At 34.9% G+C, this 72,089-nt stretch overlaps 2 pseudogenes; both read left to right on the top strand.

The window, feature by feature from the left end:
* Positions 1–40,884: 40,884 nt before the first annotated feature.
* Positions 40,885–59,234, top strand: LOC132363309 (T-box transcription factor T-like; annotated as a pseudogene).
* Positions 59,235–69,896: 10,662 nt separating this feature from the next.
* Positions 69,897–71,418, top strand: LOC132363308 (casein kinase II subunit beta-like; annotated as a pseudogene).
* The last annotated feature ends 671 nt before the right edge of the window (positions 71,419–72,089 follow it).

The following is a 72,089-nucleotide window of genomic DNA, read 5'->3' as shown; positions in this document are numbered from 1 at the left end:
GGTCTTACAACATTTTTTGCATAACGGTAATAAAGTATTTTAATGATACATTTTTCCATTAAGACTTTGGAAGAATATATTGTTGGCATAATGGGTAGAATGCGAGAGTATCTTACAGTGTACAGCAAGAGGAGGTGGGAAAGTTAAAGTAAAAGAAATAAAAATATCATTGTATATTATTTTACATGAAATAAAATTTAATTAATAACAATAACTTGTAAAGTGATGAGCATAGCAAAACATGAATGTGAGTGAAATGAAACTAATATCAGAGACTAAAGAGAAATCTTCATAGATTCACTCTTCTGTAGAAATTGAAGACAGATAAAGGGAAAAGGACATGGGGAGAATCAAGTTTTTAATTTTCATACAAAACATTAAAAATCCATTGATATCAGATAAGTTCTTTGTATTTAGACCTCCAATGTGAGTGGTGGGAGCTATTTCAATGTCCCTAAAACCTTTCTCAATGAATTTCAGATTTCCTCTACATATATTGAAGAGAAATGTCATGAATTTTTTAAAGAAATTAGCTCAAATGAAAATAAGAAGAAATGGAGAAGAAAGAGAAGACAGAGGAGGTGGAAGATGAAGAGAAGAAGAACAAGGGAAAGCACATCGTTAACATCTATGAAAACATATGGTCAAGAGAAAAATACGCTCCCCCTACAAGGAACTGGGGAAATCAGTGTCTGGCCCTCTTTCTGCCAGTTTACTTTGTAATTGTTTTGTCCAATTTACCTTAGGCTAGCCATGTATTTCCTCCCTACTTTACATACGCATGGAAATTGCCCTTTTTCTAGGATTGGACTGAAACAAGTTGTGTCTTGAACACGTGGCAAAATTCCTACTCTCTTCTAAGCAAAGTCAAAATATGCCAAGAAAATATACCACAGGGAGGTATAACACAACACAGGGTAAGGTGCATTCGGAAGCAAGCAAAGAAGACTCTCCTAACAGATGAAAAACTTTCTAGAGCCCAGGCCTCCTGAAAAAGAAAGTTCAACCTGAATATAAAGAGAGGAAGAGACTGCTATAGAATGAGCTTAAAAGAGTAGGAAGGAATCATATCAAGAAAAATAAAAGACCTGGAATTATTCTTAGTTTGCGGTTTTATTAAGTAGAAAAGAGAAACTGTGGAAATACCTTACATGTGATAACAGTAGGATGTTTGTGTTTCTGTAAACTGTTTCCTTTGCAATGTGAATACTGGATTGGAAAGCAAGAAAAAAAAAAAAAAAGGAATTCAGATCAACAGGTTAAGGGTCATTTCAGCAGTTAACAGAAAGATAGTGGCAGCTGGAAAGAGGTGGCAGTAGAAATGGGGAAAATAAATAATGTAGGAGGGAGAATAAAGAATTTTTGGTGCTTTGTGACAGTTGGACAAAGGTGTCTTGTGTGATAACTGTATTAATGGAATGTCAATCCATTTACTAAGAAAGAGATTCAGGAATAGGAGAGATTTTGATGGAATAATATCACAAGTTAAGTTTGGGACAAGTAAAATTTGAGTGGAGCTGTACAATTGTCTGCAAGATACTATCAAGTAGAAAAAATAAGATTTCTGGGTTATAAAGAAAGTATGTGAGTGCAATGGGCTTATAGACAAGCAGAGGTACTGGATAGATTGGGTTTAAAAGCTTGACCATTTACAAACAATTTTCCTAATCAAAGGATTATACTTCAGTTTCTTCACCTGCAAAAGTGGGATTGCAATGGCACCTCTTGACATTGATCTTAGAGGATTATTGTGGAAATTCAATGAGATATTATATGCAAGACACTTGTCATACATCTAGAGTTTTATACATATTCACAAATGTTAGCTATCATTGCCATCACTATCATCACCATTTAAACATCTGGGAATGTATGACTCTCTTAAGAAGAAGAGATGTCTCGAGATTAAATGAGCAACCTCAGCATTAGAATACAGTTAGGGGAGGAGAATCCAGAACACAAAACTGAGTAATATGGGCAGCATTGGAAGTACATATATAACTATGAAAATGTTATGCAATAGATATGAAAAAATTTCAGAGTCCAAAGAAAATGAGGGTTGAAAAATGTCCACTTTATTTAACAATAAGGACATATTGAATACACTTGCAAAGCAAATAAAAAAGTATATAAATGTGTCATTGGCATGGCTTAGGCATGAAATTTTTGGAGGGTAGCTATGCATAAGTAGCCGCCAGTAGTAGATAGCTAATATTAGCAAAATTTTTGTGCATAGCAGATGGCACAGTTTGGGGAATTTAAGAGAACAAAAGGAGAAGAAAAAAAGAGAAGCTGACAAATTTATCAATTAATTAATTGGAGAAATAATGTTGCCATTTTTTTGGAGGAGAGCAAGCTTAGGGTTATAAGAGAGGCATATGGTCAAATAATCCTTTAGATATGCAAGTATCGGCAATGGCTTTCTTCAGTGGAGTAGAGATGAGTAATATGATCTCTATGAACTGGTAGGACTAAGAAAACTTTCTGTTGAAAGTTGGAACAACTTATTTGGTCAATGATCCATACTGTGTCATACATGGAAATGCTGTAAAATATCAGTCAGATATCAATCATATAGATCCAGCATCATTCCTTAAAGAGAGACATTTTACAATGACTCAATCTTGGAATATTTATTCCTCCATATTTCAGAGACCATCTCTCCTTCAAAAAGAATCCTCCTCATCAGCAGTTGTTCATGCTTGTCTCATCAAATTAACCAAAATCCTGCTTATTAGCAAACCTCACATGAATTATCACATTATTTCTCTCCTTTTCTTCATTAACAAACATCTTGAGAAAACTTCCTACTTTTAATTTCTTCTACTCTTTCTTGTTCACCTTTGTTAATTTCTCTCCATTTGCCTCTTAAATGTGAACATTCCAGTAGATTTTTTTTTTCTAGCTTATAGTCTCTCCTCATTCTACGTGTTCTCATGCAGCAATTTGATCTTCAGGCATGTTTTCAGTCTGGATGATATGCAGACACGTTCAGCTCAGACTCAAATCCAACTGCTAACATTTTTAATTTCAAACCAGGAGGTAGGAGGCTGACAGTGAAAATAAGTGGAAAGTCAGACAAGTAAGCTGCCCCTGAAACCAAGGCTTCCCTGAAGGCCTATGATGGTATATTTATCCCAGATCCCAAGGTTGAATAGCCTTAGTGGGAATAGGAGACAATATTTTGTGCTGACACAAGATGGTCAGCTGGAATCGATATTTTGGATGAAACTGGGATTTTGAAAGGGTTATACCTTTATGGAAAAATCAGCAGGAAATAAAAAGTGCATTTGTTTACATGACAGAAATCTTCTAAAATGGCCTGAATGCTAGATGGAGAATGCAAGGCAAGCTCTCGTGAAAAATCATATACTGTAATCCTGCTATTTTGTAGGATTTGGGTTTTAAATTTACATTACATAGAGTCAAGGAAATACAAACTCAAAAAGTTAAAGATATGACTAATTGGTATCACTCCAGAAACTTAATAGAAACAAAAGAAAATATTTTCCAGATTAGCCATTCTGATTGGTATAAAGTGTTATTTTGTCTTTTCCCCAACATCTAGGGAAGTTAAGCACCTTTTCATATATGTATTGGTTATTTGGATATCTTTGTTTGTAAAAGGCCTGTTCAAGTGTTTTGTTCATTTTTTTCTATGATTTATTCATAGAAATTTATTTGAATAAATTCAAATTTATTCAATTTCTTAGTAAATATTTATGTGTATCTTACAAATATATGAATTGCAAATATATTTTCCCATGCTGAAGCTTGCCTTTTTAGACTCTTAAAAGTGTCTCTTGATAAGTAGAACGTCTTTATTTTATGTAGGTAAACTTGTATTTTTTTTCCTCTATGCTTAGCGGTTTCTGAATTTAAGAAATCTTTCACATTCAACAGAATAGGTAAAATGAAATGAAAAACAGTATCAAGTGTTGGCAATTTTATGGAACAACTGAACGTCTAGTGTTCATTGACCCAACTATTTTGGAAAACTGTCAATATTGTACTAAAACTGAACAATATTATTCCATATTACCCAACAATTCCACTGTTAGATAAATAACCTATTTATAGAAATTACTATACAGATTTATCTAAAACCTTGAACAAAACTATTGGTATCAACACTACATATAATGTAGCCAAAAAATGGAAACATCCCTAATGTCCATCAATAATAGAATGAATACACATATTTTGCTACAGTCACACAATGGAATGATAAGGAATAAACTGGGTACACACATAGTAGTTCAATAAATTATTATTATTATTATTGTTATTATTATTTTGTCTTGAGTATGCTAAGACTCTTTCTTTATTCAAAAGGTCTAATAATTTCACTTTGGATATATCTTGGCATTGATTATTATGACTACATTTACTAGGCAGCTTTAGATATTTCTTTATTTCAATAAATAGTCACAGGAGTACACAGGTTTGAGAATATTTTTTGTTGTTTTTGATTTATTTTTTAACCACTATGGGAAATACTTAAGTATTTTTATACATACAGAGAAAAGAGCAACTGATAAGAGAACTAAAAATGTAGAAGAGAGAAAGTCCTAAATATAGGGCAATATTTCAGTACTGAAACAGATGGAAGAAGATAGAATGCAATGCAGAGACAGTTGATATAACCTTGCAAAAGAAATGAGCACCCAGCCTTTGGAACTGAGGAAAATAAAGCACGTAGTTGAGTTTCTGAATGAAAAATACAATGTGATTGACAAAGAAAATACCTATCTTGTGTCTTCTGACCCTAATAATTCTAGTGAAGTACAAGGCAAGGTCAAGAGCTGAGAAAGAGGATAGCAGTGGCATAGAGGTTACTCTATATTGATGACATCTTGCAATAGCTAATTCATGGGAAGCTTTAAGGTATGAGGAATTTGAACAGAATGGTAGTTCAAATGATTGGTGAGGGTTTAATAGAGAGCTGTGATCAAAAAACCAGTATCGAATCAGAATGAATGGGTTTGAAACCCACTTCTACTACTTCCGTATTTTGTGACTTTGAGTGTCAGATTATTCATCAGTAAAATGAGAGTAAAAAAAATTGATATTCCTATAGGATTACTATGAAGATACAAAGAAATAATAATAGGTAAAATGATAGACACACTATCTTAATTAGTTACTTGCATTTTTTTTTTTTTTTTTTTTGGTTAGTCAGTGGATCTATAGTGACAGGATAAGAAAGTAGAGAGATTAATAGAGTAGGAAAATGGCAATGGGTCAAGACTCATGATATATTCACTTTTATTTTCTTAGATCAAAAGTCAGTGAAGTAAGGAGTGAAGGAGATAAAAGGGTAAATGGTTTTACCCTTTACCATCATTTAAGATATGGCAAAATTATGCTTGATGTCAATGTGTAAAATGTAAAAAAATAAAAAATTACTAGAAAATGGAAAATTGTTTGTAAAGATTCTTAGTGGATTCAGGATGCCTTCACCTGCATACCTACTCACTTTTAACCAACCTCTGTGTGTGCTTTGCACCTAACACTCAAATGACTTCGCTTTGCTAAGATCCGATATCTAATTTTATTTGATCTAGCAACAACATTCAATAGAGTTGAACTCTTCTTCCTTTTTAAAATACTCACATTTCTTGACTGGCCTCCAAGTTTGTACATTTTTTTCACAGTCCTCCTACATCCTTGTCTGCTCCATCACTATCTTCTATGAAAATACGGCCGCCTTTCCAATGATCCCAAATACTGAATTTGGGTGTCTTCAGTGTATAGGTGGTATAGTTTACTTAGTTCTGGGAAAAAAGTGTGAATTGAGAACAGGAGAGCCCAAATCTATATCCAGAGCAAATTTAATATTCAGAATTGCTTAGAATGGAAGATTCTATCTTTCTCTACTATGATGCTGGCTGCCTGAATCAGTAAGAATAGCCATCCATCTCCATGGCTTCCTCTTTCCCATGGTAGGGAGAATAATCATGATTTACTCTTTCTGTAGTCTCCAACCCAGCCCTTACTAAAGTGTTCTAAATAATCCATATGTATTTTCCCTAGAACTACTTAGCCCTAAGCTTCTTGCATTATTCTTTTCAGGCCATTGACCTCATGGCAGAGTTCTCTACCATGAGAGTTCTCTACCATGGCAGAGTTCTCTACAGCACAGAATTTAGAGTATTTCCACACATCAGACATATTGGATAACTAAGTGTATTGCTTGTATTGCCTATTTGCCTATTAGGAGTATTTCCCATCACCAAAATCCTGGTCAGCCCAGGGAGAGAGGGGGCACTGCAATGAGATAGTAGTTAATTTTCCATAGTGGTGCTAGACCATGCCAAACTCAACCAGGCCTTCGTCTTTTCCACCTCTATCTATACAACTTCTGGTTGTAGGGAATCCTTTAAACCTCTGCCTAGCATCCTTACCTACCTCAGATATATTTATTACCATCAGATCTGCTGGATTATATACCTAAGTGGTAGGCTGCAATATCATGTAGCACCCTCTCTATGCTTCACTCAAATCAAGTAACCTTCTAAAATACCACATAAAAACACCAGAATAGTAACCACAAGCCCTCTAAAATTCAAGTGGTCCACTAAAAACCACACCTCATTTTTTATAGGCTGGAAGTTCAAAGTATAACAAGTATTATAAATTAGGAGAATTTCCTCTAATGTCACAGAGCACTAGACTCACATAAACATCACAAATAACTGCAGATCGATGAATCTTTGAAACTTTATCTCTCACCCTCTGGTTTGCCTGTGTCTTAGTAGATAAGACTACATGCTACTTACTGCTTCCCTGGTCTAATGAGTATATCAGTAATATAGTGAATCAGCATGTTGTTTTCAGGAATATCAAAATGGTCTAGGTCCTAGTGAACTACAGAGCAAGAGACTTAACAGGGTCTGGTGAAAGTTAAAGGTTTGAAAACTGAGTGGTAGAAGTAGGAAAATTCTTATCAACAGTCGTATGCCTCAAGAGATGAAATTCCCATCACTCCATCAGACAAATGAGTGAGAATAAAAATGTTGTCCAAAGGTGAGTGAAATCTAGAATGAATGGTAAAGGAAGTATAAGATAAATATCAACTTTGATTCTAGGATCCCCTGTAACATCAAGGAATATATTGAAGGATATTGACATTGACCTCTACTCTGAGGGATTGTACTTGCTCCTTCTTTCTTGAGATAGAATTCAGGGCTTCTTTTACTAATAACAGATTTGTATATCATAAGAGTGTATGCTATTTAATTGGCATGAAGGGTAAACTGTTACAGACCGAGTCAATACACCACTCATAGTTACTTGGGTCTCATTCATTTCCCTCACTTCCAGAGTGAAGGCAATGATTTTAAAATCCTGGCTCCAGTGACTGCCTCTCATCTCTGAACACCATAAGTTGTCCCAGGGTGCCAAAGGGCCAGGGATGGCTATTAGACATGACCACCTGTGTGCCCTCCAACGCATGAGCTCCAGCAGCTCCAGTGTCCAGTCCATCTGAGCTGGACTCACGTCCAACTGCAAATTCCTGCCTTCCTAGTGGCCCAGTTTAGGTGAATTAATGCCCCACAAAGATTTTGATTACAAGAGACAGGAGGCGGAAAGCAACTAACAGAAATGTCTTTCCTTTCTTCCTTCAAGGAACTGCTCTAAGTGGTGCTGTGCAATCTCATGGAGATGTTCCATAACTGAGCAATCGTACTTGTTGTTTTGAAACTGTGTTCAGTTTGATAAAACATAACATTTTATTTCCTATCCCTCTTTTTCTACACTTTTGCTTTCAGTTGATTACCACTCCTCCAATAATTGAATATGTAAGATTTTCCTCATGTTCTGCTTTCTAGGAAACCAAGGCTAAAACATGATGCTTATCAGACAGGTAGATAAGATAAAATTGAGGGCAAAGTAGAAACTATTTAAGCATTTTATAATCCTATGATTATCTGAGGCACAGAATTTGGGCCTTTAGTTACACTTACATTCCAAGTCCCACAATATTATTGAGACTATAGGCCATACCTAAAACAGCAGAACTATGAGTCTTTACTACAGGAAAGACTTTTACAATTATGTTTTCCAAAAACAGTTTTTCTAGTGTGAACAGATGCAGCAAATTAATTTTTCTTCTTGTAAATCTATAAAAATATTGCAAATAACCTGTCCGTTATGACCTTTAGAATGATATTGACCTTTTAATCTCATAATGGTGAAAAAGTGATAAAGTATAGCTCCACATAAATTGTATTTCAACCCCACCCACCCGTGAGAATTGATAAAACAAAAAGCAGAAAAATACAGAGTTGTTCAGTACAATCACATACCAGGAGTAATGGACACTGGGAGTGTTTAATGGGCAATTAATTATTTTTCACATCCAGAAAAGAAACATGTGTGTGAGAATCTTGCTGCTCTCGTCTGTATATAAACTAGGTTAAACTAGGTTTTTACACCATGTTCGGCAACATGCAGACCTAAGTTCAAGAGGCCTGTCCTACTGTTAGAATGAGTGTGAAGAAGACAGTGTTATAATGAGAAATATACGAAACAGTGAAAAGATCATGCCTACTTAAAGGCAATCTTATATTACATTGAAGTTTATGTACCAGTACTAATGAAAAGGGGCAATAAAAGAGGTTCTTTTATGCTAAATTAAAGAAGAGATGTATATCAGAGACTCTTTCTTGTTAATGCTTTAGCAGAGGATCACCAAAATGATCTCTCTTTCAAGAGAATACCTGCATTGCACATAGTCAGCAACTGGATACCTGTGTATCTGTGATAAAGCTCCAGACATGTTTCCCTCAAGTTCTCTGACAAGAATAGAGGCTCCAAAGCCACCTGTTTGAGCTACTAAACCTCCTTTATGTGGCACCAGGTTCAAGGCTCTTGATCAAGTAGCCAGTTACTTCTGGAAGGTAAAGGAATTGTGCAATGAGGTAAAAGGTGCTTATACCTTTCTGCTCCCAGCCTCTTAAACTTCAGAATTTTTTTTTTTTTTGCCACACCGTCTAGCATATGGGATCTTCCCCAACCAGGGATCGAACTCACGCCCCCTGTAGTAGAAGTGTGGAGTCTCAACCACTAGACAACCAGGGAAGTCCCCAACTTCAGAATTAAAGCCTTGTTCCAACCCACAGTCCTGTCTCTAGCATAGTTGACTCAATTCATAGATATTTTAACCAGTGAGTCAGGGAATTTTTAAGAAATAGCCTTATAGACTTTGGGGTGAAAGACCTGGAATTGATGAGATATGTGGTGTTAAGTCTTTTCTGGATGGAAAGGTAGGTAGGGGCAACTCAATTTGAACTCTTGGCCATGTTAGAGAGTGATACGGAAATAGGTGAGCCAGACAACATTCAGGGGTTACCAACTAGTAAGGAACCCTCTAATATAAATAAAATAATCTAATGTGATATCATTGAACTGCTTTACTCTTATAAAAATGACAAACTGTAACTTAGGCCCACTCTAACCTAAACAGAACACGTCATTAAAGACAATTAATGTTCTTTGCTAACTCCTATTTCTTCTGTTGGCCTTTCACATTTCCCAGTCTCAAGCTGCGTAGTCATGCAGAGCCTGATTCCTACACCAGCCGCTAACAGAAAAGAGGAGCCAATGGGCACAGTCATTTTTAATTCCCAAACATGTTTAACAAGAATGAATGGTATATTTAATTATTTACATTTAAACCATTACTATGTTTTTTGAGAAAAATATATCAAATAAAATGCAAAGAAAAATTAAGAGAATATGGAAACTGCAGTCAAGTTTAAAACATTTTCCTATTGAGGTAAGTCCAATTACAATTACAAAATAAAAGAAAAATGACAAAAGCAAAGTTTCAAACTTACCCGTAGAATAAAATTTGGAACCCTGCCTATGTATGTTACCTCTAACTTTAATGAGTATGGGTGTTTTCTGACTCATGCATTCCATGTATTAATAATGGATAAATGCAAAATTATAAGCAGTACCAAATAAGCAAAAATGCTAGGATACATTTAAATCTCTTAAGTATTTATAAAGGAACTCTTATAGTAATTTCATTAATTGAAAGTCAATTTATCAATACTCCCACCAAATGAATTTTCAACAATATCAAAAGACTATGAGTTTGAATTACGATTTTTAAACTATTGTGCTAGGACAAAGTTAACTCATAGTATGTAATCCAGGAAGTTCATTGCTTCTATGAAATATTTCTTGCCTACAGCTCCCATTATAATGAGAACTACAATTGCAATATTCCTCTTACTTATCCCTTTTCATCTATACATGCTTTTTTTTCCCTAAGAAAGTGATGACTTCTTCTGCTGGCCTAATCTTTTAGTTTGTTTAATTTGATATGAATGTATCTTTCCTTATTAGATTGCTCTAAAAGACGATATTTTATGTTACATTTCCAAATTTGTGTGTGTGTGTGTGTGTGTGTTTATGTCCTCAATTATCCCCATAGTTTCTAAGGCCAGCAAACAAACTCTTGAGTCATCATCTGACCCAAATTCTAGAAACACCTCATTGTCATTTGATGGATCATAATATTTTATACCAATGACTATATGTTGTTTTGTTGTATTTGTTTTATTTGTTATATACATTATGTGAAGTATGATGATGATTATAAGAAGGCATGAGAATTTTTTTTATTAAATGGACTTTTCCAAATGTCATCATTAATAAATCAATCTATAGATTTAACACAATCTAAATTAATACTGCAGAAAAATATTTATTATTTTTGTAGCAATTGACAAGTGATTTTAAATATTTTATGAAAATGCAGAGGACCTGGAAAAGCCCAAATGATTTTCAAAGAGAAAAAAAATGTTGGAACACGTGCACTACCTGATTTCGAGATTTACTCTAAACATACTTTGTCACATTGGTATGGTATTGGTGTAAGTATAGAAATATAGATTAATGTAACAGAATATCAAGAAATAGATGCACTCATACATGGTTAATTAATTTTCAACAAAAATGCCAGTGGAGAAAGGGATGTTTTTAGAACAAATCCTTTTGGAACAAGTAGATATCCATATGAAACGAATAGGTAAATAACCTCAACTTTTACCTTAATCAAACAGAAAATTAGTTCAGAATGGATCATAGACCTAAACAGTAAAAACTAGGAATAACAAGTAACTTTCTAAACTGGATAAGCTACTGGTAATATTTTATGTAACGGTGAAATTATAAAATTTACTCTTATGTTTGGGCACAAGAAGGTTTTTCCACTCTCACTAATTCTATTCAAAAATGAACTAGAAATACTAGTTGGTGGAATTAGGCAAGGGAAAGAAATAAAGACTGTGTAGATTGGGTAGAAAGAAATACAACTCTCTTCATTCACAGCTGACCTGTTTGTGTACATTGAATATCTTAAGGAATCTATTTAAAAAGCTACTAGAGCTTGCAAATTTGTTTAGCAAGGAAAGAGAGTACAATATTAATATACAAAAATCAATTGTTTTTCTATATACTAGCAAGGAAAAATTGGAAATTGAACATTTTAAAAATACCATTTAGAGTAGCATCAACAAACATGAATACTTTGTGATACATTTGATAAAATATATGTAAGTGCTGAGGACTAGAAATTATAAAACATTGCTGAGATAAATTAGAGAAAACTAAAATAAATGGAGAAACAATATTATGAAGTTATCTCCAAGTTGCTCTATAGACATAATGCAGTCTTTTTACGAAGAAATAATCAAACTGATTCTAAAATTTATATATAAATACAAACGATCTAAGATAGCTAAAACCATTTTGGAAGAGAAGAGAACATACTCTACATAATTTCAAGATTTATTATAAAGCTACTATAATTAAAATAGTGTAGTATTAACATAAGGATAAACAAACAGAATAAGGTGTCTAGATATAAACTCATACATATATGGTCAAAAATGCTGAGATTGTTCAGGGAGCAAAAGATGATGCTCTAGCACATGTGATGATGGAAGATAGGAAAACGCAAAACACACGTAAAATAGGAACTGCTTTGAAGCTGGTAAGATATTAACATACATTTACGGGAGTGAGCTTTTCAGATCTTTATGTAGGTGTCAATGCGGCAGGCGGGTGGGATCCATAGGAGGAGAAGCACATGAAGGACATGGAGAAACAGAAGAGTTAGAATAAGCTGCCTTTCAAAGAGGAACAATACTCTGTGTCAGACCAGAGGCACTAAAGGCATGGTTTGATTATTTCACAACTTTGCCTAGGACTGATACTCTGTAAAGGTTAAAATCTTTAGGAAGAAATCAGATAAGCAATGTTGCAAATACTACACCAATCCACAATTTACTGACTACAAGCTCTGTGTTTGTGGAAGTGTGTGTGTGTGTGTGTGTGTGTGTGTGTGTGATTGAGAGAGAGAGACTATCTCTGATATTCCCTTCTAGCTACTTAGAAGACATCTTAGAAACTTTGGGTCATCTCTTAGGAGTATATATACTGTGGCATTGGCAGCTAGAGGGTAATGTGAAAAAGAGACAGGTCTGAAAGATGAAGTTTTCTCCTGAGAGCTAATATTTTCAGAACAAATTGGGCAGCTGAGAAATATTCACTCTCCAGACCTCAGAAGATAGTTAAAATCAGTGATCTCAGGGTGGTCAAAGAAAACAATGACCAAAGGCTGACTCAGAACCCAAACATTTGTTGTGACTCTCTTCAAAGAACTCTTGGGTGATATTTTCATTTAAATCAACGTTTGCAGATTTTGTCAAGTTTTCTGAATTTGTCTGCTGAGTACACTCAAGCACTTTTTCAATAAATAATTGGAAAATTATTTTTCAATGTAAATGAACAAAAATAGTCCAATCCAAGATAAAAATAGAAAGAATAAAGCATGATTTGAATCAAATCCATATATTCTTTAGTACCTGGCATGTATAGTATATACAGTTCAGATTGTTTATTCTTATTCATATATTTTGTTTTATTTTACTTCACTGAATTCTGGCAATAACCATTCTGCTTTTTATCAATAAGTATTTTCCATTTAATAGGAGAAGGAATGATGAATTTCTAAATATAATCTTATTTATCTGCATGTTCCCTACTCTTCAGAGAAAGGAGTTTGTCATTTTTCCACTCACGTTACGTATTCAGGTTTAAGAATACAACAGAGAGGGTACTGAGAATAAATATTTAAGAATATTTATAAGATTTCTAGTAAGCTTGATATTCTTGGAATAATAAATTTTTATACCAAATGGCATAGCTTGAATTCTTAAGTGGAAGAACAATGAGAATTTGAAGTGTTGTTATATTTGTTCAAGGACATTGCTCTTAAAAATTGGAGAAACAGTATTTAGTGTAATTGTTAAGAGCACAGATTTGAGGTCAGACTATTTGGGTAAAATAAATACATCTGCCTTTTATTGGCTGTGTTTTTGAGCAAGTTATTTAATGTCTCTGGGTCTTTGTTCCTCATCTGTAAAATGGAGATAATATATTCATATCTGTTGTCAAGAATAAATAAATACATGAGAAACACTTCGAACGCAGCCTTATCTACAGTAAAGTACTGTGTGTTAGTGATTATATTTAGTCTATTTTCCTATCCAGTGATAAAAATTTTCATTTCACATTTAATTTCCTAGGAGCATTTTATAACAACTAGAATCCACAATAAAAACAAAAAAGTTCCCAACACAATTATTTTCACTTTCACAACATGCTGTCCGTATGTATGTGTTTCCCCCTTGATTGATCTACATTCTACAGTTGTTTAACCTACTTTACCGAAATTTCTCCCTGATGATATTGTCCTCTCAAATTTCATTTCAGATGTTCCCTCCTTCATCCTAAAGCCCAACTAAATCCCCTGATATAAATGATCATCTCTCCATCTTAAGTCCCATAATAATTATCACCACGGTTGTAGCAAAGATTGCATTCTGCTTTGACTTTTTTTCATCCTCATCCAGATCTTAAATAACTTATCTATGAGCTTTGAGTTGAATCATTCTCCATCACATGTATAACTTGAGCTTTTTCTTTGTTGTTTCATAGGTAATTTTTAAATTATAAAACTAATGATTTTAGAATATTCAATGTAACTTAATACTTTATATGTATATATAATACCTTATGTAATGTATAGTTAGAATTCAGATTCAATTATCTTCCAAATACTTTTATTTGTGGGTATCTATATAAACATTTGCCCTTGCTCTGTTTTCTAATTTTAACTTTAAGAAAAGGTAGTACTTTTCCTCTGTATTTACTAGTGGTTTTACAATATTTTAAAATGTATTTTTCTCACATAGTGCTCATCCATAATATTACAAACATTGGATATTGCATTAATATGACTAAGTTGCTGTAACTTAGTTTATTAACAAGAATATATTTCAAGAAGTATACTGTCCAATTAGTTTTCTATTTGAATAATTTACAAACCTTCTGAAAATGGATAATAGTGAATAATAAAAATGTCATAGAAATTAATAAGACTTCTCTCTAATTATATAACCATATGATATATTCTAAATCTTTGGGCCTTAAACACAAGGTAAATCTAAAAAGCCTTATAATTTAAATAAAATACATAATAACAAAAACAACAGCAAGGACAAACATTCCTATAGCTCCTACTATTTATCACACAATTTAAGAACTTTACTAATGTATATTTGAAAGGCAGACAAAAGCTTAACACTGACTATTTCTAGTGCTATTACATGTGGTTATTTCTCCTTGTACTTTTTTGTTTTGTTCAATAATTTTGTTAACAAATATGTTACATTGGGGCTGAAAATTTTTGCCTTTTATGCCTTTTTTCTTTATTTTATTTTTAAGAAGTTACTTTCTGTTTTTCCAAATAATTGTACCAGAGTGGGGTTTTCATACATTCTGATATTCAGTAGAGGAGACTCTCATACACAAATGTTTTTTAATGATTTTATCTTAAAAAACCTTATAGGATTTTTAAAATTTGAAATATAGGTATTTATTTCTAACTTAATCTCAAGAGAAAGTCAAAATAACTGCAACTATAAGATATAAGAAATAGGTATACATGAAATGAAAGAGAAAAAGAAATTCTTAAAATCAGCAACTATCAAAAAATCTTATATATTTACTATATACCATTTTCAACATACATATAATCATATGCCTCATTTTATGGAAAAAGTTGGCAATATTATATATAGTAAAAATGTAAAAGCAGCAGCAAGTTCAATGTGAGTCTTCTTTATTTATAGAAAAATTTCAATGAAATGTTTTCAATCTCATGATCTATCCCTTTAAAGAGGTTCTCTGGTTCCACCTTATCCCCACCCCCATCTGTATATGTGTGTATATTTGAAAAAGTTTTAGATTTTCATTTGGAAAAAATTAAAGTGGTGTGATGTGTCTCTCTAATATGGGTCTCATTTTTCAGACTTTTGTATACTTCAGTCTGAATGCAAGAATTAAGGTCACTGGTGTTATACTTTAAGGGTTTTGGGGCTTATTGGATAACTGTGAGACTGGGCCCATTTTCACATTAGCAGTGACTTGAAAATTATTCCACTGGGTAACAGACATATTCAAAAACCACAATCAATAAAATTAATATTTTAGATATGATCATAATAAAATCTTATTAATAAGTGATTAGGTTTGGGGGGAAATATTTCATGTGCATTTTGTTAATAAACAAAATATAACATGCATTCACTTTTAAGTGAATAGCCGATAACTCAAAGTACTGCCAGTATCGCAGTTTTGAAAGAAGAATTTCCCTTTACCAAATAAATATTAGTCCCGGTATATTTCCTGAAACAATCTAACTTTTTATTTTCCAAGTTAGGTTTTTAGCCATGAACTTCAGCATATTTTTGAATGTTTCTTTTTTTTTTTTTTAATTTTATTTATTTTATTTATTTATTTTTGGCTGCATTGGGTCTTCGTTGCTGTGCGCAGGCTTTCTCCAGTTTTGAGGAGCGGGGGCTACTCTTTGTTGCGGTGCACGGGCTTCTCATTGCGGTGGCTTCTCTTGTTGCAGAGCACAGGCTCTAGGCACGCGAGCTTCAGTAGTTGTGGCTCGTGGGCTCTAGAGCGCAGGCTCAGTAGTTGTGGCGCACGGGCTTAGTTGCTCCACGGCATGTGGGATCTTCCCGAACCAGGACTTGAACCCATGTCCCCTGCATTGGCAGGCAGATTCTTAACCACTGCGAAACCAGGGAAGCCCGAATGTTTCTAATAATGGTATACCATGAACTAATTCAACACCGATCATTTTCACATACTGGATTTTGTTGTTTAAAGAAATGACAGCCACTTAACCACAAGGACATCCTTTATTGAGAAATAGGATACCACTTAGAAATGCATCACAATAGTTGCAGAATATATATTATCTAATATTCACTGGGCTCACTGTGAGACAGACTTGAGCTAGTAATAAAACAACCTATTTTATTAATTTTCATTTGCTTAAGGGTCATTTAGTCCAAACTACATATAAATTATCATTAATTCATTCAACAATATTTATGGAGCACTGATTTAGGGGCCGGTCCTTCTCCAAGCTGTGGAATTTCTGTAAGTTTCCAAAAGACAACAGTCCTAAACTCATGGAGCTCAGCCCTATAAATCTTAATTATATTAAAAAGTCTTTTGTAAAGAACTTTTGTTGTTGTTGTTTCTAAAACAGACTCAATTCAAAGAATTAAAGATAAATTATATACTCATATAAAATTTCAGGTTGATTTAAGTTAAGAAAAAAAAAAGAGAAAGTATATCTTTCAAATTTCAAAAACAAAATTATCCATTTCTCATTAAAGCATTTACCTTGTGTAAAATAAGGATGCTTCAGCTTTTTCTCTCACTTTCATAGGAAGGGATTTTTATTCTTTTAAGAGAGAATTTTCTGGCATTTTCCTTTTTTTACTAAAAAGAAACTATTCTTATATTTTTTACCGGATTTTCACAGCACTAGGACCCGGGGTAATCAAAGTCATTCACCAGAATGACCGTGCATTGTAACGAGGCCTTCTACTGCTGCCGTCTGTCAAGAATGGAATCATTTTTTTTAATGTAGAGAAGCCAGGAAGAAATAAAATGAAATGTCTGCCCTTTAACATTTCAGAACTGGGATACTGATTCACTCTGCCCTATTCCAGTTAAATGTAATAGATGTATTTTTGTACTTGTTCAAACCACAGAGCGTCTGATGGACATTCTTTTAAAATACTCCTATAGATAGAATATATTCTTCCTCTCTGTTTATTTTCTTTGGAATGGCAGCTGCCTCAACTTAATGAGGTTGAGACCATTTCTCTGAGGATCAGGTGCTAGTTCAGTGAGATTAATGAATAGTATGAAAGCTTAGTTTGATATTTGAAAAACTTATTTATTTATTTATTTATGACCACTATTCATGGAATTCTGCTCCATAACCAGCAAATTCTAGTTCCTCAGGCCTGATTCAGGGTAACGTGTAGACTTTAAAATATGACCAATACTATATTCGTTCTAATTTTCCCAATATTCAACTCTAATAACACTGGGCTTTTATTCATTTCAATAGCTAATTCTAAGCAATAAAAGTTTATTTTTCTTTATTTACTATTTTAGACCCTCAATAATTATCCTCCTAGTCTGTCAATTTGTTATAATTTCATCATGATGATATTTTGACATCCTTGACTCTCTAGTAGAATCAGTAGATTTTTAGCAATGTTTATTATTTGTTCAGAGATTTAGAGTTCATTCATTTGCATTATCTGTCTTATCACAGTGCCTGAGTGAAGAATGATGGTGATGGTTTCTATAAATATACATTCTCAGTTGAAGGAAACATTTTTCTAATCCTTTCCTATGGTCATTAAAAATATTTTGAAAGTAAATATTAAATATTTTCAATACCAGTTAAAATTAAAGTATTTTTTCTCTGTGTATCTATTAATATTGTAATTGCATCGTAGTAGGCTGAAAAATGTCTCCCCCCAAAATATTCACATCCTAATCCCTGGAACCCATCAATGTTACCTTATATTGCAAAAAAAACAGGGGTATTTGCAGATGTGATTAAATTGAGATCTTAAGACAGAAAATTATGTTGGATTATCCTGGTATGCCCTAAATGCCATCACATGCATCTCTATAAAAGAGACTCAGACTTTACACAGATGGGGGAGAAGGCAACGTGAAGATGGAGCAGAGAGATACTTAAAGACACTGGAATGATGGGGCCACATTTGACGGGATGCCTGCAGCCACCAGAAACTGGAAAAGTCAAGGAAAACATTCTCCTATAGAGCCTCTGGGGGGACCATGGCCCTGCCGCCACTATGACTCAGATTAAGTGATACTGACTTTGATTCTGGCCTCCAGAACTGTGAGAGAATAAATGGAACACATTTTGCTTGTTTTAAGCCAAGTTTCTGCTGAATTGTTACAGAAACTTTCTATGACTTCGAAAAATTATTCTTATGTTATCCTCTTGATTGAGGGCATAGCTAATTTTTTTCTTAGTTTTTAGTTAATTCTTGAAATATCAATGTCTTTCTGAGAACTATTTTTATCATATTATATATTCATCGGCTCATAATCCATATGGTTGCCATTTAACCAAATTTAGTGAGATTTTTCTTAGTGCCCATATTCTATGTGTGTAAAACATTATAGATGTTTGAATAGATTGAGTGTTATTCATATCGTAGACACATATATTATAGGTTAATATATAGAGGGGTATGGATAGATAATTTTTAATATCAAGTAAAACCAAGTTTTATTATGATATAATTCCTTCTTTATTTTTTCCTCTTAGTTTTTGGCTTGCTTTGCTATATTTGAACAAAACTGTTTTCTATTGACTTATTACTTATACATGTCATACAGTTTGTAGTGATTTCCTGTGAATTTAAAATATACATTGTTATATCTTTAACTAATAGACCTTTAGTTAACCAGCTTCTACCTACAGGTGATATGTTGTTTCATTGCTGGGTTTCAGTATCATTTCATATCTTGTTTCCTGCTGGGTTTCAGTACATTTTAAATTCATGAGGAAAGATGTAATAAGTTATATAAAAAAAAAAACCTCATTGCTTGAAGGAGCTAGAAAATGTTTTATTTCTGTGACTGCATTGAACTTGTATTATTGTTGTTTCACCTGTCACATAAGGTCTTTAGAACTGGCCTTAAAATGCCCTAAGGTCGGCATTGTCACTGTTTTTTTAGCTTAAGACTTTTGTCTTGTGGTGGAAATAAAGGGAAAGGATCTGGATGCATATACTCGGCCCACCCACATGGCTGTGTTCCCCTCTCCAGTCTGCATCACTATAAGCACTTCTAGTTGATCTTTCAGACCTTTGCTGTGAGAGGCCAATGGGGTTCATGAAGAAAGAGTCCTCCAGGGCATGCAGACTCCCCCAGTTTCTTCAGTGCAGGGTTGTTTCACATGGCATTCCCAGCCTGCAATTAACCTTCTTCAAGTGTCTGTCCTTCTAGCTAAATTCTTCTTACCAGCGTCCTGCTGTGTCTACCAATTTTGTTTACTTTTGTGTTGTTTTAAGAACGTGTTTTATCTGTATGTAACAGTACTATTGTAACGGGGAAGAGCTAAATTGGACTCCAGGTTAGATCTGTTTCTTTGAGTTTAACCTTTGCTTTTCATTGCTCTTGTTGTTATCTCATACATAATGGCCTGCCTCAAAGAACACTGCCCCTCTGCCTGAATGTTAAGCTAAACTGCCTTTGTTCAGCTCCCAGAGAGCCGATCTGACCCACTTGTGAACGGCTGCAGATAAGAAGAAATTAACACATCTCCTCCTGTTTTGCAAGATAAATGGCCTTTTTACTTCTTCATCTCCTCTCCCTCTCTGTTCTATAAAAGAAACTGGCGTCCAGACCCCGATAAGATGGTTTTTGGGGGACCCTAGTCCGCCATCTTCTCGGTCTGCCGGCTTTCTGAATAAAATCGCTCTTCCTTGCCTCACCACTTCCTGTCCCGATTTATTGGCCTGTCGCGCGGCGAGCAGAGCGAGCTTGGACTCGGTAACACTACTGCATTATTTGGAACATTAGTCATCTCTTAGATGTCATTTTCTAAGAAAGACAACTTCACATCTGACTCTGACAAATTGTAAATTCTTAAGTATGTCTTCACTGCTAGAATTTTCTATTTTCTATTTCTTATTCCACTTTTTAGAATATTTCCCTCATTCACACGTGTGTTATATTGTCCAAGTTTTACACACTTGTGATGTTTCTCTGTTCTTGTTTATCATAATTTTTACTGTTATAAAGCAAACCCCTTGATTTTAAAATCATTTTTACCATAAATTCTATTTTGACTGAAATTTATATTGAAAATCTTGTTTTAATCTTGCTTCAAATTTCCAGGTCTATAAATGGAGATACTTTTAAATGTCTTAAATTTTGTTTTTGATTTGTCTACTATAGATAATATAGTGATAGAATTTTAAGTAGTCAGTCTAGGAAAACTTGTCTTTTAATGCAAGTTTTATATCAATTCACAATTATTATGATCCATAATATACTTCATCTTATATCTGGTTTTCGTTTAAATTCTTCTGCTTTTTCCCTTGTTTCTGCATTTTCTTGTATTCCAATTTAAAAACTTTTCTAGAAATAGTTTGTGTTTTATATTTATGGTTCTTATTTTTCTCTAATACTTAAAAATGTCTATCCTCTCTTTATAAATGGTACATGTGAAACCGAGCAGGGCCCTTTTGAGGCTCCTGGGCACGGAGGTCTCCTTTTTGTCCCCTATTTCTTGTCGGCAAGACTCCAGCCTCCATGACCTTCCCTGAGTTCCAAAGGGCAGATTAGAACAGTTGCTAATCAAAGGAAGGAGCAGCCAGGAAACCACCTGAGGCAAGATTAAAGGGACCACGGAAGCTCCTCAAGATTAGGAGACCAACCACTGAGACCCTGCACACACCCTAATCTTGTCAGCAACCCCACCCTTGGGAAGTATTGCTATAAAAGCCCTTATCAGGGAGTTTCCCTGGTGGCGCAGTGGTTGAGAATCCGCCTGCCAATGCAGGAGACACGGGTTCGATCCCTGGTCTGGGGGTTCAAGCCCTGGTCTGGGGGTTCGAGCCCTGGTCTGGGAAGATCCCACATGCCGCGGAGCAACTGGGCCCGTGTGCCAAATGTACTGAGCCTTCGCGTCTGGAGCCTGTGCTCCGCAACAAGAGAGGCCACGATAGTGAGAGGCCCGCGCAAGGGGGACCAGGACCCTGACCCCCAAGGCTGTACTATTGTTTCTTGACTGCTCCTCCCTTGTCTCTGCATCCCCCCACCTCCTGATTAGCAACTGTTTGAACCTGGCCTTTGGAACTCAGAGAAGGGGATATAGAAAGGCTTTTGTGCCCAGGAGCCCCACAGGGTCCTGCTGGGTTTCAGTATCTTTTTAAATTCATAAGGAAAGATGTAATAAGTTATATATAAAAAAAAAAAACTCATTGCTTGAAGGAGCTAAAAAATGTTTTACTTCTGTGATTGCATTGAACTTGTATTATTTTGCAATACAAATATTTAGTACTTAAATTGCATTACATTCCAAAGCAGTGTTGTCAAAAAGTATTTGTTTTAGTCAGTTTTCTCCAGAAAAACAGAGCCTGTAGCAGATATAAAGATATACAGAGAGAATTTTTTTATGAAGGTGACATGTGATTATGGAGGCTGAGAAGTTCCGCGATCTGCAGTTGGCTTGCTGAAGGCCCAGAACACTGGTGACGTAGTTCCTCTTCAAACCCAAAGGCTAAGTGGAGGGGAGCCAATGGCGTAGGTCCCAGTCTGAGTCTGAAGGCCTGAGAACCGAAAGCATTGATACCTAAGGGCAGAAGAGGGACCTCCTGGCCCCAACAGAGAGTAAATTCACCCTTCCTCTGCCTTCTTGTTCTATTCAGGCCCTCAGTGGATTGCGTGACGCCCCCCTGCATTGGTGAGGGCCATCTTCTTGACTCAGTCTACTGATTCAGATGCTAATCTCTTTCAGAAACACCCTCACAGACATACCCAGAAATAATGTTTCACCAGATATCTGGGCATCCCTCAGTCCAGTCAGGCAAGTTGACACATAAAATTATCTATCACAATTTAGCATGAGCTGTGTTTTGCTATTTACATATATATGTACACACATATGTAGTTTTTTATATATAAATTTATTCAGTTTTGAGCTTATCTATGTGATTAATTTTCTTTTTCTGAAAAAAATATGTATGTAGTTTATTTTTTAATTTTTATATTTCTTCAATATATTTTGTTTTTTTATACTTGCATAATTAGTTACAGAGTTGTTTTTACAGTATCTTTTTTTGACCACACTTTCACAAACCGCTGTATTGTTTTGGAGAATGGGGTCATCTCTCAATACATGTTTTATTACCTCATCAGATAATAAAGAAAATGTGACTGTTTTAAAGTGTAAATATTCCTTTTCTCTAGAAGTTTGTAGGAATTTATTATTATTTTGTTTGTTCATTAATTTTGTCTGAATGTTTCAGTTGAAAGCACCATCAATCTTAACAGGTTTTTGGGGGGTTTTTTGAATTCAGTGAAATGTTCTACTATTTATTTATCTAAATACCTTTTTCTCTTATATTCTCTCTATCCCTTAGTAGGATATATGTTACTGAGGTTGCATGTGCATTTATTTTAAATTCCCAGGCTCCCTTAAAGAAAAGTTTCATATTCATATTTTGCAGGAATGCTATCTTCTCAAACATTCCTAAACATATTTGTTAAGTTATTTGTGTTTATTTTTCCATTAATTTCTTTCCTTAGTAGATAGTTCTTTCATTAGCTCCAGCCAGTGTTCCTCTTCTATGTTCCCCTCAGATATTTGGTCATTATGGATTTTTCTGTGTAAATTTATAACAGTAGTTAGCATTGATCAATATTAGTAGTTTAAGTGGCTTCTTTTTATTCACTCAGCACAACACTAAATATTTTTCTTTTCCAAACAGCAGATGCACTTTTACTTTATGTGATTTCTAGCTGTGGTTGTAATTATGAACTTGAGTCTGGTCTGGTTTTTCTGTTGAACAGGAAGAAATAGACTTTTCTATGGTGATGACCAGAAGTTTTCCTCAGCACGCCTCTCAGCTTCTCTTTCCAGCTTTAACACTCTGGGAACCTGCCATACTTGATGTCTTTGGAGAGGTATTCTGGGACAAATCCTCTAGATACAGAAAATGATAAGAGGTAGCTGGCACAGAGTTAACAGCTTTCATACTTGGCTACAAGACAGTCTTCTCTAGTTTCCCAGATATTTCTTGACCTGATGCATTTAAGGACGTTTGAAATCACACTATTTTGAAGTGTCTTAATTTTGCTTATATTGGGTTGTGGAAGTTTCAGATTAGGTTTATCCTCTCAAGGCAATCTGATCTTATTGGCTCTGTATCCTTCAGAAATAACTGAATAATTTATTCTTACTAGGGACTTCTGTTGGTTTTTCAGGACCTCCAAGTCTTTAACTGTTTATTTACTATATTTTGTGACTATTCTATAATCTCAATGGGATTTTTGAAGGAAGAAGAGATTAAAACATGCCCTTAGTCAGCCATTTTGAACCCCCAAGTCTCGCTTTTTTTTTAGGTAATATTATCACAGTGAGGGAACAGAAAAAACAGTTAATAACAATAAGAGTTTAATACAGAGTACGGTTCTCTGAGTTATACATGGAATTATATAAATAGCAGTTGAAATCTAACCCCTATTAGAAGGAAATGCACATTCTTAAATGTGATAATTTTAACTTCATTATGATTAATTTTAATAAAATTACATACAGTTTTCTGGAATCCAGTTTATCATTAATTAAAATGAAAGGTATGATTAATACATCCACATTAAGAGTGTTTTTAAAAATTAAGCAAGAAAAAAATACACTAATAAAGTAAATGTGAATTTTATTAGTAAATAAGGAAAGTTAATTGGTTTGAAATAATTAGAAATAGACATATCCTAGATTTAAATTGGGTGTAGAATAGAAATCCCACAGAGAATGTAACTTTAATTCAAAAGGTAATACGGTGAGTTTTACAAATCATAACTTGAGTGTGAGTGGAAAATCACTTCGGTTTCTTTTTAAAGTGTGCATTCCTGGTCCTCATTTCCAAATATCCTAATGAGAATCACAAGAAACTAAATTCCTAACAAGAATCCTCAGGTAATTCTAACGAGAGACACTGTTCCAAGAGAGTAGGTACTCATTTTACCACTCAATAAAAGAGCTCAACAGATATAGCTAATCAGATTTGATAATGCTGCAGCAATGCTAACTGTAAGAGTAATAGTAATAATAACAATTACAAGAGCGAACAAATTAATAGCTTTATAGTTGTCAGTCTGCTATGAACTTTCTTTTAATGGTTTCTACTAATGCTTATAAAAATCTGAGTTCCTACAAATTAAGTTCATACTTCTGGTAAAGAATTTAGTCTAAGAAAAGAGAAGCTATTTGTCTGATGTCCCGTAAGTAGCAAGCATCAGCACTCTCTGACAGCGGAGACTTCTCCCATAATCCTCCCTGCTAGACACTTCTATTTAAAATCATAATTTTAATAGTGCAAGTTGAAAACAACATATATTTATATAATTACTATGTACCATGTTAGTGTATCACATGACTAATAGAAAGACACCTTTCTGATATTGATTCTTCCCATACAAGAACAAGTTATTTACTTCCATTAGTCATATCTTTTTTTAAGACTCTCCATAATGCTTCACTGTTTTATCTATTGAATTTCTAAAATTTATTGAATGAGTTATTTCTAAATATGTAAATTTTTGTTCTATTGCAACAGAGTTTTTTTTTTTTTTCCTTTCCATGATGTTTCTTATCAATTTTTATTAGGAGAAGTAATTTTGGTATATAATTAGATCACCAATTTAACACATTGCTTATTTTAATTTTTTGTTACATTACTAAAATTTTCTAGGTAATGTATCTGTAAATTGCTAAAATTTTACACCACTTATGCCTCTCATATAATCATATGATATTTGAAAAAATGCATATTAATCAAGAACTGTGTCAAGCACTGCGTTGAGTGTTGGAGTGAAAAAAACAAAAAGCAAAACCTTGCCTCATTAAACTTACAATTTACTGGTAATCTCAGGCATTTGCCAAATAACCATACAGAAATATAATTCCAAATTGGATAGGTTCCATTAAGAAAATACAGAAAGGTTTTTTTTCAATAAATTTATTATTTTATTTATTTATTTTTGGCTGCATTGGGTCTTTGTTGCTGCACGCAGGCTTTCTCTAGTTGTGGCGAGCGGGGGCTACTCTTTGTTGCGGTGCGGGGACTTCTCACTGCAGTGGCTTCTCTTGTTGTGGAGCACAGGCTCTAGGCACATGGGCTTCAGTAGTTGTGGCTCGCGGGCTCTAGAACGCAGGCTCAGTAGTTGTGGTCCACAGGTTTATTTGCTCTGCATGTGGGATCTTCCCGAACCAGGGCTTGAACCCGTGTCCCCTGCATTAGCAGGCAGATTCTTAACCACTGCACCACCAGGGAAGCCCAAGAAAATACAGAAAGCTTTTAATGTATGCCATGGGGCATGTGATAAGCAGTTCAGATTTTAGGGAAATGCTGCAGTTAACTAGAAGTGTTACGGAATATTATTTTACATGGGTGGCACTATTTGAAAGCTCCAGACATGAGGGAAAACAGGGCACAATGGAGAGCCTAGGGCCTGGTGACTGGGGCAGAGACTATAACGGGGGATGAGATAGGAGAGTGTATTATCTACTGCTGTGTAAGAAATTACCCCCTAATTTAATGGCTTCTAACAATAAAAATGTATTTTCTAACAGTTTTTGGGAGTCAGGGATCAGAGTGTGACTTCGTTAAGTGCCTCTGTCTAACATCAATACTGAAATTATAGTCTGTAGGCCACCTGGGGCTCTGGTCACACCTATAGACTCAAAGTGAGGGGGATAAATCCAGTTACAAGTCCATTCATGTGGTTGTTGACAAGTCTCTGTCCCTCGACACATGAGCCTCCTACAGGGCTGCTCGACAAAGTGGCCTAACGTGGTGATCAAATCCAAGAAAGCATGAGAGAAAGCAGCCAAGATGGAAGCCAGTCTTTTTACAGCCTAATCTTGGAAATGACAACTCACCCCTTCTGCTATTCTATGTTACGGAGGACTCCATAAGTCCAGCCTCCACCACTCACAGCCCCTCCCTCCCCGGCCCACACCACCACGCACACACATGCACACTCCACCCTTCCGCTCTTCTCCATCTCACTGTCTATTGTTTCTGTTCCCAGGGTGACCATAAGCTGTGACTGAACCATAAAAATCGTCACGTATGCACAACCTGGCAGTGCTTTGCAAAATGCCCCTACTGTGCTCCTCCAACTCCCTGTCTGACGACTTCTTTGTTTGAGCCGTTACAGGACCTCATTTGGCACGTTCCTTTGCACAACCTGAAAGTATGTGGGAGTTAATGTAATGTCCCAAGGGATAAACTTTGAACAGTAGGATTCAGTAATTTGTGGGTAAATTCATTCCTATTTATCCCTTCCAATAGAAGGACCCAAAATGAAGCCAGTGTGGATTTTTGAGAGTAATCATGGTATTCTGCAATCTGTCTTACTTAGTGGTAGGCAGTTCAATAATCTATACTTGTATTGTCTCTCTCTTCCTCCTTGCCACTTTGTCTTTCACTTCTGCTCCCTAGAAATGAACATAACTCCTCTGCCTCAGGCTCAGCTTTCTGGAAAGACTAAGCTACCAGCTTGTACTTAGAATGCTAATCTTCAAGGTGGAATTTCGGAACTGAATTTTACCCTCAACTGAAAGCAATAAGAACACCACGTAGCAGCACAATCACTAAAGATTTTATCTGTCATTTGGATGAGGTATAGGTGGAAGGTGAAGAGTTCAGATTTATAATGGCTAAGGCACTTGAGCAGTATGACAGCCAAAAATAATTATAAGGACTGTGAAGTGGGTTGGCTTTTTATAAACTGCTAACCATAAGAATGTACTGTAAACCGTTGTTATTTTTAACCCAAATTTTAGTATAAAAATATGTGATCTTCAAAAATTAGAAGTTTGCATTCCTATATCCCTTACCTAGAGTTTCCAGGTTTCATTATTTGCTATATATCCTTTATCTCTCACCCTCGGTCTACCTAAACCTATGCTCACAACAATACACATTTTGATTACATATTTATCAATTATTTAAAACTTAGTTTCTGATAGTTCACACAAATATTTTAGCTTGTATTTCATTTTTTAAAAAAGATATTTTATCTAATTGTAATGTAATGATCACACCCAGAAAATTTAAGCCTGATATACAAAAATGTTCTTTAATATGTATGTCATGTGTTCAATATAACAATTTTCCCCAAATATGCCACCGAATATTTTTCTAGTTGTTTTTATTTCTTAGTTCTGACCCAATATCTAATAAAAGATCACAGATTGAATTTTTTGGTCATCTAGAACAGCCCATATTCCTTTTATTTTTATAACATGGACGTTTTCACAGTTGTGACTATGAGAATTTTCTTCACTTATTTCCAAATACCAGGAATGAACTTGACTAAGGGCTCCAAATCCACCACTCTGAAATCCAACTCTGTGATAATACTGAGGTCACAGGCTGTCCCTAAGGCAGATTCATGGAATAAACGGGACTCCTTTTAGAGCTGATGTTGCCAGTAGCAATGCCCCTTTATTTTCCATTCTTGATATTGAAATTTTTCATTCTTATGAGAAGCTCTTCTCCCTTTTTTCTTGGTCACTATAACTAGAGGTTTGCCAATTTTATTGAACTTTTCCAAGAATATGCTTTTATTTGCATTGATTTTTTTATTTTTCTATTTTCAATTTCATTAATTTCTTCTCCATTCTTTATTACTTCTTTCTACTTGCTTTGGGTTTAATTTGCTCTATTTTTCTTTAAAAATTTCTTAAGATAAAAAATTAGATTATTGGTCTGAGTCATTTCTTCTTTCCTAATATAAGTATTCAATACTATAAATGACCCTGAAAGCACTGCTATAGCTGTATCCCTCATATTTTGATGTGTTATATTTTTATCTGTATTTCATACAGACTATTTTTTCATTGGTTTTAGACTTCCCTTTTAACCCTGGGTTATTTAGAAATGGGATATTTAATATCTAAATATTTGAGAATTTTTTAGATTTATTTCTGTTTGACTTATAGCTAAATTCTATTATGCTATTAAAATGTAGCTATGATTTCTACTCTTTTAAATTGTTTGAGTTTTTTTTTTTTATAAATTTATTTATTGATTGATTTTTGGGTGTGTTGGGTCTTCGTTTCTGTGCAAGGGCTTTCTCTAGTTGCGGCGAGCGGGGGCCACTCTTCATCGCGGTGCACGGGCCTCTCACTGTCGTGGCCTCTCTTGTTGCAGAGCACAGGCTCCAGACACGCAGGCTCAGTAGCTGTGGCTCACGGGCCCAGTTGCTCCACAGCACGTGGGATCCTCCCAGACTAGGGCTCGAACCCGTGTGCCCTGCACTGGCAGGGAGACTCTCAACCACTGTGCCACCAGGGAAGCCCTGTTTGAGATATTTTTAATGGTTTATTATATGGTCTATCTTGTTGAATATTCATATGTCTGAAAATAATGTGTATTCTACTGTTGTTGGGTGAATTGTTCTATAAATGTCAATTAGGACTATTTGGTTGATAGTGTTCAAATCTTCTATACTCTTACTGTCTTTCTGCCTACTTGTTCTATCAATTACTGGGAAAGGATTGTTGATGTCTCCCAATTATAATTTTAGAACTCCCTACTTGTTTTACTAACGTCCATTTTTGTCTCATTTATTTTGATGCTCTGTTATCAGTAATATATATATTGATGGTCATTATGTCTTATTGGAGAATTGACCCTTAATGATGATATACTATCCCATTTTATTCTGGATAGTATTCCTTTTTCTGAAGCTGGTGTTTTCTGATATTAACATAGCTATTCAAGGTTTTGTGGGATATTTTCATGGTATATCTTTCTCCATCTTTTTACTTTTAACTTATCTTTATCAGTATATATTAACTGCATTTCTAATAGACACAGTAGAATTGGATCTTGCTGTTTGATCCAATCTGACAATTGCAGTCTTAAGAAAGTTATATTTAAGCCATTCATAAGTAACGTGATTATGGATGTCATTGGATAAAAACTTTACTAAATTGCTAGCTGTTTTGTATTCATTTAATTTATTATATACTCTTGCTCTGCCTTCTTTGGCATTAAATAAACATTATATAGTATATCATTTTACCTCCACTATTGACTTATTACTTATACATCTCTTATAAAGTTTGTAGTGATTTCCTGCTAATTTAGAATATACATTGTTATATTTTTAATGAATATACCTTTAATTGATCAGGTTTTACCTTCAAATGATTGTTTCACCTGCCATATAAGGTCCTTAAAACTGGCCTTAATATACCCTAAGGCCAGTAGTGTCACTGTTCTTTCTGATTAAAGCTTTTGTCTTGTGGTGGAAATAAAGAGGAAGCATCAGGATGCATATACTTGTCCCAACCACATGTGTTCCCCTCTCCAGTCTGTATCGCCATAGGCACTTCCTAGTTGATTTTTCAGACCGTTTGCTGTGAGAGGCCAATGGGGTTCATGAAGAAAGAGTCCTCCAGGGCATGCAGACTCCTCCGGTTTCTTCAGTGCAGTGTTTCACATGGCATTGCCAGCCTGCAATCATCCTTCTTCAAGGATCTGCTCTTCTAGCATCCTACCAATTTTGTTTTGTTTTGTGTTGTTTTAAGAACATGTGTTTTTCTGTATATAGCAGTACTATTGTATTATTTGGAACATGAGTCTTCTCTTAGATGTCACTTTCTAGGAAAGACAACTTCACATATGTCTCTGACAAATTGTAAATTCTTAAGTATGTATTACCTGCTTGAATTGTCACATAATAGTAAATGTTACACTGAAAATATTTTATGATGAAAGACCTTTGGAATACAATACCCTTGGAATATTGTAAACAAAGTTTTAACATATTAAACAGGGAACTTTTTAAACAGAAGTACTTAGTAAGTTTCTCACAACTTCACATAACCTCAAATACATACCTCACTTAGAATGATTGCTTCTATCATAGAATAGTCCTATGCTGAGATCTATTCCATTATTGAAATAGCTGAAAATCAATGTGTTATTGGGAGATATATAGCCAGGTGTATATTCACATTGTCAGTATGCTTTATAATAAATGCTCAAGGACTTAACATTATTATAGCTAAGTGATTTGCCCTTGAAATTCAGGGATCACTGTTATGTATTTTGATTCTTGCATTTTATATAATAGTAAGTTCATTTGGTTCAGAGCCCTAAATATTTCCAAACGACTACAATTTTTTCAATGCCAGCAGTTTGGAAAATAATTGCTTTGAATCTCATTTTTGTTTTTTTTTATTACCCATCATCTACACTATGCCATCCAGACAAGAGAACAGTGAAGTAAAAAAAACATTGTTGATGTTTTGGTTACATTAGAAAGTCTTCCCATTAACGTTTATTGATATGGAGTTTTTTTAAGTGCAAGGACTAAGATCACTGAAAGTATAAAATAACATGCCTTAAATTTTGTTGTTGCTGGTAGATAGGCTCTGCTATAGAAATGCTGTTTTGAAGGATAGTCACAAAAAGTCACAAAATCAGATATGTAGATTTTACATGGATTAGAATATATTAGCTCAAATTTAACTTAATCCTAATTTTAGAAAAGCTACAGAACATAACAGAAAGTCAAGTTAAAAGCTTATTATAATTTGTGATAAGACAAAAGATCATATATTCATACCATTCCACACTTCACAATATATAGGGCATGGAATTTCTAACACTCTTGATATCTTTGGTTTAATCCCATAAAGTTAACATTAAAAGCTTCAATAATTTTGAGAAAGATTAACAATTTAAACAAATATTACATATGGTTTAGGATTTACTAAATGAAAATTGAAATTCCTTTCTGAAATTTAGTGATTATTGATTTCTTCAATCCACATAAAATTAATTTCAGGGCACCAAGGCACAGTTCAGTCAGATGAGCACAAATTTCCTTATTTTCTCTGTTCAATGGTAGACAAGAAATATTCAAATATAAACCATGCTATCTTCTGTCTGATGATAGTGTGTCAGATACAATGGTGTTCATCAACCCAATCTATTCAGTCCCACTGTTTTCCTAGTCTTCTTTCATCTAGGGAAAGCAATGTAGCATGGTTCCAACAATGAGATGGAAACAAGTCACTGAGTTGAGTTTTTGGGAATGTTTTGAAGACTGGTGAGGCTCCACAGGCAGGCGGTTATGCTTTTGCCCTTTTAGGCACTTTATGTTTTTTCCACCCTTTCTTCTTCTTTATGCTTGGAATAATGGCAGGTTGTTAGAAGATTATCAATCATTCTATGAACGGGAGAATGGAATCCACATGCTAAAAATGGCAAAGCAGGAAGACAGAATGTACATGGGCCTTCAATGGCATTTGTCAGAAGCTGCATGTTTAAGAAAAACTTATAACAGCAACAAACAACTAAGAGAGAAGAGGAGGATGAGAGAGGATGAGAGAGAATGAGAGAGAGAGAGAGACTTAGAATGAAGAATGTTCTTTTATGTTTTTTCCCTTGTTTGTACTCTTTCTTTGAAAAAGAAAACCATCATAGGATAAAGTGCTAAAAAATATGCAATATTTAGTTAGTTAACTTATTCAATATGCTTTCCAGAAGAAAAAAAAAAAATCATTACATGATGTGGTTGACAGAATTGTAAAAATATCTCCCCAAGATGTTTTGTTCCCTAGCTGTTCAGTAAAGCACTGATACAGGTACTGCTGAGAAGAGTCTTTCACATGGAATTAAGGTTACAAATCAATGGCTTTATATTAGGAAGGTTATCCTGGATTACCTGAGTGGACCTAATGTAATCATATGAGCCCTTAAAAGCTAAAGAGGAAGACAGAATCATCAGTCAAAGAGATGAAGCTTGAGAGGTTTGAGGCATGAAAGGGACTTGACCCATTCTTGTTGGTTTGAAGATGGAGGAATGGAGCCAGGAGCCAAGGAAGGCTAGCAGCCTCTAGAAGCCGAGAAAAATCCCTGATGTGTAGCCCACAGGCAATACCAGCAAGAAAACAGGGACCTTAGCCCTACAACCACAAGGAAGTGAATCTTACCAACCACTCACACAAGCCTGGACATGGATTCTCCCTTAAAACATCAAGAAAGGAACACAGCCATGTAGACACCTTGATTTTAGCCTTCTGAGACCCAAGGAAGCTAGACTTCAGACTGTGAAGGCACTGTGAGATAATGCCTGTGTTAAGTTTCTAAATTTGTGTCAATTTGTTATAGCAACATTATGTAACTAATAATCATAGTAATGCAAGAGAACCTGTTTAGGATATTTGCAAAAAATGTCCTGACATATTAACCTTTCAAAAATTACTTTCATCAAATTATAAGGCACAGATCAGAGATCAGAACCCTGAAAAATTACTACTAAGAACTCAGTGTTTTAGTGGAGGCAGGGAAGTAAGGATCATGAGATGCAATCAGGGTAGATAGTGTGTGGCACTGTGGATGGTCCTTTGTGAGTGGGTTTCCCATTGGAAGTTTGAAAAATGAATGCCAAAAAACTACACTACTTCATAGTTTTCACTAGTGTCAATTTCTAAAAAAATCTTACATGAATTACTATAATTTCAACAAAACATTGATTTTACTAACATTTTATATTGTTGTAACTCTAAGATTTGAACTATTATGATATGGTTTACTGTGAAATATAGGAAATTTATAATTATGTGTTTTTAAATTTTTTGCATGTAAAAAGTAGGTAGATTGAGAGTATGCAATCCCATCTATTCACTCTTTTTGTGATTATACTGAAGTGCCATTCTCTTCAAAAAAGAAAAAAATATAGAGAGCTCAACTGAAACGAAAGGATTATAGTAGTATGAATTACTCATTCATATTAGTGATATATTCAATCAATCCAGAAGTATTAATTGAATAACCATTATATCCAATGATTTTTATACATAAATTTACCTATATTGCCACAACACAATGCATATTTTGAATACATTTAAATTATTTTACACATACACAAAATAAGACTGATGAGGATTAAATTTCACCTCGAAGTATCTTATAGGTGATTAAATAGTAGGTGGCACAGAGTACAGTGAATAGTACCAACTATTATTTCATCACTCACTTATAATAAGAAAACATGGAATAAAGAGTCAGTGTTGTATTTATCTGAGTTTCCCAAGCAAACAACAAAGTACCTAATACATAGGAATATAAAAATGCCGTTGGAGTGAACAGTATGTTAATACTTACACGATTTAAGCAAGAACATGACCAAGGATAAATGTATAACTGAATAGTTATGTTCTGTCGTTTTGATAAAAAATTTCAAAATAACACTAAAAAATCAAAATTAAGTTTTATTCTTAATTATTTGCTATCTTTCATTCTCTAAACAAATATTACATGAGTACTTGCCATGTAGCAAATATTGTTCAAGACATTTAGGGAATGGAAACAAACAAAGAAAGTCTCTGGCTTTAAGAATTTCCTGGACATGTTAGAATGTTTGCCACATGCAATACCTGAAGATGTTTATTAGAGCTTTATTCAGCATGCAGCAAAGGGCAGAGGAGGAAGTGTTTAATTCAAGGTAAGTTGTTTATCTGCTGGGGGAAAATCAGTGAAATCAGCTGAGAAAAACTGTCATGTGATATTATGGTTTAGTTATTTTGAAACGGGAAATAAAAGAACATTTTATACAGAAATATTAAATTATTTCATGGTGTGCAAATTCAATGTTTTTTGCATTGAGGTTTTTTAAAATGACAATGTTAATCATGAACTTAAGAAAAAATATAGGTGAAAAAAGAGAAATGAGTTATATTTTTCAGGATTGAGCTGAGGGGAATATATTCCAGGCAGTGGCAATGGAAGATGCAATTTTCAGGGCTGTGAAAACTCATGGAACCTTTGAATGATGACAAGGAGTTCAGAGCTGGAGCAGAGAGGTCTTGTAGGCAGACAGGGATGAGTCTGAGAAGCAAGCAGGAGCAAGATGACAAAAGTTCTCAAATATATTGCCAACAAGTACTTTACTTCAAGCTAGGCTCTGGGAACTCAATGACAGATGTGAATTGCAGAGGAATGACCATATTTCCATTTCGGAACAATCACACTGGCAACGATGTGGAGGAGAGTCAGAAGGGAGGCCAGAATGTGAGCCCTCAAATGAAGAAATAACGAGCATGAGCCCAATGCCAGCAGAAACAGGGTGGAGGAGAGGGCTTCCAGAAAGATTTAGGACATAAAGTCTGTAAGACTTTCTGATTGATTTGAAATGAAGGGGAGGAACAGCCAAAGGAAGATTCAAGAACCACCCCAATTTACTGGTTATCAAAACTTATCACATATACTTGTGATAACTATAAACTGAGATTTTAAAAAGTCTTATTTATACTTGAATTTCAGAGTTAACCTAAACATCTCCTAATAAAACTTGCCTATAAATTATGATTCCTTCTATTTTCTTCCTAATACTCAAAAGTAGTAATTTTACATTTCATGTAATCATGGTATAAGTAGCATGAGAAATACTAATTGCAGAATATTTACTTCAATATGGCTTTTTCTCATATGTTTGAATATTTCAAAACATAGCTTGTGACATTAAAGAAGAAATAAAAAAGATATAATTAATTCTAAAAGGCACTATGAAATGCAAAAGTGCAACCAGTACAATCTAACTGTACTTAAAAAAACATTAAAACATTGAGTATTTGTCCACGTACATTGCCCACTGATTTGCAGCAGCAGTAATTCATGTAAAAGCTATCATGTAATATACATGAGATTGCTTTTCTACAATCTTGCAGAAAGGATACTTGGAAGTATCCTTTTGCACCAAAACTGGAATCATTTTTCTGATGATAGGGTAAAGTAAGGTGAAGCTTTGCATTTCATGAGTAGTCAGTAAATGTAGGTGGGTGAAATCATTTATTCCTTTCAAAAAGATCACAAAATGTGTTATTCTTGATGATTTCCAACAATATTATAAGTCCTTGAAGTGGCACATATATTTGCAGAAAAAAAATAATATACACATAAGCAAAGCAGGGTGAAAGAAACAAAAATTTACCCATGATCCCAATAGTGATTATATATATATTTGAAAGAGAGAGAGAGAGAGGATACTAGCTAGCTGACTAGGTAATTAGACTCCCTGAGCAAAGTCTACCATTACAGGGATGCTAGGAATCTAGGGGTGGGCAGGAATATACTGATTCTAGTACGTCAAAGTGCTTAGTCACTGGGGAAGCAGTCTGGCATGAACACATTGGCCAATCTTGGGGCAGCTGGAGGCTGTCAACCAGCTATCCTTCCTGCAGAAGTTTTCCTTGAATAGAGATGTAAGCAAGACACCTCCCATCCATCCCTTGCTTCATACAGATTCTCTTCTCTGTGCATGAGGTTTGGAAAACAGCTCCTCCGTTGTTTTTTTGTTTTTTTTTTAAAGCTTTGTATATGCATTTTATCTTTTGAACCAGAATCTTTTTTTTTTAATTAATTATTATTTTTTTATTTTTGGCCGTGTCCAGTCTTTGTTGCTGTGCGTGGGCTTTCTCTAGTTGCGGCGAGCGGGGGCTGCTCTTCATTGTGATGTGCGGCCTTCTCATTGCAGTGGCTTCTCTTGTTGTGGAGCACAGTCTCTAGGCACGCAGGCTTCAGTAGTTGTGGCACGCAGGCTCAGTAGCTGTGGCTCATGGGCTCTAGACTGCAGGCTCAGTAGTTGTGGCGCACGGGCTTAGTTGCTCCGTGGCATGTGGGATTCTTCCCGGACTAGGGCTCAAACCCGTGTCCCCTGCATTGGATGGCAGATTCTTAACCACTGCGCCACCAGGGAAGTCCCTCCTCCGTAGTTCTTGTCCGTGTTTCTGAGGGGAAACTTATGGGAGGTTAGTGGGAAGAGGTACAGACACCATTGCTGCAGGTAGGTTCAGGGTACAATTAATACTCATCCTCTCCCTCCTCAACCACCTATACTAATTTCCTCCTACCCTTAACTATTACCACAGGATTTGGTAGCTTACCTGGCTTTATGACCCAGAACTAGCTACATAATTTGCTGTGTTCAGTGCAAAATGAAATGTAGGACTCCTTGTTCAAAAATTACTAAGAATTTCAAAACAGTGACAGCAGAGCAATAAACCAAGCATGAGGTTCTTTCAAGTATGGGGCCCTTCATTTGACCTGTGGGACTGCCCAGGTCAAATGCCCATGAATCTGGCCCTGTTGTGGCCCAAACTTAAATTTCTAAAGGGACCGAGACCTTGGTAATCACCCCTCTGTCTGGCTGGGGTTGCTGCATTCACCCACTCACAGGTACAACTGGGTAAGTTCCTAATTTTATAATGAGAATGCATAATCATTACTGAACTGAGCATGAGGAATTGGATTAATATCAAGATTTTAGGTGTGGAAATGTTAAATAGGAGCTTAGAATTCACTAAATTATAAAACTGAAGAATTCTATCTTAAAAAATGTTTCAGTGTTTATGCCAGTTGAATGGTATTCTTTTAACAATGTTACTTTGTTTTCATATGTGATGGGAACCTCCTAATTCCTGAAAAGACCTGTGATTTCTGAAAAAAATAAACAATATCTTGAAGTTTTGTGATTTCACACCTACTTTATAAACTAATTGAGCTGAAGATTGGTGTTTAAAATTCTGTGTTCTCGAGTGGACAACTTGTGAAAAAAATTGAGGAAAAAATAATACTTACTGGAAAATAAGAAATTTATTTGGTAAAGTATAAAAATATTATATTGGAGAAGTGATTATGGCCTGTGCATTACTTATTAATAATAATAAATATTTACAAAGCACCTTCTAGGAACTAGGAAAAATTCTAATTGCTTTACATGTTTTTTTATTATATGGTAAATGCCCCCATTTTATGGATAAAGAAACAGAATGAGTAAATCTAGATAAAAATTTAAGAGTTATAGTCTTATTCAGTTTTTAAAATTAATTACAAATTAATAAAATTCATGTTCTGGTATAAATTAAACTGTGTTTTGAATCATTTACTTTTAAAAATTTTGTTTTAATTGTACTCAAAGAGAAAAAATATACTCCTGAGTTTGATTAGAGAGAAAAGTGGTCACATTTCAGGAACTAGGTAGTATATGATCTTTATATACAATGCCAGCACCCAGGAAGAGACTGCCTATCATAAGTTGTTTTTCTCAAAATAACAGCTTTATGGAAATATAGTGTACTTACCATACATTTACCACTTTAAAGTGTGCAATGCTTAGCATTAGTGGTTAAGTGTTCATTGTTTGTATATTCACAGAGTTCTGCAAGCATCACCACTGTCTCATTTTGGAATATTTGCATCACCCCAAGAAGAAATCCTTTAGCAATCTCTCCCCTGTCCTTCCTCTTCTTAACTCCTATTAAACTCATAAGTTTTTCAAAATTGAAAAAAGTCACATTGAATCCTAACCTGAGGACCCATTTTTTGTTTGTTTGTTGTTTTTAAGCTGTGAAAGACTTATTTGTTTGAAATTTATGATAATTTTGTTTTTAAGAGATTTACAATGCCAAATTACTGAGGGTTTGATAGTAATGTTAATTTAAATGTGTTACACTAGATATAACAAAATTCAGATTTTTCCTTATGTAGTATGTTTAAGATGGGTTGCTTATATATTTTAACCCCTTAACGTGACTCTGCATTGAATTTCTATGGTAACTGCATTTCCGCAAAAACATAAAAACATTCAGAGGCTGTGCCCTCTCTCTCCTTTTCCTGTTGCCTTTCAGATCAGGAGAACATGTCTCTCCAGAAGTCACTGGAATGCCCTACATACATTTATTATTATTGCTATTTCCAGCCCCCAAATTAATATCAAAACTACCATGATAGATTTGTAAAGAAACCATTTAGGACTACTCATGGGAAAGAAAATTATCTTGGATGATGATAGAAAAGAAAAAAAAAATACAGTTAGAAGATAGGAAGTCAAATTCAAAGCAACCTTGTAAAATAAATATTCATGTTAGTTTAGCACCCTCTTCTCAATATATTTTAAGATGAGTATTGATTTAGGGCACACTCTATTTCTGTATATTGCTATTTTTGGAAAATAATGATATATTTCATCCTGTATTGTGGAGTGACTGAAATTAAAGGTAACTGTGGGACCAATTCCTCAATTTTATAATGAGTAAGGTTTGCATCTTGATCACTTACTTTATCCATTTCATTGAACAACTAAGAATATTGCATTATTGGGTAAGCAGATTCAAACCTTTCTTGAAGAAGAGCAAATCTGTTAAGTCACAATTAGAACCAAATAACTGTGGAGACAGTAACTGAAAATTCCTGACTCTTGGTGACTAGAAAGGGGGGCAATTAAGTATATGGAAAGTACATAAATCTTCAAGTTGCTGCTAAAGAAATATATGTTTATTTTCCTCTCCAACTGCTACTATTAGGCTCATTTCAAGTAGTATTCTTTATATCAAAGTGTTCCTTTGTCACATAAAATTATTTGTTATTTAGAACCTTCTCACAGTTGTTTAATCAAATCCACTGAACATTAACTGAGTTCTAAGTGACCAGCAAAGTGCTGGGTTAGGAATAAAACAAGGATTAAGAAATCTTCTGTATCTTCAAGGAAATTAGAGATAAGTGATGGACATTTACACATAAGCCAATGGGTTTGTGTAATAAAAGATAAATGCTAACAGAAAAATAAAAAGCTGTGTTTGGGGAGTTTAAAATGAGTGGATTTATCTCCCCTTTGAGTTTCAAGGAGTGTACACCTAAACTGTATAGTGAATGTGAACAAAAATTAAGAAACTTAAATATATAAAAGTCAAACTATGAAATATTAGCCCACATGCATATAAGGAAAGTTTTATACAGCAGTGATTCTATAGACATATATGAGGAAAAGAATAATGAGGTAAGACATGAGGCTACAGGCTGGGGATAAATCTATCCATTCTCAAAGGGGCTGGAGGAGGGGTGCAAGACTAGGTGCAGACTCCGGAATTAACCTGCTTCCTTGGAAATCTGACTTCATTTAATTACCTGGGTGCTTTTGACCAAATTGCTTACTTTTCTCTACCTAAATATCTTAATCTGTAAAATGTGCCTGAGAGGTGATAAAGGCTTAAATGAGATGAGATATGTAAGCACAAGCCCTCTCTAGACCAAAAAGTATAATCTATTATTTCATCAAACCAATTATTCAAAGATAACTTTTATTATTCAATTAATGTTTACTTGTTCATGTGCTTCAATTAATATTTAAAACAAGTGCCTTTTGGCTGGGACTCAAGTGACCATTTTTGCCCTTTGTTATTATCAGTGTTTACCTCTCTATAACATGATAAATTAGACATCCTCTTATGAGTTTCCAACTGAGAATATTTGTATTTAATGACTTTTGTTTCAACACTTATAGACTTGCTACATTATAATATTTCCAATTTATAATTTCTTAGTCACTTGAGGTTTGGTGTTACTCAAATATTCCAAGTGGGGCAGGTAGACCGTTTCTAATCTAAAGAGCTACTTGGAGCAGAAAAGACATTGCGTGGAGATAGAGGCATGAAGAGAATACTGAAAATCCCCACTTTCTCTGTGGTTGATTAACAAGATTTGCTATACCCGTGGTTATCCTTACCATTCAGTCATGCAAGGATGAGTGAGGGGGAGTGCAAATGTAAGTGGTTGCAGTGAACAGAGAGCAGGGAAGGTTCACTGAGGAACTAGAAGGAACTCTCTCACAAAGGCAAGAGTCTTGGGAGCCCAGTGTATCCACAATACAGGAAATTTAAAACACATGCAAAAAATTAATTCACTCACAATACTAGTAAAATAATTAACAGTATCACAAAAGATGGAATGCCCAGCTTTTCCAAGTAAGCTTCAGAATGAATCAGAAACAGAATAAAGGATAGGTCTCAGCTAAGATAGAAAAGGAGGGTCAAGGAAAACTAATGATAATATGCTAGCAAATGGAACCTGTGAACATGTAATAGGAAAGAACAAATCTGACTCCATATTGGATCTATTTCTTTTACTTTAACCTTTGTGTTCTATTGCTTTTGCTACAAGTAAATACCTAAAAGAATGTTGCTTAGAGCCTGAAATATACATGATAGCCCATTCTCAAGGCTCTGATCTGTAAAGGTATAACACTTTTCCATTCATGTAGAGTTTAAAAAGTTGCAGAGCAGAGAATAATATTTGTCGTATTGGAAGTTTACAGGAACACTGTGACCAGAACTGGGTGGACAGCTGCAAGAACAAAGGATTCAGGCACCAAGAAGTTTGCACAACCACCACACACCCTCACCTTCTTGAATTATAACTCGAGTAAGATGATTTTTTGGGACACTAGCCCACCATCTTCTCAGTCTGCTGGCTTTTGGAATAAAGTTGCTATTCCTTGCCCCAACACTTGGTCTCTTGATTTATTCACCTGTCCTGCAGCAAATAGTAGGATCTTAGACTCCTACTAAGTAACAAACAGAGCTTTCCACAAGTATGGCCAAGGAGAAGAGAAATTGCCTGACAACTACAGAAAAATATTCATTCAATTTTTTTAAGAAAACCTAGCATGAAAAAGACAGAAAAGAGCCAGATATTAGAGAAAACCTAATTCAAGGTATAGAATAAATATTTCCATAGAGACTTAATGATAAAATAAACCCAATAAACAGGGGCTCAACATTGAAAAGGAAGCCCATGGAGAAAAAAGCAAATCTCACACAAAACTAATAAATGATTAGACATGGCAAGTAAGAGAATAGATGCAGCTGAAATGGAATCGCTGACAAAAAGAAAGGTAAAAACTTACAAAATGATATAATTTGAAGAAATTAGGAAGAGGTAACAGATAATGAGGACAGAAAAAATCATCCAATTGAAAGATAATTGTTATTTCTAGACACCTTAACAGTGAGAAGAAAATGTTTTAAAATAACATTTTTTTTTCTGAAAGGAAATTCATAAAAGAAGGAAATAACTGAATTTGAAGCCTACAAGAGCACACTGGGAAATGATACAGATAACTGACACCAAGACATATCCATTTTAAGTTGTAGAAGTTCAAGAATAAAAAATAATTTAAGCAACCAGGCAGAAAAAAGCGATATGATTTCATGAGGTGAAATTCAAACTGGGCACAGATCTCTTGTGAGTGCCATTCAGAGCCAGAAGATAAAGGAGCCATTATCATTTTCTTCAGGTAAATAAAATATGACCCTATATTATACCTAGTTAAGGTGTTGTTCAACTATGAAACCAGAACATATACATTGTCAAACCTGAAAAGCTAAAAAATAAGACCTAACACCCACTGGTCTTTCTTGAAGACAAAATCCAACCAGACAAAAAACTCATAGAGAAGCAAGCAAAGGGCTAATGTGATATTTCTTCACAGAAGACAGAAGGGTTATGTCTGAAAAGTTCTGAGAGAAAGTGTGAAATAAAAATTTTCTACCCAGCCTTTTTTTTTTTTAAACTGGATAAAAGCAACACTCAAGCACTCACAAACATGCAGAAACTCAGACACCTGCAAATGGCTTTCACAAATATTAAAAACAAAGAGGGAAAAAAACTAGACAATTAAATCCAATGAACTAAGACATAAATGTGAAAAAGTAACTCATGACTGGAGAAGCTTTGACAAAGAAACTGGTGGTCCTGCTGAATTATGATAAGGACCCAACATGTTCACTACAAAGGAAAACTAAGAAATGTAAGACTTCAGTACATTTGAATTGATATTGATATAATAACAGGAAATATCAGAAACATTCTGGCATTTTTTATGTTTATTATAATGGTTAGAATATTTCTAAAACAGCTGTGGATGAAGTGATGTAGATCCTAAAGCAATCTCTATTTGACCTTATATGGTGAAAGGACTTTAGTCTATTTTAAAATATAATTTATATAAAACAACTGTGGAATTTAAGGCTAGAGCAGAAAAATTTAAGTAACAGAAATGATAAAAGTTGGAAGAGAATGGGTGGAAATGTGGGAGGAAAGGTAGGTGATCTAATTCTCTGATCTTTCAAGAAGGATTCAATCCCAATTCAAATTATGCATCTTTTTATATATATAAAAAGATAATGTTCTGAACTCTTAAATTTTTTTTCATAGTCTACTTTCTTTTAACTTCAAAGTAACATTTAGAAGAAACTTATATCTGAAAAACGTACATTCGTATCTAAAATCCACCATGCCTTTCACTATCATTTCAGCTTCCTTTAGTACTTCAAATCCAAGTATAACTGTATTTTATTAATACAGCATGCATCTTATAGCAACTCGCTATGAAAGAACAGTTTAAAAAAAGGTATATGTGAATACATTATTGGGGAGGTGATCTCAGGGAACAATGGTGAAAAATAGTAGAAGGAAACAGAACTGAAGGGAGGGCCGAAAGAAAGATATTCCAAATATTTCCATCACTAGGGTCTGCTACTTCCATGATTCCAAGGGACTGAGAAGCAGTGTGAAGTGTATTTCAGGACCAAGGAGCAAAAAGAAATATGTTGCCTATGTGAGGCAGCCAGGTTGTATTTAGAATGATTAAATATCCTGGTATTCCTGGGACTGAGGAGGTCCTGAGAGCCTTTTGGTGCTAAAAATGGGAAAGACTAGGAAATACTGAAATGAGTTGGTCTAGTCACCTTTGGTTATATCTTACCTCATGCCTTAGAGTCAACAGAGAAACCACATGGTGAGGGGCAAAAGTCAACTGTTGTGATTTGAGGCAAGACTCTTGTATGCTGAAGAACAGTTCCCTTCAGTGGTGGCTGGAATGAAAGTGAGTAAAACAGAGCTCCTACAGTGGTATATAGAAACAGTCCACCATTTGTAACACTAAGATATCTTATTCCTCCAGTAGTTCTAGCTCTCATGTCACAAAATGGGTCCTGCGTTGTTGGGAGAAAAATTTGCCATCACTTCTTCTCTAAGAGAGGGGAAGTACGAGTACCATCCATCATGGAGACCATTTAAAATTAGTATCCATCCACAATCTTTGAATGGACTCAAGGCAAGAGGGTTAGTGAAAAAGTAACAGTCCACACTGTTGTAGGTGGCTCAGGAATCTAGGTGACTTATACATGCAGCTGGTTGGATCCTTTCATAACTGTTTGGCCTAAGTCTGAATGTATCATTTTCATTATATAGTCAACTTCTGCTGTGCCCACTTGACTTTATGGCTTAATGATATGATTATGCCCAGTTGATGATGAGTAGCTCTGGTCATAAGATCACCTGAAATCCTAGTCATGTTTAAATAGAACATAGTGGTATGTGAGAAGCTCTTACTCAAACTAAGAGTAATTTACTGCCACAGAAACCAAGACTTTGTTCCCCAACTTCAATTAGGCTCTCTAATTAGGATATGATGTTTTATCATAATATTTCATTCCTCTCAGATTTCCTATCTTTGGTTGTAGGACCAGATGGTTTCACTGGTGAATTCTACCAAATGTTATAAGAAGTCATACAATTCCTTCTCAAACTTCTCCAAAACATAGATGAGGAAAGAACACTTTCAAATTCATCTTACAAGGCCGTCATTACCTGATACCAAAGCCAGACAAGGATATACAAAAAAATTAAATTACAGGTCAATATCCGTGATGAACATAAATGCAAAATTACCCAATAAAATATTAGTCAATCAAATTCAACAGTACATTAAAAGGATCATACACCATGATCAAGTGGGCTTTGCTTCTGGGATGCAAGGATGGGTCAACACTTGCAAATTAATCAATGTGATTCACCACATTACAAAATAAAGGATAAAATCCTGTGATTATCTTAATAGATGCAGAAAAAGCATTTGACAAATTCAACATCTTTTCATAATAAAAAACTCTTAACAAAGTGGATATAGAAGAAATTTATCTCAACATAATAAAGGCCTTATATAACAAGCCCATAGCTAACATCATAATCAGTGATGAAAAGCTGAAAGCTATTGCTCTAAGATCAGGAACATGACAAGAATGCCTGTTCTCGCTATTATTTAACACAGTACTGGCAGTCCTAGCCAGAGCAATTAGTCAAGAAAAAGAAATAAAAAACATTCAAATCAGAAAATAATAAGTTAAATTGTCTCTGCTTGCAGATGATATGATATAATATTTATAATAGACTTCACCAAAAGACTGTTATAACTAATAAACAGTTTCAGTAAAGTTGCAAGATACAAAATCAATATACAAAGGTCAGTTGTGTTTCTATACACTAATAATACCTATCAGGAAGAGAAATTAAGAAAACAATCTCATTTGCAATTACATCAAAAAGAATAAAATACTTGGTAATAAGTTTGATCAAGGAGGTGAAGGATTTGTACACTCAAGAATTGTTCCAGATTGAATGTTGAGCGTCTTTTCATGTACCTGTTAGCCATTTGGGTGTCTTCTTAGGAAAATGTCTACTTAGTTCTTCTACCCATTTTTTAGTTGGATTATTTTGTATTGAGTTGTATGAGTTCCTTATATATTTTGGACATTAACCCTTTACTCCATATATGGTTTGCAAAAATTTTCTCCCATTCTGTAGGTAGCCTTTTCATTTTGTTGATTGTTTCTTTAGCTGTGCAGAAGCTTTTTAGTTTGATATAGTCCCACTTGTTGATTTTTGCTTTTGTTGCTTGTGTTTTTGGTGTCAAATCCAAAAAATCATTGCCAAGATCAATGTTAAGGAGCTTTCCCTATATGTTTTCTTCCAGACGTTTTATAGTATCAGGTCATATCTTTAAGTGTTTAACCCATTTTGAGTTAATTTTTATGAGGAGTATAAGATAGAGGTACAATTTCATTTTTCTCCATGTGGTTATCCAGTTTTCCAGACACCATTTGTTGAAGAGAGTATTCTTTTCCCATCAAAATAAGGTATCAAAGAGGTATCAGCACTTCTGTCATTATTGCAACTTTATTCAGAATAACCAAGATATGAAAAAACTGAAGTGTCCATCAATGGATGAATAAATAAGATGTAAAATATATATGTATGTATATGTATAATTATATTATATTATATTATAATTAACATTATAATTATAATATATATATGTATATATATATAATTCAGCCATGAGATAAGATGAAATTCTGCCATTTACAACAACATGGATGGGCCCTGTTTTATTATACTAAATGAGCTAAGTCAGACAGGGAAAGATTAAATGCTGTATGATATTACTTATTTGTGGATTCTAACAAAGATAAACTTGTAAAAACAGAGAGTAGAATAGTGATTACCAGGGACTGAAGGTTGGGGGATTGGGGAGATGTTATTTAAGGATACAAACTTACAACTAGTAGATAAATAAGTCCTGGAGTTCTAATGTAGAGCATAGTAATTATAGTCACCAATACCGTACTATGAACTTCAAAGTTACCAAGAGACTAGATCTTAATTGTTCTCATCACAAAAAAAGAAGTGATAATTATATGACACATTAAAGGTGTTAGGTAACACTATGGTGGTAATCATATTGCAATATATAAATGCATCAAATCAACACACTGTACACCTTAAAATTACACAGTGTTATATGTCAATTGTATCTCAATTAAAAAAAGAAAAAAAAAGTAATTGGTTGAATAATTTAGTTATCAGAATTGATGTATGTGTAACTTTACCACCTCAACGTGAAACCCTGATTTCTTTCTAGTCTAAGCTTCAGAATTCAGTTTTACAGTTGTAAATTAGAAATGAGGATTTTGAAAAGTCCTACACATAAATCCATGTAGATACATATAGCACATGCACGCACACACACATCATACTTTGTATATTTATTTTGAATAGAAAATGGAATAAGCAGGTGAGTAGTTTCAAAGTTGAAGATTTATTCATTTTTGGAAATTTTTAGGTAATTTTAGTCAGTTTGATATAAATATCAATATACTGTATGTTGGCTGCCATTGGTCTAAAAATCTACCAGATCTTCCAGCTCCATGCTACTAATAATATCTAGTACTGTTGTGAGCTGAATTGTGTCCCCCCAAAAGATATATTGAAGTCCTGAACCCAGGCACCTGTGAATGTGACCTTATTTGGAAACGGGGTCTCTGCGATTTAACCAAGTTAAGGTAAGGTCGTATTGGATTGAGGTGGGCCCTGAGTCCAATGACTAGTGTCCTTATAAGGAGAAAGAGACACAGAGAGGTAGACACACAGGGTAAAGGGCCATGTGATGGTGGAGACAGAGGTTGGAGGGATGAAACTGTGAGTCAAGGCACGCCAAGTGTTCGCCAGTGATCATCAGAAGTTAGGGAGAGGCAATGAAGGATTCTTCCTGAGGGTCTCCAGAGGGAGCCTGGCACTGCTGACACATCAATTTCAGAATTCTAGCCACCAGAACTGTGAGAAAATAAATTTCTGTTGCTTTAAGTCATATACTTGTAGTATTTTGCTATAGCAGCCCTAGGATATTAATACACATACTATATACATTAGTAGATAGTAGATTGGCCAGTGATATGCCAACTGGGTAAACATTTCTTTGACATGATCTTACACAGATGGGCATTCACCATACCTTAATGACTTGCAATTTATAATTTTGCTTCTGTGACAGACCCATGATATGAACTTTGGAACAACAACAACAAAAATTACTGGGTGAAGGAACAGTATTGTTTCTCCTGAGATACAATTAGAAACTGGTTTCAGACAGGCTGGAAGTGGAGAATGCAAATTTTCTGTTAAAAATCAGTGGAATAAAAGCATTTTATTTCAATCTCATCTTTTCAACCCCTGGCAAATGCCCAAAAGAACAAAAGAATAGTAGAAAATTCAAGCTTTAATATAACAGAAAAAAAAAATTTCAAGATACAAATAGAATTATACTAGCCAAAAAATATGAAATATTAACCTAAACAAGAATGCATGATATTTATTTTCACAAACATCCTCAGTCTCCAAGATACTTCTACATTTCCAAAAAATTAAGTATCTTATTCTGCATAATCTCTACAAAATGACAGTTAAGACATCAAGAGTTATAGGAAGGCTCTGGGTACTGTGGAATACATCCTGATGGGACCCAGATATTTGCGACAGAAAAGCAGATACCTGGCAAATAAAAAATAAATAAATAATAAAAATAAATAAAACCATCTGTACACTTTCTTTCCTAGCCTGAAAGTCGCTTCACTGAAAGCTGAAAAGAGGAGAGAAGGAAAAGCATTGCCATAGACTAAATGTTAGTGCCCCCATTCATATGTTAAAACTTAATTTACAGTGGGATGTCATTTGGAGGTGGGGCCTTTGGTTGGTGATCAGATCATAAGGGCAGATCCCTCATAAATGAATGACACCAAACCTGCTGGCACCTGATCTTGAATTTCCCAGCCTCCAGAAGTGTGAGAAATAAGTTTCTGTTGTTTATAAGTCACCCAGTCTACAGTAATTTGTTATAGCAGCCTGAATGGGCTAAGACAGGAATAGAGGAGGCAATCCATAATTTTATAAGTTGAGGGGTGCTCTGGACACTCTAGCTTTCAATACGATGGGCTCTCAATATTATACTTTCCTTTCTGCACTTTCTTCTGTACTTCTGAGGGATAAACCTGCAAGCCACATATTTCAGACACCCTAGCTTTCTGAATTTCTCTTGGTTTCTACCAATTGGAGGCACTAGATAGAATTTAGAAGGAAGAAAGAAGAAACAGAATATTACTTTGCTATTTCAGTTTCTTTCAGCACCTAGGGGCTGTGACAGTAGCAGTACCATAACGACAAAGGAAGGCATCTTGCTCATGTTCTTCTTGGCATGGAACCTCCATTCTAGGAGAAGAGTATGCAGGGATGGAGACAAAGAAAGGCAGACCAGCTCTGCAAATACAAAAATTTATTGAATTAAATGCTTACGAAATGGGTGAATTTTATAATATTTAACCTATATTTTATAAAGCTGTTTTTTTAAAGGTGATTTTAGGCAGCAGTGAATGTCAGCAACTTTGAGAGTAATTTAGCAGCAATGGGAGAGTAGGCTCCTGGTTTTTGCTTTAACAGCAAAATACATTTCTAACAGTAGCAGACACAGACAGAGAGCTTGCCCCTCATGCTGTCAGCAGCTCTGGAGTGAAAACAGCCACATGAGTTGTAGCCTAAGGCAGTGACAGTTTCTAGATCTATGAAGAACAACCCTCCTCTTCCCTTAACACCTTTAGCCATTCCATCACTCTAGTCACCCGTGATCAGCTATAAATTTCCCCATCCTTAAATACTGAATGGTTTTCACATCCACCAAATATATGCTGAATACCAAAGAAGATTTTTCTGTCACCCAAGCAATTTGTTCAGGAAAAGTTTGGAGTCAACACCTCTGAGTCCACGCCCCAGATAGTCCCAGTTACCACAGTTGCCAACATCTCTGGCAAGCAGCAAAAATAATTCAAAGATGGATCATACTTGGGAAGAAAATGATATGTGCTCTGTGCACAAAACATTTTTCTTTAAATCAGTAAACGGCCATTTCCGATGAAAAGATGGTTACAGTAAAACAAAGGAATGAAAGAAGTGCTTCTCATTATTCTCACAGCATTTATAGATAATATCATCTTTATAAGTAATAAGCGAAATTTGAATAATGAGAAAAAAGTATTCCAAAGAGACTTTATAGGATGTTCAAAGAATATGGAATTGAGTTGCAAAATGTCACAATATGACAAAAAATGAAAAGCCAGTGTAGAGAAAAAATGCCCGATATAGGTGGAAAAAGTTAGATGTTTATAAGTAGTTATGAGGGTGACTCAGAGAGAAAGAAAGAGAGGGAGGGAGGGAGGTGGAGTGAGGAGAGAGAAGGGGAATGTAAACATGATCACGGAAGGAATGCTAGACTTTGAAAAGGTATATCTAACATGCATTATTGATATTTTTAAGAAGAACTAAGCAAATGAAAATATAGAAAGAGTCTAAAGTATAATTTTTTCAACATTTTTCTGAAATAAAGACAAGTTGATGTGTAGACTGAAGGGGCTCATAGATTTCCAAGAAATAATGAAACCTAACATTCATACCTACCATTCCAAATCAAAGCATATTCTGGTAAGGATGTTAAAATTCAGGTACAAAGAAAGAATCCTAGGAGTAGGAGGGGGAAAACTCATGCCCCCTACTAGTGTGAAATATCAAGATGGATTCGACATCTTCACAGTAATATTCATGCAAGGAGACAGTTTGATCAGTATCTAAAACATACTGAGAGGAAGAATATGTGATGCAAGAATTTTATAATCAGCCAAGTAATCCTTTGATTTTAAAGAAAACTTTTGAGTAAAAAGGAAAAGCGTGCACAAAGTTATGCCATTTATGAATAACAAGGTCTGAAACTCCTAGGGGACAAGGCTAGGCAGTGATAAAGAAAGAAAAGGGGGGAAATGGAGCTGAAATCAACAGATTAGGTGATGAGAACTAAAGGATATTTTTTAAATTGACAGAGTAGACACCCACCCCTACTCCTGCCCAAATATGTTAAGATTAATTTTTATTTAATGAAAGTGACAGAAACGTGAAGTGGTCACATGATCAGAGCAAAGGTAGCGGGAATATTCAGCCAGCCTCCTTTGGGTTGCAGAGTCTGTTAATTTTGACTCTGTTCCCATGTGAGGACTCTTGTCAATACGCAAAGCTCATTTTTTCTAAGCTCAAAGCTTTTTCATAATCAAGTCACCTAATACCATTCAGAAAGAACTTTAAGCAGCATCTATGTCCTTCCTGTGAAATATTTATGAGCAACTTGGATTCTGACTTTCCTGTCAAACCCACCAAAACCTAGTCTACATTCTCTTTTAAGGACATGATGGATGTTGGAAATGGAAATCCTGTTTATCCCCAGCTCACATCCATCTTTCTATTTTTTTCTATTTCTATAGATAATAGATAGAGAATAGAGATATAGTTAATTTCTCACCGAGCTTATTAAAAAATCTATTTTCTTACAAGATGTTACTTATATTATTTCATTTGATTTACCCAATACTGTTAATAGTTGGCATCATAATTCCCATTTTACAGCATAGAAATGTCAATTCCATTAGGTTAAATCAATTTGTTCTAAATTACACAGAAATTCAGTTTTGTGTCTGGTATTAGAAGAATCTCTTTGTACTTCCCCACCACCCCTTACTGTAGTTGTAAAATGCACCTATTGGCAATCACATATGATAAATTATCATATCATTCCAGAGAATAAATTACAAGTGTTAAACTTAAAAATAATGGCTTGTTAGTTCCCTATCCCCACATCTTTAATGACAGAAATCACAGATCTTGTTCATGAGGATCACAGTTTTTGAAGTAAAATACTAGATTTTTATTTCTATTGCTATGACGGTATTATTATAGTAATACCAAAACAAGAAAAAGACAATACACAAAAAGAAAACTACAGACCAATTTCCATCATAAAATAAATGTAGAAATCCTTAGCAAAATATTAATAAATAGAATTAGCAATATATAAAAATAATTATACACCAATACCAATTGATATTCATTCTCAGCACGTAAAGCCAGTTCAATATTCAAGAATTATCAATGTAATTTACCCAATCCTAAAGAAAAAAAAATTTCATGGTCATATAATTCAATGCAGAAAAAGGGTTTGACAAATTTCACAACCATTCATGTTGTAAAAACAACAAACAAAAAGCTCTCAGAAAAATAGGAATAGAGAGTAACTTCTTCCACTTGATAAACAACATCTATGGAAATCAAAAACAAAAAGAAAACCAAAACCAAAAATCCCAAAGTTAACGTTATACTTAATGATGAAAGACTGAATTATTTCCCTCCTCAAGATCAGGAACAAGGCAAGGATATTCACTCTCACTTTACTCATTTAACATAGTATGAGATGTTCTAGCAAGTTCAGTAAGGCAAGAAAAATAATTAAAAGACAGATATGTAGGTAAGAAAGAAATAAAATTGTCTCTATTTGCAGATGATATGATTATATACAAACTGAAGTCTAGGAATACACATATACTCAAAAAAATACCCTTCTAGAATTAATAAGTTAAACAAAGATACAGGATATAAAACAAACATAAAATATTAATTGTAAACCTATTTGCTAGGAATTAACATATGGGCAGTGAGATTTTTATAATCACTCAAAAAATGAAATATAGAAATATATCCAAATAATCAAATATTTACAAGACTTGTCATCAAAAAACTATAAAATACTAATGAAAAAAATCAAAGAGGTTCTAAATAAATGGAAGACATTCAGTGTTTATAGATTGGAAGCTTCAGCTTGGTAACTGTTAGTTTTGCAAGGGCTATCATAACAAAATATCAAAGACTGGGTAGGATAAATAAAATAAAGATATTTTCTCACAATCCTGGAAGCTTAAAGTCCATGAGCAAGATGTCAGCAGGGTTTTATTTTGCCTAAGGCTTCTCTTCTTTGCTCGTAAATGGCCATCTCTTCTCTGTACCTTCACACAGTCTTCCTCTATGTGTGTCTGTGTCCTAATTGCAAATCAGGCTGGATTAGAGTCCTTCCTAATTACTTCATTTTAATTTAAATACCTCTTTAAAGACCATATCTCCAAATATAGTCACATTCTCATATTGTTAAGTCTGGGGGGTTAAGACTTCTACACATAAATTTTGGGGACAGTCAATTTAGCTCATAATAGTAAGGATTTCAATTATGCCAAAATTGATATTTAATTTTAAAACAATTCTCATCAAGACATCAGCAAGAATTTTTGTATAGACCAGATTATTTAAAAATATATATGGAAAAGAGCAAAGGAACTAAAAGATCTAAAAGAATTTGGAAAATGAAGAATATAGCAGAAGGAGCCAGTCTACCCAATTTTAAGCCTTATCTTTTTTTCTTTATCTTTTTTTTTATTACTGCTTTATCTTATTTTTTTTAATTTTTGGGGTATAGTCGCTTTACAATGTTTTGTTAGTTTCTACTGTACAGCAAAGTGAATCAGCTATACGTATACATATATCCTCTCTTTTTTGGATTTCTTTACCATTTAGGTCACCACAGAGCACTGAGTAGAGTTCCCTGTGCTACACAGTAGGTTCTCATTAGTTATCTATTTTATACGTAGTATCAATAGTATATATATGTCAATTCCAATCTCCCAATTCATCCTTATACTATCTTTAGTAATCAAGACTGTGTGGTGTGAGTGGAGGAATAGATACATAGGCTAATAGAAGAGAACAGAAAATTCAGAAATAAACTCACAGATATGCCCAAATGATTTTTGACAAAAGTGAAAGGAAAAATTCAATGGAGAAAAGATAGCCTTCTAAACCAATGGTAGTAGAGCAATCTGATATGTTAAAAAAAATTGAGCCTTGACTTAAGTCACACATCTTACATAAAAATTAATATTCTGGTTGTGATATTGTACTATAATCTAAGATGTCACCATTGAGAGAAACTAGGAAATGAGTACATGAGATCCCTCTGCATTATTTCTTATTACTGCTAATGAACCTACAATTACATCAAAATGAAACTTTTCTTAAAATTTAAATACAACATTTAAATCCTAAATAAGATCAATAGTCTGAATGTTGATACATAGTAAAGTCTTTGTCAGTTTGGTGCTTGTGCTACCAAGAGCGAGGCAGACTGCTATGACCAGGTGAAAAAAAGAGATTACTGTGTGTAGCCTCTCATCCTATAATACCCCACTTGAGTACAGACCTAACTAGAAGACAGTCCTATTTACCAATCAGGTGGGGGAACACGTATATATATGTATATATTTCCTTTTTAGGAGATTAAAGAAACTCCTAAGCTATAAAATCAACACTATAGTGCTTAAGACTCAGAAATGTTACTTGCTAATTTCATAGTTTCTGAAGATCTTTCATTATGAGCTTAAGGGAAGAAAAGGAACTAATATGTAAATTAAGCAAAACAAAGTTATAATAAAAGAAAGACAAAGAGAAAACCCAACAGAGAAGGTAATAAAATTCCAGTGGAGATCATTACAGGTACTTTTAAGAAATAAAGGTAGTAGAACATAATGATAAGCATGATTTAGAACTGAAAAATGTTGAGAATAAAAGCAGTACATGCAATTTTTAAATGGCCAATATAACCTCCAAAATTGACAGAAACTGAGGATGGAAATTATTTTCCAAATATAATTTTAAATGATTTTTTACCAACTGAGGAAATTCTTTCAGCCTAACATTCTCCCTCAAGGGGCATTTGGATTTGAACTCCTAAAGATGGGAAGATAATTGGTATTTTATTGCTCAATATGTTTGCAACCATAATGATGAAAATATTGTTTATTGACTTTCAATTTTGAGTCAATCTTCAGGCCATGGAAAGAAGATGCTATGTTTAAGGATGGAATGAAAATCCAAGAGCTATGATAAAAGTGTAACTTACACAAAGTAGATTGTGAAGAAAATTGGATAGAGAAGCAAGGGCATTAAAATTGTCATATAAAGTATGAAAACTGAATTAAAGGACTATAGGAAAATGATTGAGTTTAATTACATTGTTTATACTAAAGATAATTGACAGGAAAACCAAAACAATAACATAATTGGCTAATAAAACAGTTGGAGAAGAGGACCTGAGTGAGTTAAATATTTATATTTGATACTGGGGGAATAATAAATGTTATCTGATATTAATAAATTCAGAAAATATCTTATATATTGTTTGAGAAGGGAAATAACCAAAATATAAACAATTTTGAAGAACTTATCTGGAGGGTAGACTTAGAAGTGAAGAAGTGGTCTGACTCTGTTGATATTTAATATAAAACATTCTTTAACATGTGATTTTTTTTAATGAGCATATACTACTTGATAAAAACAAATATTTTAAAACTACAACCCTACTTACTTATAAGTGATAGTGATTTATATGATAGGAAGGTACTTATTGTTGAATTGATATGAAAAAAATTTAGAGTAGAAACAATTATCAAACTGGAATCATGCATATAAACATTTTTTCTTGCATTTTTTATGTGTTAAAATATGTTATTTTTCTTTGCTTTATACTGTTGAATTTGAAATATCACCCACCCAAGGCTCTTTGTTTCTCCCTAGTTACTTGGCTAGCGGCTGCTTCTATTTGCAAGCACATATCATGTGAATTACAAGGAAGTAAAATAATTGGCCTTCAACTAGACTAAATTTTCACCAAGTGGATTATTGTGCCCTGATAATGCCCACAGTCTAAATGACCACACTCAAAACTCAAATGTGTTCTTAATTTAATTAATTATAATTTCCAAGTTAGGAAAATTGTGTTTTGTATAAAATATTATTTCATTAAATTAGCCACAGTAAAAAAATAAGAATCACCTTTCATTGGGAATATACAAGAGTAAGTTTCAAATAATTTTATCATGGAAAGTATTATAATAATCATTTCTAATATTCACAGTTAAGAATCTTAAAATCCTTCTGGCTTTACTTTCAAGAAAAGTCATCAGCAACATTTAAAAATGTATGCTTATGAAATAAATCATCCAATTACTCTATTTCTATGTTTAAATTCCCCAGTTCTTCTGGCAATAGAATATAAGTCACTGAAGTTTTGTTTCCAGTGGAAAGTGGCTGGTACCTCCAATCCTACCCCAGAAACCCACAATTATATAATCTGCAATAATTATCCAAGTATTTTTAAATCACCTCCATGGCTTTAATATTTACTTGCCATGTTACTTATTTTCACAGCTAGGCATCACATCACCCATCTTTACAAATAAATGTATTACAAATTAAAGGATATAATCTTTCTTCTCTGACTAGTTTTCTACAATTTCTTTTTCCCAGTAACAAGTATAATTAAAAATAATAATTGATCATTTGTTTTAACTTGTCAGTAGAACTTACCATTTCCTGGTAAGGACATCTTTCTTAAAATTGGATGATTTTTAAATGTGTCAAAATGATCAAGATAATAAAGGTCTTGAAATATTTGCCTTTTTGAATTTAGAAATGTAAGCTATGACAGAATACAATTTCTTTCTGTAAAACACAAACAAAAAGAATAGCACGTTTCAAATAGTTAACTGTTATTTCACAAGGATCATAAAAATTAAATAATTAGATGAGGAACTCTATTCCATTATTCAACAGGACAATTAGTTCTATCAACATTTACAAGTTTTAAATATAGATTTATAATGCAAATATATTTATAATGTACTTTTATTTTTTATAGTGTATTTCTTAAATCTTCAATTAAAATCAGTAATCAAAAGAATTTAACATTAATGATAATAAAGCATTTATTATAATGTTTCTTTTATTCTTCAGTTATACTATTTCAATACTTTAAATACATGTTCAATTTTATTGCCATATTTATGAATTAAAAATCTTAGTTTTGCTTAATTTCCTCCATTAGCAAGAAAAAAAAATTGAATGATACATTTCCATTTATTTATAACTTGAATTCCTTATAAATAATTTTATTTATCAAATATGAATATCTACAATTATAAATATAAGGTTTCAAAAAATGAGAAAAGTGAAGATACAGTTCATGAATTTGTGCTAATGACAGTTAATTATGCTTAAAATTTATTGTCAATTTGAACAAAAAACTGTCACAAAAACAAAGTAGGATATTATATAATAATAAAAGGTCAAATCACCAGGCAGATATTACAATTACAAATATATATGCATGCAACTTCAGAGCACCTAAATATATAAAACAAACACTGACAGAATTGACTAGAAAAATAGACAGAAGTGCAATAATAGTAGACGATTTCAACATCCCACTTTTAAGAATGGAGAGACAGTTACTTTATAGGGAACGATTTTTGAGTTTTTCTTCTCTCCTTCCCTTATTTATTTTTGCAAATATAAAAAAAAAGCACAAACTGTGAAATAATAAAGAAAGAAAAGAAACAGAGATGAAAGAGAGAGAAAGGAGTGGAAGGAAGGATGGAAAGAAGGAAGGAAGGAAGGGAGGGTTTCTTACACAAAAGGTGACATACTATACACAGTTTTCTGCAACTTCCTTTTATCACTTAACAATTTATACTCCAAAATATACAATATATAATCCGTTTAATCCATTTTGTAGAGATCTTCCCAACTGCTTTGCACAAGTACATAGTAATCCACTGTGTAGATATATTGCAGTTTATACAACTGTTGGATTTTGATGTTAGAAGTTTGGATTTTGGGGGTGATTTCAATTTTGTTACTAGTACCGATAATGTTACATTGAAGAACATTTGACACATGTCATTTCAAACTAATGTCAGTGTACTTTTTGGGTCTTTGGAACAGATTCCTGGAAGAGGGATTGATAGGTCAAAGGCCAAATACAGCTATGATTTTGTTAGATATCGATAAAATCCTCTCCATAGATGTTGTCCCATTTTACATGTTGAAGAACAAAATATTAGACTGCTTCTTTCCTCCTTAGCCTCACCAACAGTGTGTTATCAAACTTTTCACATATTTCAAATCTTAGAGGTGACTAATGGTTTTGGTTTTAATTAGCATTTTTCTCATTATAAAGATTATAATACAATATGAAATATATTTTCTAACAAACATTGTTCCATTGAAAATATGAAATCTACATTTGGATCTGAGTAGCCCAGGGAAGTATGCTGGGTTAATGACATAAGTGGCTATTTAGTTGTAATTAAGTAGTTTAATCTGAAACCATCCGTTTTACTCAGGACTGCAGTTTAAAGAGATAGGAGAAAGAAAGGCAGAACAGAAGAAAGGGAAGGAAGAAAGGAAGGAAGGAAGGAAGGGAGGGAGGAAAGGAAGGAGGGAGGGGTGAATTAAGCTAGGTCTGAATTAAGACCAAAAAATATATGAATAAATGGGAAAGAACTGCTTAAATCAATGTAATTACCCTTGTTTGCTTGAAATCTGTGTTATAGTTTGAAGTCTGTGCCATACCTACCTTGTTAAAAAAAAAACACTAAATTTACCTATTTTGCTCATATTCATGTTTCTTATAAACTCTGACCAGAAATTACAAATTTTAAAGTTTTACCGCATTTCAGCAGTAAACTACGTGCATAACCTCAGAAATGGATTGATGTCTCTGGTTAATACATATTTTGTTCATCATATGCTGGATAGGAGCTACATATTAGTATATATCCTCAAAATTTTTATTGCATTTAACACACCAGAAGGGATATTATACAACTAATAAGAAGTGAAGTCCATGTTAAGTTATTTGATCAAATATGTTTCATGCAACTGCCTAAGAACATCAAAACAGTTAGTCAGACCCAAAATTCAATCTGAGCTAGCATTCATATTCAAAGATTTGAATTCAAAGGTAAGTTCAGAGACCAAATATCATATTTTGATTTGTTTTGAAGTGGCCATCTGCCCATATCAAAAAGCTACTGCAACAGTTTGGCAGGCAGTTTAAAGAACCAAAATAACTACTCTGTGCAGGTCAGGTTCACAGGCATTCGGTTGTTGACTTGGAAAGCACAAAAAGTAATAATCACAGCATGTGGTACTTTACCGAGTAGCCAGCCAAAAGTGTCTGTCTAAATAGTCAAAAATTTCAGCTATCATAAGAATCCTTTGAGGAAACGTTATAAATACCTATCAAATTTCAAATATCAGTGGCCAACATTTTTAAAAACGGCATACAGATCTAATAAAATGTTATAGAAAAGTTATAATAATCCTGAGGTACCCATAATTTATATCCTGACACACTTAAAATGTTCCTTTTGTTTAAAAATGGGCTTCAAAGATATCAATAGTTTTATTTGTATATTTTATAAATATTTGTGTGCTAGTCAATAGTCTGATTTTTAATGGTTTAAAGCAAATCCAATGCCACAAAGACCTACTTTAGTCATGCCTTGCAGGAGTTCAAAGGGAATATCCTCTATCTTCACCCCTCTGCCCCTCCCCTACCTTCAAGTCTCCTTCTCACAGGTCTCTGCCTGGGAACTGCGGACCTTTGCTGCTCCTTTTCTTGGAAGAGTGGCTGTTGAAAGGAGTTAAATATGGCTCTTGGGTAAGTAAGTCTGGGTTGGAGGGCCATGAAGTGTCAGCAAGACGGCAAGCTCCCTTGGTGTCCAGAACTTGTAGAATAGCCTGCAATAGAGTGGACCACCAGCTGAGCTCCTTGGAGTGAGAGCTACATGCTGGCCGGGAGAAGGGTGACCCCAGTGTCAACCAAGAAAAGTTAGACGTGGCTGCACTTCAGAGAGCTCACCAACCAGGTGATGGTCACCAATAACAGCAGGAGGATGTTCCCAGTGCTGAAGTTGAGTACGTCTGGCCTGGACCCGAACACCATGTGTTGTTTCATCTTGGACTTTGTGATGGAGAGCAACCACTTCTGGAAGTGTGTGAACAGAGAGTGGGTGCCTGCGGGGTCAGCCCAAGCCATATGTGCATATTGAACTCCTTACATAAATAAAAACTCTAAATTCATGTAGTACGAGTTGAGGGTCTACAGGGGATGACTACCAGCCACGGCATTCTCAAGACCCAATGTATATCTGTCAAGGCTTACCAGAAAGAGATTACAGCTCTTAAAACTAAATACAACTGATTTGCAAGGACTTGCTGCGATGCAAAAAGAAGCAGGGATCACAAAGATAAGATGGAAGAGTCCAGAGACAAACAGCAACCTGGGTATTACTAATGGAAGTAGCTTATCCCTGGAATCAGTTCCTTCTATCTGCTGTCAACCCCTATCCTCAGTTTGGAGGTCCTGTCTCACTTTTCTCTACCCATGGCTGTGAAAAATGCTCTATGCTGAGGAACCACAGTTCACCCTTCCCTGTCCCTGTCCTCAAAGCTGTGCCTAGGCCCCCTTCCCACTTGGACAAGCTCATACTTAGCCCATACACTCATTGGAAAAATTCTCCAACCTATTCTGACAATTCATTTTCAAGTTGTCCATGATCTGATCCCATGAACTTAGCCCAGCCTCAGCATGTGTGTACATACTATCATGTTACTCTTGAGCACAACAGGGCTGCATCAGTACCCCAACCTGTGGTCAGCTAGCAGGGCACCTTCACACCAGGGTCTCAGACAGAATAGCTGCCTAACGGGCTGGGAGTCCAGTTCTTCCCAGTGAACATTATCTTACCCAAATAATCTCAGGTCCCTTCTCCTCAGGATTCTCACTCTATAAGAACCATGTCATGGCCACAGATATTCCTGACAGCCAATATCACACCTTGGCCTCATAACCTCATGGATATCCCTGTCACCACCTTCCATGTAAACCAAAGCCTTTCCTTAAAATATACACTATTTTTTTTTATGTCTACCAGTGTTGATTTGATCTAGGTACAAAATGACAGTCTCATAGGTCAAGAAAGAAAAAAAATCTTATTAACTTCACTTTAAAATATGAAAAAGAATATATGTTCTGCTGTTCATCAAAAAAATAAACCCACCCATCATCTGCAACACAAGTGTAGTCCTATGTTGTGTTTATATGCTACAGATGAATTTAAGTATGGAAACAAAACTCAGTTGGACTATTAAATCACCATTACTTGATCATAATAAAATTTTCTTTGCTAAGATCCAGAAACTTATATTTTTGTGTCTCATACAGCATATAGAGGATTTGACACACTAGAATTAATAAACTCAACTCGTCTTATTTAGTGAAATAAAAAGCATACTTTCAATTGCATTCCTTGTTGCTTCAGAGTAGTTTTCAGGTCCCTTTTGTGACAGCTATCATACTTACAGTTGAGCTGTTAAGGACAAAATAATAAATTCATAGTTGAGGACAACAGACTTTAACTGAAATGGAAATTTCACCGTTCTGCCCAGTAGAATGTGTTTATTTTGAGCATATGTAATTGCCTCTTGTATTGTTAAACCTACAACAGCAATATTTTTCTTCTGAAAAAAATAGCCAAAGACAATCAGCAAAACATTTTCTGCAAAATAAAGGCAATATGCGAAAAAAAAAAGAAACAACAACAATGAAAAACTAAATACAGTTCTAAAAAGATTTAGTGAGAGGATTCAGTACTTGAAATTAGTAACTTAAACATAATCCACTACAATTTTCAAAAGTTACATAGCTCAGCCCTCACTCCAGGAAAAAATAAATTTTAGGATGGAGAACTCTTATTACATACGTATATTTTTTAAAAACCTAATAAATGATTTAAATGACTTTTCTTTATTAAGTATCTCCTCAAGTCTGCCTCTTAAAGACAGATTAAAATGCAGTAATTTTTTTCTTAATTTTTTTAAATTAATAGACTATTTTTAGAGACTATTTTTAGGCTAATGAAAAAAGTAAATGTAAAATACAGATTTACCAATTGCGCCCTTGATTGTGTTTAGCATTTTTTGTCTGGACTATAAAAGTCTCTGACTTAGTAAACTTCCCTTTTTAATCCACCCACAGTTAAGACTGTAAAAGTAACCTTTTTAAAATGAAAATCTTATCTCCTGTCATATCTGTGTGGTAAACTAGAGTTGAAATATTGAAAAATATACCAATCCATTAGTGAACATCCCTGACTCTACCACTTAGGTAAAGACTTCACTGTGGTTACTGTTCTCACATGCAATGGGAATCACCTGAGAGCCTGTTCAACCCTGGGTTGCTGATTCAGGTTTTGAAACAACGGGTCTGGGTAGGTCTGGAGAATCTGCATTGCTAACAAGTTCCCAATTGATGCTGATACTCCTGGTCCCAGAGCCAAAGTGTGAGAACTACTGCCTTATAATTTTCCTATTTCTGATAAGTCTGCTCTTCTTCCCTCTGTGTTTTGTTTTTTTAATTGCTGCATTAAAAAAATTCTGATATTTAATGACAATAAAATTACAGTTTATTTAGCTCCCAAATCTGAATTCCTTTATGTCTCTTCTAAAAGGAAACTTTTTCTTCTCTACTTCCTCAGCCAGTATATTTCTATCAACTTTGTGTCTATAATATCTTTTATTATCTTGTCCACTGTTCTTCCACTCCTGTTCTCTTTCTATTGTAAGTTTGTATCATTTTAGTACTGAATATCATTGTATTGGGATGTCTGAAAAAAAAGATAAAACAAACGTGTTAGGATCATCACTTTGGGTAAACATATCTTTATGATTTTATCATATCTAAATCTATAAATATAACTGTAGCATAAAAAAAGAGAAAAACATGAGGATGGATAACAAAAAATCTTCATATTTATATTTAGGAACTGGTTATAAGAGAAAAGTGACCAACAGGAACAATCAGATAGAGAAAATTTGGAGTTTGTATTGGCATTAAAATCAAGAGAAGAGAGAAAGGAGTAATAACAAAAGAAGAATAGAAAAGTGATGAGCTGGTGAGTATCTTCATGTATTATTTTGTCAAGAAGCTATAATTTTAAAACAAAATTTTGTTAGACTACATGTCAGGTCCCTTAGGAAATATTTTCCTCTCTTCATGTAATACAAGGAGTAGAATTATCTGGAGAAACTCAAGGAGCTCACTCTTGGAGAAAGGGGCAGTGAGTCCACTGGGACGAGGGTCTCCCATTCCCTTGCTCAGCTCTTCCTGTGGGAAGTGTGGCTTTATTTCGTGACAAGAATATCTATAAAAATCCTTTGGACCCCAAAATATCTCTGGATGCTGGGAAACTCATTTGTCCAAATAACTCTTGTAAGTGGTTGGCACCTAGACTTCTTGACACCAAGCAGTCTGTTTATCCCAAAGTGACAAACTTTCAAGTTTGAACTATAAAAAGAAAGAGTAACTAGGGGTGGGTCTTTCCAATTAAAATCAGACTGACCATATTGGCCCACCAGCTTTACCATACATCTCTCCCTGTGGTAGTGGGGGAAGGAAGACCTGTGCATCTTTTTTTTTTTTTTTTAATTGTGATAAAATATATATAACACCAGAACTTTTCCATCTTCCCCAATTGAAACTCCATAACATTAGATATAACTCACCAGTCCCCCTCCCTGTTTCCTCTGACAAGCTCCATTTCACTTTCTGCCTCTATGAATTTGACTACTGTAGGTACTTCATATAAGTGGGATAATACAATAATTATCTTTTTGTAACTGGCTTATTTCACTGAGCATAACGTTTTCAAGGTGCATCCATGTTGTGACATGAGTCAGAATTTCATTCTTTTTTTAAGATTGAATAATATTTCATTGTATATATGCCTTGTTTATTCATTTATCTGTTGATGGACACATAGGTTGATTCCACCATTTGGCTATTGTGAATGATGCTGCTATGAACATAGGTGTACTGATATCTTTTTGAATGCCAGCTTTCAAATCTTTGGGGTATATGCTCAAATGTGAAATTGCTGTAACATATAATAATTCTATGTTTACAATTTTGAGGAACAGTTATACAGTTTTCCACAGCAGCTGCACCATTTTATGTTCTCACCAGCAACACACAAGGGTTAAAATTTCTACACATCCTCACCAACTCTTGTTATCTTCTGTTTTTGTTTCTGTGTTTTTGTGTTTTGCTTGTTTTGTTTTGTTTTTTATTATAGCCATCCTAAATGGTACAGAATGATATCTCACAGTGGTATTGATTTAGCCTCCTTTACCTTGGCAGTTGTTTCTTTATGTAAGTTTTCATTTCTTCAGTAAAGCTTATTTCTTAACCCATGTTATGTAACGTTGAGAAATTTATCCCAAAGCTGGTGCATGACAGGTAGCAACAAAAGTGAGTGCTGCTTTTTATTACAGGTGGAGACCTAGAAAGACCCACTTTCCACACAATAGCTGTGACAAAGAGACCTACCTATAGGTCACATCAGAACTATCTAGTAAGAAAATGAAAGACATTTTGACTTTTAAGAACCAACCTTTAGAGGGGACCCTCAAGATGGTGGAGGAGTAAGATGTGGAGATCACCTTCCTTTCCACAAATACATCAGAAATACATCTACATGTGGAACAACTCTTACAGAACACCTACTGAATGCTGGCAGAAGATCTCAGACTTTCCAAAAGGCAAGAAACACTCCACGTACCTGGGTAGGACAAAAGAAAAAAGAAAAAAATGGAGACAAAAGAATAGGGATGGGACTTGCACCTCTGGGAGGGAACTGTGAAGGAGGAAAATTTTACAGACTCTAGGGAGTCCCTTCACTGGTGGAGACGGGGCGGGGTGGGCAGGAAGGAAGCTTAGGAGCCATGGAGGAGAGCGCAGCAACAGAGGTGCAGAGGGCAAAGCAGAGAGATTCCCACACAGAGGATTGGTGCCAACCAGCACTCACCAGCCTGAGATGCTTGTCTGCTCACCCATTGGGGTGGGTGGAGGCTGGGAGCTGAGGATCAGGCTTTGGAGTTCAGATCCCAGGGAGAGGACTGGGGTTGGCTGCGTGAACACAGCCTGAAGGGGACTAGTGTGCCACAAATAGCTGGGAGGGAGTCAGGGGAAAAGTCTGAACCTTCTGAAGAGGCAAGAGACCATTGTTTTGGGGTGTGTGAAGAGAGGGGATTCCTTCCCCATGTACACACAGAAGGCAGAGAACCACCTAAGCAAGCTCTAGAGATGAGCATGAGCCTTGGCTATCAGCTCGGACCCCAGAAATGGGCATGAAACGTTAACGCTGCTGCCTCTGCCACCAAGAATCCTGTGTGCAAGCAGTTCACTACCCACACACCCCCACCGCCCCGGGAACTTGTGCAGCACACCACTGCCAGGGTCCCGAGGTCCAGGGACAAATTCCCCGGGAGAAAACACGGAGAGCCTCAGGCTGTTGCAATGTCATGCTGGCCTCTGCCGCCGCAGGCTCGCACCGCATTCCAATTATGACTACCGTACCCCTCCCTCTCCTAGGCCTGAGAGAGCAAGAGAGCCCTAATCAGCTGACGCTTTAACCCCAGGTTAACCCCTGTCTTCCTGTCTAGGGGGGGAAAAGTCACCTGAGGGCGACCTACACACAGAGGCAGGGCCAAAACCAAACCTGAACCCCAGGAGCTGTGCGAACAAAGAAGAGAAAGGGAAATTTCTCTGTGCAGCCTCAGGAGCAGTGGATTAAATCCACATAATCAACTTGATGAATGCTGCATCTGTGGAATACCTAAGTAGACAAGAAATGTTCCCAAAATTGAGGTAGTGGACTTTGGGAGCAAGTGTAGACTAGGGGATTGCTGTCTGTGACTGACTTGTTTCTGATTTTTATGTCTATCTTAGTTCAGTTTTTAGTGTTTGTTAACATTGGTGGATTTGTTTGTTGGTTTGCTTGCTCTCTTTTTTTTGTTTTTTATATTTTTATTTTGATTTTTTAACATTTTTATATTTTATTATTATTTTTTTTCTTCTTTTTCTTCTGAGCCGTGTGGCTGACAGGGTCTTGGTGCTCCGGCCAGGTGTCAGGCCTGAGCCTCCTAGGTGGGAGAGCAAAGTTCAGGACATCGGATGACCAGAGACCTCCGGGCCCCACATAATATCAGTCAGTGAGAGCTCTCCCAGAGATTTCCATCTCAACACTAAGACCCAGCTCCACCCTATGGCCAGCAAGCTCCAGTGCTGGATGCCCCATGCCAAACAACTAGCAAGACAGGAATACAACCCCACCCATTAGCAGACAGGCTACCTGAAAATCATACTAAGTTCACAGACACCCCCCAAAAATCCACTGGACACGGCCCTGCCCACCAGAAAGACAAGATCCAGCTCCATCCACCAAAACACAGGCACCAGTCCCCTCCACTAGGAAGCCTACACAAGCCACTGAACTAACTGCACCCACAGGGAGCAGACACCAAAATCAGTGGGAACTACGAACCTGCAGCCTGCAAAAAGGAGACCCCAAACACAGTAAGTTAAACAAAATGAGAAGACAGAGAAACATGCAGCAGATGAAGGAGCAAGGTAAAAACACACCAGACCAAACAAATGAAGAGAAATGGACAGTCTACCTGAAAAAAATGCAGAATAATGATAGTAAAGATGATCTAAAATCTTGGAAATAGAATGGAGAAAATACAAGAAACATTTAACAAGGACCTAGAAGAACTAAAGAGCAATCAAACAATGATGAACAATACAATAAATGAAATTAAAAATTCTCTAGAAGGAATCAATAGCAGAAAAACTGAGGCAGAAGAACGGATAAGTGACCTGGAGAATAAAATAGGGGAAATAACTGCCACAGAGCAGAATAAAGAAATAAGAATGAAAAGAATTGAAGATAGGCTCAGAGACTTCTGGGACAATATTAAACACACCAACATTCGAATTATGGGGTCCCAGAAGAGGAAGAGAAAAAGAAAGGGGCTGAGAAAATATTTGAAGAGATTAGACTGGAAAACTTCTCTAACATGAGAAAGGAAACAGTCAAACAAGTCCAGGAAGCACAGAGAGTACCATACAGGATAAATCCAGGGAGAAATAAGCCAAAACTCATATTAATCAAACTTTCAAAAATTAAATACAAAGAAAAAATATTAAAAGCAGCAAGGGAAAAGCAATAAATAACATACAAGGTAATTCCCAAAAGGTTAACAGCTGATCTTTCAGTAGAAACTCTGCAAGACAGAAGTGAGTACCAGGACATATTTAAAGTGATGAAAGGGAAAAACCTACAACAAAGGTTACTCCACCCACCAAAGATCTTATTCAGATTCAGTGGAGAAATTAAAAGCTTTACAGACAAGCAAAAGCTAAGAGAATTCAGCACCACCAAAACAGCTTTACAACAAGTGCTAAAGGAACTTCTCTAGGTAGGAAACACTAGAGAAGGAGAAGACTTACAAAAACAAGTCCCAAAAAATTAAGAAAATGGTAATAGGAATATACATATTGATACTTATCTTAAATGTAAATGGATTAAATGCTCCAACCAAAAGACATAGACTGGCTGAATGGTTACAAAAACAAGACCTATATATATATATATATGTTGTCTACAAGAGACCCACTTCAGATATAGTGACACATACAGACTAAAAGTGAGGGGATGGAAAAAGATTTTCCATGCAAATGGAAATCAAAAGAAAGCTGGAGTAGCAATTCTTATATCAGAAAAACTGACTTTAAAATAAAGGCTATTACAAGAGACAAAGAAGGACACTACATAATGATCAAAGGATCAATCCAAGAAGAAGATATAAAAATGGTAAATATTTATGCACACAATATAGGAGCACCTCAATACATAAGGCAAATGCTAATAGCCATAAAAGAGGAAATCGACAATAACACAATAATAGTAGGGGACTTTAACATCCCACTTTCACCAAAGGACAGATCATCCAAAATGAAAATAAATATGGAAACACAAGCTTTAAATGACACATTAGGCAAGATGGACTTAATTGATATTTATAGGACATTCCAACCAAAAACAACAGAATACACACTCTTCTCAAATGCTCATGGAACATTCTCCAGGATAGATCATATCTTGGGTCACAAATTAAGCCTTGGTAAATTTAAGGAAATTGCAATTGTATCAAGTATCTTTTCCGACCACTATGCTATGAGGCTAGATTATCAATTACAGGAAACACACTGTGAAAAATACAAACACATGGAGGCTAAACAACATGCTACTAAATAACCAAGAGATCACTGAAAAATCGAAGAGGAAATCAAAACATACCTAGAAACAAATGACAATGAAAACACAATGACCCAAAGCCAATGGGATGCAGCAAAAGCAGTTCTAAGAGGGAAGTTTATAGCAATACAATCCTACCTCAAGAAACAGGAAAAATCTCAAACAACCTAACCTTACACCTAAAGCCATTAGAGAAAGAAGAACAAAAAAATTCCAAAGTTAGCAAAAGGAAAGAAATCATAAAGATCAGATCAGAAATAAATGTAAAAGAAATGAAGGGAACAATAGCAAAGATAAATAAAACTAAAAGCTTGTTCTTTGAGAAGATAAACAAAATTGATAAACCATTAGCCAGACTCATCAAGAAAAAAGGGAGAAGACTCAAATCAATAGAATTAGAAATGAAAAAGAAGAAGTAACAAATGACACTGCAGAAATACAAAGGATCATGAGAGATTACTACCAGCAACTATATGCCAATAAAATGGACAACCTGGAAGAAATGGACAAATTCTTAGAAAAGCACAACCTTCCAAGACTGAACCAGGAAGAAATAGAAAATATGAACAGACCAATCACAAGCACTGAAATTGAAACTGTGATTAAAAATCTTCCAACAAACAAAAGCCCAGGACCAGATGGCTTCACAGGTGAATTCTATCAAACATTTAGAGAAGAGCTAACACCTCTTCTTCTCAAACTCTTCCAAAATATAGCAGAGGGAAGAACACTCCCAAACTCATTCTACAAGACCACCATCACCCAGAGAAAGATGTGCCCAAAAAAGAAAACTACAGACCAATATCACTGATGCACATAGATGCAAAAATCCTCAACAAAATACTAGCAAACAGAATCCAACAGCACATTAAAAGGATCATACACCATGATCAAGGGGGGTTCATCCCAGGAATGCAAGGATTCTTCACTATATGCAAATCAATCAATGTGATACACCATATTAACAAACTGAAGAATAAAAACCATATGATAATCTCAATAGATGCGGAAAAAGCTTTGAACAATATTCAACACCCATTTATGATAGAAACTCTCAATAAAGTAGGCATAGAGGGAACCTACCTCAACATAATAAAGGCCGTATTTGACAAACCCACAGTCTACATTGTTCCCAATGGTGAAAAACAGAAACCATTTCCCTTAGATCTGGAACAAAACAAGGTTGCCCACTCTTGCCACTTTTTTTCAAGATAGTTTTGGAAGTATTAGCCACAGCAATCAGAGAAGAAAAAGAAATAAAAGGAATCCAAATTGTAAAAGAAGAAGTAAAACTGTCACTGTTTGCAGATGACATGATACTATATATAGAGAATCCTAAAAATGCTACTGGAAAACTACTAGAGCTAATCAATGAATTTGATAAAGTAGCAGGATACATAATTAATGCACATAAATCTCTTGCATTCCTGTACACTAATGACAAAAAATCTGAAAGAGAAATTAAGGAAATACTCCCATTTATCATTTCAACATAAAGAATAAAATACCTAGGAATAAACCTACCTTAGGAGACAAAAGACCTGTATGGAGAAAACTATAAGACATTGATGAAAGAAATTAAAGATGATACAAACATATGAGAGATATACCATGTTCTTCAATTGGAAGAATCAACATTGTGAAAATAACTATACTACCCAAAGCAATCTACAGAGTCAATGCAATCCCTATCAAACTACCAATGGCATATTTCACAGAATTAGAACAAAAAATTTCACAATTTGTATGGAAACACAAAAGACCCCGAATAGCCAAATCAATCTTGAGAAAAAAAAATGGAGTTGGAGGAATTAGGCTCCCTGACTTCAAACTATACCACAAAGCTGCAGTAATCAAGACAGTAAGGTACTGGCACAAAAACAAATATAGATCAATGGTACAGGATAGAATGACCAGAGATAAATCCATGCACATATGGGCACCTGTTTTATGACAAAGGAGGCAAGAACATACAATGGAGAAAAGACAGCTGCTTCAATAAGTGGTGCTGGGAAAACTGGACAACTACATGTAAAAGAATGAAATTAGAACACTATCTAACACCATATACAAAAATAAACTCCAAATGGATAAAAGACTTAAATGTAAGACCAGACACTGGTCTTTTGGAGGAAAACACAGGAAAAACACTCTTTGACATAAACCACAGGAAGAACTTTTTTGACCCATTTCTTAGAGTAACAGAAATAAAAACAAAAATAAACAAATGGGACTTAATTAAACTTAAAACTTTTGCACAGCAAAGGAAACCATAAACAAGACAAAAAGACAACCCTCCGAATGGGAGAAAATATTTGCAAATAGAACAACAGACAAAGGATTAATCTCCAAAATATACAAATAGCTCATGTAGCTCAATATCAAAAAAACAAACAATCCAGTTAAAAAATGGGCAGAAGTCCTAAATAGACATTTCACCAAGGAAGACATACAGTTGGCCAAGAGGCACATGAAAAGGTGCTCAACATCACTAATTATTAGAGAAATGCAAATCAAAACTACAATGAGGTATCACCTCACACCAGTCAGAATGGCCATTATCAAAAAAGCTAGAAACAATAAATGCTGGAAAGGGTGTGGTGAAACGGGAACCTTCCTGCACTGTTGGTGGGAATGTAAATTGATCCAACCACTATGGAAAATAGTATGGAAGTTCCTTAAAGAACTAAAAATAGAACTACCATATGACCTAGCAGTCCCACTACTGGGCATATACCCTGAGAGAACCATAATTCAAAAAGAGACATGCACCCCAATGTTCATTGCAGCACTATTTACAATAGCCAGGACATGGAACCAACCTAAGTGTCCACTGACAGAGGAATGGACAAAGAAGATGTGGCACATATATACAATGGAATATTACTCAGCATAAAAAGAAACGAAATTGAGTTATTTGTAGTGAGGTGGGTGGACCTAGAGTCTGTCATACAGAGTGAAGTATGTCACCGTATGCTAAGGCATATATATGGAATCTAAAAAAAAAAAAATGGTACTGATGAACCTAGTTGCAGGGCAGGAATAAAGAGGTAGACATAGAAAATGGACTTGATGACATGGGGTGGGAGGGGGAAGCTGGGGTAAAGTGAGAGTAGCATTGATGTATATACACTACCGAATGTAAAATAGTTGGCTGGTGGGAAGCAGCAGCATAGCACAGGGAGATCGGCTAGGTGCTTTGTGATGACTTAGAGGGGTGGGATAGGGAGGATGGAGGGAGGCTCAAGAGGGAGGGGATATGGGGACATGTGTATGCATACGGCTGATTTTGCAACAATCTGTTGTTGTGCAACAGGAACTAACATGGTATTGTGAAGCAATTATACTCCAATAAAGATGTACTAAAAAAAAAAGGTATCAATAGGAAAAAAAACCAAAACTCAAGCATAAGGACAGTTCGAAAAACTGTAGCATTTACAAAAGCTGTAGATACACTGTTCCAAAGATAATCAGCTCCACTCCTACATATATACCTAAACCCAACAAGAGTGCATTCATAAGTTCACTGAAAGGCATGCACTAGAATATTCATTATAGCATTATTTGTAAGCCCAAACTGGAAGCTACCCACATAAATGTCCACTCATAGGAGAAGCCATAAGAATTGTGGAATATTCACACAATGGGAATTGATCATCTATAACGTACATAATGCATAATTTATTAATACTAAGTACAAAAAAAGACAGGACTAATCTCTGGTTTTAGAAGTCATGAGAGCAGTTAACTGGAACAGTTTTTACTGAGATGAGAATGTGCTAGGTTATTGGTATTCTGTTTTTGATCTGAGTCTGACTAAGCAGGTATCTTCTGACATGTGAAATCAATCCATTGAGCTGAACTCTTTTGATGTGGTCACTAGTCTTTACCGATACTATGCTCAATAAACACTTAAAAGTACATAGAAATTAATATCATTCCCATGATATTTTTATTTATTTCTTCATTAAAATAAGTAGAAACACATTTTAATCATGACATACTTTGCAAAACAAAAGAAAAAAAAGACCCCTAACTTTCAAAGACTTTTATGATCACTCAAGAAAACAAAATTACAGAGACAAAGAAGCATCAGGAAATCAGTAAGGAAAAATAAATGATAAATTTTAAAAAAATGATTTAAACATCAGGAAGTGTTATTTATACTGGTTCTGTGGGCTCCATGACTATGAATTCTTCTGTGAAGTGGATGAAGACTCCATCCAGGACAAATTTAATCTCAGTCAACTCAATGAGCAGGTGCCTCACTGTAGACAAGCTCTAGACATGATCTTGGCCCTGGAGCCTGATGAAGAGCTGGAAGACAAACCCAACCAGACAACCCTGATTAAGCAGTCAGCCAAGATGCTGTATGGGTTCACCCAGACCACCTATGTCCTCACAAACCATGGCACCACCCAGATGTTGGAAAAGTACTAGCAGGGAGAGTTTGGCTACTGCCACATGTGCACTGTGAGAAAAAGTCAATGCTTTCCAATAGCCTTTCTGACACCCCAGGTGAGGCCCTGGTGAAGCTCTACTGCCCCAAGTGCATGGACGTTTCCACACCTAAGACACCATCGAGGAAGCACCACACGAAGGCCCCTACTTGGGTACCAGTTTCCCTCACAATGCTCTTCACAGTGCACGCTGAATGCCGGCCCAAACAGCCCACTAACCAGTTTATGTCCAAAGTCTACAGTTGCAAGATTCATCCACTGTCCTACCAGATGCAGTTCCAAGCCGCCAGCAACTTTGAGTCCGTCAAGACCGTTCAGTGATTCCCAACCCCACTTGTCACTCAGTCTTTGACAGTTCCGGTCCTCCCCTGCCACCTTTAAGGAAACCTCTATGGTTTATATTTTAAATTAAAAGAGTCATTATTGTGGTGTGAATATGAAATAAAGTAGAAAAAAGGCAAAAATAAGCATTTACTCAAAATTTATATAAAATCTTGTCATATCTCTTCAGGAAAAATATTTTAGGGCTTGATGGCTCCTAATATAAACATTGTAAAATCATAAGGCATTTTTAAAATAATTCAATGCTAATTTATTTAATTACTAAATAAAATTGATTATTTATATTAAGATACATTAGCATCATTGATTAATGTATGAGAAGAATACTGAATAGTACCATAATAATGAAGAAATTTTTTAAAAAATCTACAAAAACTACCATGTTGAAAGGTACAAGAATCACAGGTCTTTAGAAAGGAAGTTTTCATATACCTAAAATCAACTAATTCTCATATTATTTAAATAGTTCTGAGCTATAAGTTGAAATGGACTTTGCTGTGTCAAACCACAGACTGACTTGCATTATTTAAAAAAAAGCAAATCTCAAATATCACTAGTAAATAGCAATTAAATCTTAAGAGAGAATATATTTTTATACTGGATAAAATCAGTTCAATGTTTAATAAAATTCAAAGAAAGCATAAGTACCA

Source organism: Balaenoptera ricei, chromosome 3 (assembly GCF_028023285.1).
Source record: "Balaenoptera ricei isolate mBalRic1 chromosome 3, mBalRic1.hap2, whole genome shotgun sequence".
In the NCBI taxonomy this organism is placed as follows: domain Eukaryota; kingdom Metazoa; phylum Chordata; class Mammalia; order Artiodactyla; family Balaenopteridae; genus Balaenoptera; species Balaenoptera ricei.
This window is presented reverse-complemented; position numbering and strand designations above follow the sequence as displayed.